General features: G+C 45.9%; 2 protein-coding genes and 1 long non-coding RNA gene across 3 annotated transcripts; 2 read left to right on the top strand and 1 right to left on the bottom strand.

Annotated features, from left to right (window-relative positions):
• Window positions 1–5,315: 5,315 nt before the first annotated feature.
• Window positions 5,316–6,210, bottom strand: LOC127916993 (uncharacterized). Its single transcript, XR_008096902.1, has 3 exons — window positions 6,184–6,210; window positions 5,726–6,077; window positions 5,316–5,613 (listed from the first exon to the last, which is right to left on the bottom strand). It is a non-coding gene; the product is annotated as an uncharacterized LOC127916993 (long non-coding RNA).
• A 15,712-nt stretch (window positions 6,211–21,922) lies between these two features.
• Window positions 21,923–32,041, top strand: LOC127916998 (CD5 antigen-like). The gene is made up of 8 exons (XM_052500456.1): window positions 21,923–22,045; window positions 28,301–28,330; window positions 28,562–28,873; window positions 29,295–29,600; window positions 29,726–29,995; window positions 30,814–31,134; window positions 31,238–31,326; window positions 31,440–32,041. Exons 1-8 carry the CDS (start codon window positions 22,003–22,005, stop codon window positions 31,578–31,580), a joined length of 1,512 nt encoding a protein of 503 aa, XP_052356416.1. The 5' UTR covers window positions 21,923–22,002; the 3' UTR covers window positions 31,581–32,041.
• Window positions 32,042–37,789: 5,748 nt separating this feature from the next.
• Window positions 37,790–68,333, top strand: LOC127916997 (CD5 antigen-like). The gene is made up of 9 exons (XM_052500455.1): window positions 37,790–37,916; window positions 39,021–39,050; window positions 63,094–63,123; window positions 63,477–63,782; window positions 64,210–64,515; window positions 64,641–64,910; window positions 67,263–67,583; window positions 67,687–67,775; window positions 67,894–68,333. The coding sequence occupies exons 1-9, from the start codon at window positions 37,874–37,876 to the stop codon at window positions 68,026–68,028; spliced, it is 1,530 nt and encodes a 509-aa protein (XP_052356415.1). The 5' UTR covers window positions 37,790–37,873; the 3' UTR covers window positions 68,029–68,333.
• Window positions 68,334–71,823: the final 3,490 nt, after the last annotated feature.

Genomic DNA, 71,823 nt, shown 5'->3' with positions numbered 1-71,823 from the left:
AGTTCAGTTGTAAGACTCTATAGATAGTTCAGTTGAATACTCTATAGATAATTCAGATGAAGACTCTATAGATAGTTCAGTTGAAGACTCTATAGATAGTTCAGTTGAAGACTCTATAGATAATTCAGTTGAAGACTCTATAGATAGTTCAGTTGAAGACTCTATAGATAGTTCAGTTGTAAGACTCTATAGATAGTTCAGTTGAAGACTCTATAGATAGTTCAGTTGAAGACTCTATAGATAGTTCAGTTGAAGACTCTATAGATAGTTCAGTTGAAGACTCTATAGATAGTTCAGTTGAAGACTCTGTAGATAGTTCAGTTGTAAGACTCTATAGATAGTTCAGTTGAATACTCTATAGATAGTTCAGTTGAAGACTCTCTATAGATAGTTCAGTTGAAGACTCTATAGATAATTCAGTTGAAGACTCTATAGATAGTTCAGTTGAAGACTCTCTATAGATAGTTCAGTTGAAGACTCTATAGATAATTCAGTTGAAGACTCTATAGATAGTTCAGTTGAAGACTCTATAGATAGTTCAGTTGAAGACTCTATAGATAGTTCAGTTGAAGACTCTATAGATAGTTCAGTTGAAGACTCTATAGATAGTTCAGTTGAAGACTCTATAGATAGTTCAGTTGAAGACTCTATAGATAGTTCAGTTGAAGACTCTATAGATAGTTCAGTTGAAGACTCTATAGATAGTTCAGTTGAAGACTATAGATAGTTCAGTTGAAGACTCTATAGATAATTCAGATGAAGACTCTATAGATAGTTCAGTTGAAGACTCTATAGATAGTTCAGTTGAAGACTCTATAGATAATTCAGTTGAAGACTCTATAGATAGTTCAGTTGAAGACTCTATAGATAGTTCAGTTGAAGACTCTATAGATAGTTCAGTTGAAGACTCTGTAGATAGTTCAGTTGTAAGACTCTATAGATAGTTCAGTTGAAGACTCTATAGATAGTTCAGTTGAAGACTCTATAGATAGTTCAGTTGAAGACTCTATAGATAGTTCAGTTGAAGACTCTATAGATAGTTCAGTTGAAGACTCTGTAGATAGTTCAGTTGTAAGACTCTATAGATAGTTCAGTTGAATACTCTATAGATAGTTCAGTTGAAGACTCTATAGATAGTTCAGTTGAAGACTCTATAGATAGTTCAGTTGAAGACTCTGTAGATAGTTCAGTTGAATACTCTATAGATAGTTCAGTTGAAGACTCTATAGATAGTTCAGTTGAAGACTCTATAGATAGTTCAGATGAAGACTCTACAGATAATTCAGTTGAAGACTCTTATAGATAGTTCAGTTGAAGACTCTATAGATAATTCAGTTGAAGACTCTATAGATAGTTCAGTTGAAGACTCTATAGATAGTTCAGTTGAAGACTCTATAGATAGTTCAGTTGAAGACTCTATAGATAGTTCAGTTGAAGACTCTATAGATAGTTCAGTTGAAGACTCTATAGATAGTTCAGTTGAAGACTCTATAGATAGTTCAGTTGAAGACTCTATAGATAGTTCAGTTGAAGACTATAGATAGTTCAGTTGAAGACTCTATAGATAATTCAGATGAAGACTCTATAGATAGTTCAGTTGAAGACTCTATAGATAGTTCAGTTGAAGACTCTATAGATAATTCAGTTGAAGACTCTATAGATAGTTCAGTTGAAGACTCTATAGATAGTTCAGTTGAAGACTCTATAGATAATTCAGTTGAAGACTATAGATAGTTCAGTTGAAGACTGTATAGATAGTTCAGTTGAAGACTCTCTATAGATAGTTCAGTTGAAGACTCTCTATAGATAGTTCAGTTGAAGACTCTATAGATAGTTCAGTTGAAGACTATAGATAGTTCAGTTGAAGACTCTACAGATAATTCAGATGAATACTCTACAGATAATTCAGATGAAGACTCTACAGATAATTCAGTTGAAGAATCTAATAGATAGTTCAGTTGAAGACTCTCTATAGATAATTCAGTTGAAGACTCTATAGATAATTCAGTTGAAGGCTCTCTATAGATAGTTCAGTTGAAGACTCTCTATAAATAATTCAGTTGAAGACTCTCTATAGATAGTTCAGTTGAAGACTCTATAGATAATTCAGTTGAAGACTCTATAGATAGTTCAGTTGAAGACTCTATAGATAGTTCAGTTGAAGACTCTATAGATAGTTCAGTTGAAGACTCTATAGATAGTTCAGTTGAAGACTCTATAGATAGTTCAGTTGAAGACTCTGTAGATAGTTCAGTTGTAAGACTCTATAGATAGTTCAGTTGAAGACTCTATAGATAGTTCAGTTGAAGACTCTATAGATAGTTCAGTTGAAGACTCTATAGATAGTTCAGTTGAAGACTCTACAGATAATTCAGATGAATACTCTACAGATAATTCAGATGAAGACTCTACAGATAATTCAGTTGAAGAATCTAATAGATAGTTCAGTTGAAGACTCTCTATAGATAATTCAGTTGAAGACTCTATAGATAATTCAGTTGAAGGCTCTCTATAGATAGTTCAGTTGAAGACTCTCTATAGATAATTCAGTTGAAGACTCTCTATAGATAGTTCAGTTGAAGACTCTATAGATAATTCAGTTGAAGACTCTATAGATAATTCAGTTGAAGGCTCTCTATAGATAGTTCAGTTGAAGACTCTCTATAGATAATTCAGTTGAAGACTCTCTATAGATAGTTCAGTTGAAGACTCTATAGATAGTTTAGTTGAAGACTCTACAGATAATTCAGATGAAGACTACAGATAATTCAGATGAAGACTCTACAGATAATTCAGATGAAGACTCTACAGATAATTCAGATGAAGACTCTACAGATAATTTAGTTGAAGACTACAGATAATTCAGTTGAAGACTCTATAGATAATTCAGTTGAAGACTCTATAGATAATTCAGTTGAAGACTCTATAGATAATTCAGTTGAAGACTCACCATTAGTTGGGTTGTAGTGATTGCCGATGTTTGTCAGGATGTCCTTGTAGACCAGGGTAGTGGATGTGGGTCCATAGTAACCACCATAGTAACCCCCAACTCCCAAAGTAACAGAGAACGCTACCTTCCGTTCTGTTAGAGGAAACAAACAAAAACACACATTGGTCAGAAACCAACAAGACAATGGTTTAAATGGTCAGACAACAGTTTGTGGTTGTAATGCTTTAGTTACAATGGCAACTTAACCTCCAGTCCTCTACCTGTTCTCTGTCCTCCAGTCCTCTACCTGTTCTGTCCTCCAGTCCTCCTCTACCTGTTCTCTGTCCTTCAGTCCTCCAGCTGTTCTCTGTCCTCCAGTCCTCCTCTACCTGTTCTCTGTCCTCTACCTGTTCTCTGTCCTCCAGTCCTCTTCCTGTTCTCTGTCCTCCACTCCTCTACCTGTTCTCGGTCCTCTACCTGTTCTCTGTCCTCCAGTCCTCTACCTGTTCTCTGTCCTCCAGTCCTCTACCTGTTCTCTGTCCTCTACCTGTTCTCTGTCCTCTAGTCCTCTACCTGTTCTCTGTCCTCTACCTGGTCTCTGTCCTCCAGTCCTCTCTACCTGTTCTCTGTCCTCCAGTCCTCTACATGTTCTCTGTCGTCCAGTCCTCTACCTGTTCTCTGTCCTCCACTCCTCTACCTGTTCTCTGTCCTCTACCTGTTCTCTGTCCTCCAGTCCTCTACCTGTTCTCTGTCCTCCAGTCCTCTACCTGTTCTCTGTCCTCCAATCCTCTACCTGTTCTCTGTCCTCCAGTCCTCTACCTGTTCTCTGTCCTCCAGTCCTCTACCTGTTCTCTGTCCTCCAGTCCTCTACCTGTTCTCTGTCCTCCAGTCCTCTACCTGTTCTCTGTCCTCCAGTCCTCTACATGTTCTCTGTCGTCCAGTCCTCTACCTGTTCTCTGTCCTCCACTCCTCTACCTGTTCTCTGTCCTCTACCTGTTCTCTGTCCTCCAGTCCTCTACCTGTTCTCTGTCCTCCAACACAGAACATGGCCAAGATGTTCAAATGTTCATAAATTATCAGCATGGTCAAATAATAATAATCGCACAGAATAATAATCGCACAGATACCTGTTCTCTGTCCTCCACTCCTCTACCTGTTCTCTGTCCTCTACCTGTTCTCTGTCCTCCAATCCTCTACCTGTTCTCTGTCCTCCAGTCCTCTACCTGTTCTCTGTCCTCCAGTCCTCTACCTGTTCTCTGTCCTCCAGTCCTCTACCTGTTCTCTGTCCTCCAGTCCTCTACCTGTTCTCTGTCCTCCAGTCCTCTACCTGTTCTCTGTCCTCCAATCCTCTACCTGTTCTCTGTCCTCCAGTCCTCTACCTGTTCTGTCCTCCAGTCCTCCTCTACCTGTTCTCTGTCCTCCAGTCCTCTACCTGTTCTCTGTCCTCTACCTGTTCTCTGTCCTCCAGTCCTCTACCTGTTCTCTGTCCTCCAGTCCTCTAACTGTTCTCTGTCCTCCAGTCCTCCTCTACCTGTTCTCTGTCCTCCACTCCTCTACCTGTTCTCCGTCCTCCAGTCCTCTACCTGTTCTCTGTCCTCCAGTCCTCTACCTGTTCTCTGTCCTCTACCTGTTCTCTGTCCTCCAGTCCTCTACCTGTTCTCTGTCCTCCACTCCTCTACCTGTTCTCTGTCCTCCACTCCTCTACCTGTTATCTGTCCTCCAGTCCTCTACCTGTTCTCTGTCCTCCAGTCCTCGACCTGTTCTCTGTCCTCCAGTCCTCTAACTGTTCTCTGTCCTCCAGTCCTCCTCTACCTGTTCTCTGTCCTCCAGTCCTCTACCTGTTCTCTGTCCTCCAGTTCTCTACCTGTTCTCTGTCCTCCAATCCTCTACCTGTTCTCTGTCCTCCAGTCCTCTACCTGTTCTGTCCTCCAGTCCTCCTCTACCTGTTCTCTGTCCTCCAGTCCTCTACCTGTTCTCTGTCCTCTACCTGTTCTCTGTCCTCTACCTGTTCTCTGTCCTCCAGTCCTCTACCTGTTCTGTCCTCCAGTCCTCCTCTACCTGTTCTCTGTCCTCCACTCCTCTACCTGTTCTCTGTCCTCTAGTCCTCTACCTGTTCTCTGTCCTCTACCTGTTCTCTGTCCTCCAGTCCTCTACCTGTTCTCTGTCCTCGAGTCCTCTACCTGTTCTCTGTCCTCTAGTCCTCTACCTGTTCTCTGTCCTCCACCTGTTCTCTGTCCTCCAGTCCTCTACCTGTTCTCTGTCCTCCAGTCCTCTACCTGTTCTCTGTCCTCCAATCCTCTACCTGTTCTCTGTCCTCCAATCCTCTACCTGTTCTCTGTCCTCTAGTCCTCTACCTGTTCTCTGTCCTCCAGTCCTCTACCTGTTCTCTGTCCTCCAATCCTCTACCTGTTCTCTGTCCTCCAATCCTCTACCTGTTCTCTGTCCTCTAGTCCTCCTCTACCTGTTCTCTGTCCTCCAATCCTCTACCTGTTCTCTGTCCTCCAGTCCTCTACCTGTTCTCTGTCCTCCAGTCCTCTACCTGTTCTCTTTCTTCAGCTCATCCTCCATCTCTACCTGTGTTCTCTCTCTCTCTTCTCTACCTGTGTTCTCTCCTTTCTTCTCCTCTACCTGTGTTCTCTTTCTTCTTCTCCTCTACCTGTGTTCTCTCTCTTCTTCTCCTCTACCTGTGCTCTCTCTCTTCTTCTTCTCTACCTGTGTTCTATCTCTTCTTCTCCTCTACCTGTGTTCTCTCTCTTCTTCTCCTCTACCTGTGTTCTCTCTCTTCTTCTCCTCTACCTGTGTTCTCTCTCTTCTTCTCCTCTACCTGTGCTCTCTCTCTTCTTCTCCTCTACCTGTGTTCTTTCTCTCTCTTCTCTACCTGTGTTCTCTCTCTTCTTCTTCTCTACCTGTGTTCTCTTTCTTCTTCTCCTCTACCTGTGTTCTCTCTCTTCTTCTCCTCTACCTGTGCTCTCTCTCTTCTTCTCCTCTACCTGTGTTCTTTCTCTCTCTCCTCTACCTGTGTTCTCTCTCTTCTCTACCTGTGTTCTCTCTCTTCTCTACCTGTGTTCTCTCTCTTCTCTACCTGTGTTCTCTCTCTTCTCTACCTGTGTTCTCTCTCTTCTCTACCTGTGTTCTCTCTCTTCTCTACCTGTGTTCTGTCTCTTCTCTACCTGTGTTCTCTCTCTTCTCTACCTGTGTTCTGTCTCTCTCTCTCTTCTCTACCCGTGTTCTCTCTCTCTCTCTCTCTCCTCTACCTGTGTTCTCTCTCTTCTCTACCTGTGTTCTGTCTCTTCAGCTCCTCCAGCTCAGTCTTCTGTAGTTCCCCCTGGCTCTGAGAGTAGTTGGAGCTGACGTCAAGAGTCCTCATCTCCAGGGCTGGAACCAGAGAGCTCAATCCATCAATGAATACACTAATAGTTTATTAAAACACAATGTGTGGATAAATTAATACACTAATCGATTACTAAAACACAACGTGTGGATAAATGAATACACTAATCGATTACTAAAACACAACGTGTGGATAAATGAATACACTAATCGATTACTAAAACACAACGTGTGGATAAATGAATACAATAAACGATTACTAAAGACACCTGTCACCATCTGATACTGCTAAGACAGCATAGACACCTGTCTCCATCTGATCCTGCTAAGACAGCAAAGACACCTGTCTCCATCTGATCCTGCTAAGACAGCATAGACACCTGTCACCATCTGATCCTGCTAAGACAGCAAAGACACCTGTCTCCATCTGATCCTGCTAAGACAGCAAAGACACCTGTCTCCATCTGATCCTGCTAAGACAGCATAGACACCTGTCTCCATCTGATCCTGCTAAGACAGCATAGACACCTGTCTCCATCTGATCCTGCTAAGACAGCATAGACACCAGTCACCATCTGATCCTGCTAAGACAGCATAGACACCAGTCACCATCTGATCCTGCTAAGACAGCAAAGACACCTGTCTCCATCTGATCCTGCTAAGACAGCATAGACACCAGTCACCATCTGATCCTGCTAAGACAGCATAGACACCAGTCACCATCTGATACTGCTAAAACAGCATAGACACCAGTCACCATCTGATCCTGCTAAGACAGCATAGACACCAGTCACCATCTGATCCTGCTAAGACAGCATAGACACCAGTCACCATCTGATCCTGCTAAGACAGCATAGACACCAGTCACCATCTGATACTGCTAAAACAGCATAGACACCTGTCTCCATCTGATCCTGCTAAGACAGCATAGACACCTGTCACCATCTGATCCTGCTAAGACAGCAAAGACACCAGTCACCATCTGATACTGCTAAAACAGCATAGACACCTGTCTCCATCTGATCCTGCTAAGACAGCATAGACACCTGTCACCATCTGATCCTGCTAAGACAGCATAGACACCAGTCACCATCTGATACTGCTAAAACAGCATAGACACCAGTCACCATCTGATCCTGCTAAGACAGCATAGACACCAGTCACCATCTGATCCTGCTAAGACAGCATAGACACCAGTCACCATCTGATCCTGCTAAGACAGCATAGACACCAGTCACCATCTGATACTGCTAAAACAGCATAGACACCTGTCTCCATCTGATCCTGCTAAGACAGCATAGACACCAGTCACCATCTGATACTGCTAAGACAGCATAGACACCAGTCACCATCTGATACTGCTAAAACAGCATAGACACCAGTCACCATCTGATCCTGCTAAGACAGCATAGACACCAGTCACCATCTGATACTGCTAAAACAGCATAGACACCTGTCTCCATCTGATCCTGCTAAGACAGCATAGACACCAGTCACCATCTGATCCTGCTAAGACAGCATAGACACCAGTCACCATCTGATACTGCTAAAACAGCATAGACACCTGTCTCCATCTGATCCTGCTAAGACAGCATAGACACCTGTCACCATCTGATCCTGCTAAGACAGCAAAGACACCTGTCTCCATCTGATCCTGCTAAGACAGCATAGACACCTGTCACCATCTGATACTGCTAAGACAGCATAGACACCAGTCACCATCTGATCCTGCTAAGACAGCATAGACACCAGTCACCATCTGATCCTGCTAAAACAGCATAGACACCAGTCACCATCTGATCCTGCTAAGACAGCATAGACACCTGTCACCATCTGATACTGCTAAGACAGCATAGACACCAGTCACCATCTGATCCTGCTAAGACAGCATAGACACCAGTCACCATCTGATCCTGCTAAGACAGCATAGACACCTGTCACCATCTGATACTGCTAAGACAGCATAGACACCAGTCACCATCTGATCCTGCTAAGACAGCATAGACACCTGTCACCATCTGATACTGCTAAGACAGCATAGACACCAGTCACCATCTGATCCTGCTAAGACAGCATAGACACCAGTCACCATCTGATCCTGCTAAGACAGCATAGACACCTGTCTCCATCTGATCCTGCTAAGACAGCATAGACACCAGTCACCATCTGATCCTGCTAAGACAGCATAGACACCTGTCACCATCTGATACTGCTAAGACAGCATAGACACCAGTCACCATCTGATCCTGCTAAGACAGCATAGACACCAGTCACCATCTGATCCTGCTAAGACAGCATAGACACCTGTCTCCATCTGATCCTGCTAAGACAGCATAGACACCTGTCTCCATCTGATCCTGCTAAGACAGCAAAGACACCAGTCACCATCTGATACTGCTAAAACAGCACTGTGTTGTGTAGAGTGTGAGGGAGAGATTATATACATGATTTAATTATATACATGATTTGATAACAAAAGAGAGAAAGGTACACTTATGGGTTCATTCTTGTTCTGGTAAAATGCATTTTCTATTGTATAGGGCAGGAAGAAGTTAAAGGTCATAGGGGACACTAAAAATGCAGACACATAGACGCTTAGGCTAGCTTGACATACAAGGATCAAAGAGGTTGCCTAAGGACGGGGTCAGCCAAATGACTAACTGATGGATTGCAGGCATCAGTCACATCACAGGGGAAACACAAGTCTGTTTGATCTTAGATAACCATATGAAGTGAAGGCAACCAGGGCAGCTGAACACACTAAAAACTAGAGACACACACAAAAGGGACACAGAGTTAATTACAGGGTCTGAGCACAGGTCACAGGAAGGGGGGATGTAAATTATCTTTAGGTCAAAGGAAAGGTCTTGACATCATATAATCTGGCCAAAAGCAGATGTGGGGGTTACTGGTCTGAACAAGCAGGACGCACAGATTGGAATGTAACGTAATTTACATATGGGATGGGCTCATATGCAATATGTGGATAAATACTGGAGCCAGGGCTCTGGAAAAGATGTGAGTCCAGTGGGTCCTGCGGGGCTCTCCGGCTTATAATGCGGGTGTATTAAAAGTCTATCATTGAATTTAAAAAGTTATTGGTCGTGTCATGTTTGAATCTATTGGCCACTACAAGTGCAGCATGACAGTGTAGCCTGTGCAGTAGAGCTTTTTATTAATGTGAGATGTGGGTAGTGGAAATGGAATGTCTTACTGTGTCTCTGGGGTAGAGTCTGCTGCCCCCTAGAGGTGGGATGTGGGTAGTGGGAATGGAATGTCTTACTGTGGCTCCGAGGTGGAGTCTGCTGCCCCCTAGAGGTGGGATGTGGGTAGGGTAAATGGAATGTCTTACTGTGGCTCTGGGGTGGAGTCTGCTGCCCCCTAGAGGTGGGATGTGGGTAGGGTAATTGGGATGTCTTACTGTGGCTCCGGGGTGGAGTCTGCTGCCCCCTAGAGGTGAGATGTGGGTAGGGTAAATGTAATGTCTTACTGTGGCTCTGGGGTGGAGTCTGCTGCCCCCTAGAGGTGAGATGTGGGTAGGGTAGTTGGAATGTCTTACTGTGGCTCCGGGGTGGAGTCTGCTGCCCCCTCGGGATGGGATGTGGGTAGTGGAAATGGAATGTCTTACTGTGGCTCTGGGGTGGAGTCTGCTGCCCCCAAGATGTGAGATGTGGGTAGGGTAAATGTAATGTCTTACTGTGGCTCTGGGGTGGAGTCTGCTGCCCCCTAGAGGTGGGATGTGGGTAGGGTAAATGGAATGTCTTACTGTGGCTCTGGGGTGGAGTCTGATGCCCCCTAGAGGTGGGATGTGGGTAGGGTAATTGGGATGTCTTACTGTGGCTCCGAGGTGGAGTCTGCTGCCCCCTAGAGGTGGGATGTGGGTAGGGTAAATGGAATGTCTTACTGTGGCTCTGGGGTGGAGTCTGCTGCCCCCTAGGGGTGGTATGTGGGTAGGGTATTTGGAATGTCTTACTCTGGCTCCAGGGTGGAGTCTGCTGCCCCCAAGAGGTGAGATGTGGGTAGGGTAAATGTAATGTTTTACTGTGGCTCTGGGGTGGAGTCTGCTGTCCCCTAGCAGTGGGATGTGGCTAGTGGAAATGGAATGTCTTACTGTGGCTCTGGGGTGGAGTCTGGTGCCCCTAGAGGTGAGATGCGGGTAGGGCATTTGGAATGTCTTACTGTGGCTCCAGGGTGGAGTCTGCTGCCCCCTAGAGGTGGGATGTGGGTAGTGGAAATTGAATGTCTTACTGTGGCTCTGGGGTGGAGTCTGCTGCCCCTAGAGGTGAGATGTGGGTAGGGTAAATGTAATGTCTTACTGTGGCTCTGGGGTGGAGTCTGCTGCCCCCTAGAGGTGAGATGTGGGTAGGGTAAATGGAATGTCTTACTGTGGCTCTGGGGTGGAGTCTGCTGCCCCCTAGAGGTGGGATGTGGGTAGTGGAAATGGAATGTCTTACTGTGGCTCTGAGGTGGAGTCTGCTGCCCCTAGAGGTGGGATGTGGGTAGTTGAAATGTAATGTCTTAATGTGGCTCTGGGGTGGAGTCTGCTGCCCCTAGAGGTGGGATGTGGGTAGTGGAAATGGAATGTCTTACTGTGGCTCTGAGGTGGAGTCTGCTGCCCCCTAGAGGTGAGATGTGGGTAGTTGAAATATAATGTCTTAATGTGGCTCTGGGGTGGAGTCTGCTGCCCCCTAGAGGTGAGATGTGGGTAGTGGAAATGGAAGGTCTTACTGTGGCTCTGGGGCAGAGTCTGATAATCTGGTAATATAGTCTACACCTTCACAATAAATCCATGTAATATAGCCTACACCTTCACAATAAATCCATGTAATATAGCCTACACCATCACAATATATCCATGTAATATAGTCTACACCATCACAATAAATCCATGTAATATAGCCTACACCATCACAATAAATCCATGTAATATAGTCTACACCATCACAATAAATCCATGTAATATAGCCTACACCATCACAATGAATCCATGTAATATAATCTACCTACACCATCACAATAAATCCATGAAATATAGTCTACACCATCACAATAAATCCATGTAATATAGCCTACACCATCACAATGAATCCATGTAATATAATCTACCTACACCATCACACTAAATCCATGTAATATAGTCTACGCCATCCCAATAAATCCATGTTATATAGTCTACCTACACCATCACAATAAATCCATGTAATATAGCCTACCCCATCACAATAAATCCATGTAATATAGCCTACACCATGAAATATAGTCTACCTACACCTTCACAATAAATCCATGTAATATAGCCTACACCTTCACAATAAATCCATGTAATATAGTCTACCTACACCTTCACAATAAATCCATGTAATATAGCCTACACCATCACAATAAATCCATGTAATATAGTCTACACCATCCCACTAAATCCATGTTATATAGTCTACCTACACCATCACAATAAATCCAAGTAATATAGTCTACCTACACCATCACAATAAATCCATGTAACATAGCCTACACCATCACAATAAATCCATGTAATATAGTCTACACCATCACAATAAATCCATGTAATATAGCCTACACCATCACAATAAATCCATGTAATATAGCCTACACCATCACAATAAATCCATGTAATATAGCCTACACCATCACAATAAATCCATGTAATATAGCCTACACCATCACAATAAATCCATGTAATATAGCCTACACCATCACAATAAATCCATGTAATATAGCCTACACCATCACAATGAATCCATGTAATATAGCCTACACCATCACAATAAATCCATGTAATATAGCCTACACCCTCACAATAAATCCATGTAATATAGCCTACACCATCACAATATATCCATGTAATATAGCCTACACCATCACAATATATCCATGTAATATAGCCTACACCATCACAATAAATCCATGTAATATAGCCTACACCATCACAATATATCCATGTAATATAGCCTACACCATCACAATATATCCATGTAATATAGCAATAAATAAATCCATGTAATATAGCCTACACCATCACAATATATCCATGTAATATAGCCTACACCATCACAATATATCCATGTAATATAGCCTACACCATCACAATAAATCCATGTAATATAGCCTACACCATCACAATAAATCCATGTAATATAGCCTACACCATCACAATAAATCCATGTAATATAGTCTACCTACACCATCACAATTAATCCATGTAATATAGTCTACCTAACCACAATATAGCCTATACAGTCTGATCCTTACATAACATTCTAACCACTAGGCTACCCTGCTGCCCCAATAATACACTAAATACATGTAATATAGCCTATACAGTCTGATCCTTACATAACATTCTAACCACTACCCTGCTGCCCCAATAATACACTAAATACATGTAATATAGCCTATACAGTCTGATCCTTACATAACATTCTAACCACTAGGCTACCCTGCTGCCCCAATAATACACTAAATACATGTAATATAGCCTATACAGTCTGATCCTTACATAACATTCTAACCACTAGGCTACCCTGCTGCCCCAATAATACACTATATACATGTAATATAGCCTATACAGTCTGATCCTTACATAACATTCTAACCACTACCCTGCTGCCCCAATAATACACTAAATACATGTAATATAGCCTATACAGTCTGATCCTTACATAACATTCTAACCACTACCCTGCTGCCCCAATAATACACTATATACATGTAATATAGCCTATACAGTCTGATCCTTACATAACATTCTAACCACTACCCTGCTGCCCCAATAATACACTAAATACATGTAATATAGCCTATACAGTCTGATCCTTACATAACATTCTAACCACTACCCTGCTGCCCCAATAATACACTAAATACATGTAATATAGCCTATACAGTCTGATCCTTACATAACATTCTAACCACTACCCTGCTGCCCCAATAATACACTAAATACATGTAATATAGCCTATACAGTCTGATCCTTACATAACATTCTAACCACTAGGCTACCCTGCTGCCCCAATAATACACTAAATACATGTAATATAGCCTATACAGTCTGATCCTTACATAACATTGTAACCACTAGGCTAGCCTGCTGCCCCAATAATACACTATATACATGTAATATAGCCTATACAGTCTGATCCTTACATAACATTCTAACCACTACCCTGCTGCCCCAATAATACACTAAATACATGTAATATAGCCTATACAGTCTGATCCTTACATAACATTCTAACCACTACCCTGCTGCCCCAATAATACACTATATACATGTAATATAGCCTATACAGTCTGATCCTTACATAACATTCTAACCACTACCCTGCTGCCCCAATAATACACTAAATACATGTAATATAGCCTATACAGTCTGATCCTTACATAACATTCTAACCACTACCCTGCTGCCCCAATAATACACTAAATACATGTAATATAGCCTATACAGTCTGATCCTTACATAACATTCTAACCACTAGGCTACCCTGCTGCCCCAATAATACACTAAATACATGTAATATAGCCTATACAGTCTGATCCTTACATAACATTCTAACCACTAGGCTACCCTGCTGCCCCAATAATACACTAAATACATGTAATATAGCCTATACAGTCTGATCCTTACATAACATTCTAACCACTACCCTGCTGCCCCAATAATACACTAAATACATGTAATATAGCCTATACAGTCTGATCCTTACATAACATTCTAACCACTAGGCTACCCTGCTGCCCCAATAATACACTAAATACATGTAATATAGCCTATACAGTCTGATCCTTACATAACATTGTAACCACTAGGCTAGCCTGCTGCCCCAATAATACACTATATACATGTAATATAGCCTATACAGTCTGATCCTTACATAACATTCTAACCACTACCCTGCTGCCCCAATAATACACTAAATACATGTAATATAGCCTATACAGTCTGATCCTTACATAACATTCTAACCACTAGGCTACCCTGCTGCCCCAATAATACACTAAATACATGTAATATAGCCTATACAGTCTGATCCTTACATAACATTCTAACCACTACCCTGCTGCCCCAATAATACACTAAATACATGTAATATAGCCTATACAGTCTGATCCTTACATAACATTCTAACCACTACCCTGCTGCCCCAATAATACACTAAATACATGTAATATAGCCTATACAGTCTGATCCTTACATAACATTCTAACCACTACCCTGCTGCCCCAATAATACACTAAATACATGTAATATAGCCTATACAGTCTGATCCTTACATAACATTCTAACCACTAGGCTACCCTGCTGCCCCAATAATACACTAAATACATGTAATATAGCCTATACAGTCTGATCCTTACATAACATTCTAACCACTAGGCTACCCTGCTGCCCCAATAATACACTAAATACATGTAATATAGCCTATACAGTCTGATCCTTACATAACATTCTAACCACTAGGTTCCCCTGCTGCCCCAATAATACACTAAATACATGTAATATAGCCTTTACAGTCTGATCCTTACATAACATTCTAACCACTAGGCTGCTGCCCCAATAATACACTAAATACATGTAATATAGCCTATACAGTCTGATCCTTACATAACATTATAACCACTAGGTTCCCCTGCTGCCCCAATAATACACTAAATACATGTAATATAGCCTATACAGTCTGATCCTTACATAACATTATAACCACTAGGTTCCCCTGCTGCCCCAATAATACACTAAATACATGTAATATAGCCTTACAGTCTGGAAATAACATCCTGTTTATGAATACAGTCTGATCCTTACATAACATTCTAACCACTAGGCTGCTGCCCCAATAATACACTAAATACATGTAATATAGCCTATACAGTCTGATCCTTACATAACATTATAACCACTAGGTTCCCCTGCTGCCCCAATAATACACTAAATACATGTAATATAGCCTTTACAGTCTGATCCTTACATAACATTCTAACCACTAGGCTGCTGCCCCAATAATACACTAAATACATGTAATATAGCCTATACAGTCTGATCCTTACATAACATTATAACCACTAGGTTCCCCTGCTGCCCCAATAATACACTAAATACATGTAATATAGCCTATACAGTCTGATCCTTATATAACATCATCACTCCACTTTATGAATCTAGTTGTCTTGCTTAGTTTCCATGCTCTTCTTCTCCCCTGTAACTATTCCCCTCCTCTTCTCCCCTGTAACTATTCCCCTCCTCCTCTCCCCTGTAACTATTCCCCTCCTCTTCTCCCCTGTAACTATTCCCCTCCTCTTCTCCCCTGTAACTATTCCCCTCCTCTTCTCCCCTGTAACTATTCCCCTCCTCTTCTCCCCTGTAACTATTCCCTCCTCCTCTCCCCTGTAACTATTCCCCTCCTCTTCTCCCTGTAACTGAGACCCCTCCTCTTCTCCCCTGTAACTATTCCCCCCTCTTCTCCCCTGTAACTATTCCCCTCCTCTTCTCCCCTGTAACTATTCCCCTCCTCTTCTCCCCTGTAACTATTCCCTCCTCTTCTCCCCTGTAACTATTCCCTCCTCTTCTCCCCTGTAACTATTCCCCTCCTCCTCTCCCCTGTAACTATTCCCCTCCTCTTCTCCCCTGTAACTATTCCCCTCCTCCTCTCCCCTGTAACTATTCCCCTCCTCTTCTCCCCTGTAACTATTCCCCTCCTCTTCTCCCCTGTAACTATTCCCCTCCTCTTCTCCCCTGTAACTATTCCCCTCCTCTTCTCCCCTGTAACTATTCCCCAGGTCGTTGCTGCACCATGTTGTTCTCAGTCAACTTACCTGGTAGAATAACAGATAAATAAAATAAAAATGTGTTGAATACAACAGGTGTAGACTTTACTATGAAATGAGACCCAACGATGAAGAGTTAAAACATTATACCTTTTATGAGGTACAACAGGTGTAGACTTTACTGTGATCTGAGACCCAACGATGAAGAGTTAAAACATTATACCTTTTATGAGGTACAACAGGTGTAGACTTTACTGTGATCTGAGACCCAACGATGAAGAGTTAAAACATTATACCTTTTAAGAGGTACAACAGGTGTAGACTTTACTATGAAATGAGACCCAACGATGAAGAGTTAAAACATTATACCTTTTATGAGGTACAACAGGTGTAGACTTTACTGTGAAATGAGACCCAACGATGAAGAGTTAAAACATTATACCTTTTATGAGGTACAACAGGTGTAGACTTTACTGTGAAATGAGACCCAACGATGAAGAGTTAAAACATTATACCTTTTAAGAGGTACAACAGGTGTAGACTTTACTATGAAATGAGACCCAACGATGAAGAGTTAAAACATTATACCTTTTATGAGGTACAACAGGTGTAGACTTTACTGTGAAATGAGACCCAACGATGAAGAGTTAAAACATTATACCTTTTATGAGGTACAACAGGTGTAGACTTTACTATGAAATGAGACCCAACGATGAAGAGTTAAAACATTATACCTTTTATGAGGTACAACAGGTGTAGACTTTACTGTGAAATGAGACCCAACGATGAAGAGTTAAAACATTATACCTTTTATGAGGTACAACAGGTGTAGACTTTACTATGAAATGAGACCCAACGATGAAGAGTTAAAACATTATACCTTTTATGAGGTACAACAGGTGTAGACTTTACTGTGGAATGAGACCCAACGATGAAGAGTTAAAACATTATACCTTTTATGAGGTACAACAGGTGTAGACTTTACTGTGAAATGAAACCCAACGATGAAGAGTTAAAACATTATACCTTTTATGAGGTACATTTTCACATCTCATAGTACAGATCTCCTAACTGGTCACCTTATAACACACACAGTCTTTCATTCAAAACCTGTCATTCATTCATTTGGATTGTAAACATCTCACCACACAACCATTGATTCAAAATATACGTTTATTGATAAATGTAAAGAGAACGTTGGTTTAATCACCAAAACACAACATATTGATATATTTTTTCAATGTAGTCGTTTTAACGACCAGTTGATCCAATAGAAAACAATGCAAGATACGTGTTTCAAATGTCCCTTAGAAGTGCTGACAGTAATATACTACAGTACTGTACATTACAGTAGATTACACAGTTCACATTAGACAATACACTTAGTGAAATTACAAGATGATGTCATAATACTGCATCAACTGGTTGTTTAATGCAGCAGAATGAGGTTCTTAGAGTTCTACTGTGTCTGAACTGAGAGGAGCTTCTGAGATGGAACTCCAGCTACTGATTGATGATGGTCAGTAGATCTTCTGAGATGGAACTCCAGCTACTGATTGATGATGGTCAGTAGATCTTCTGAGATGGAACTCCAGCTACTGATTGATGATGGTCAGTAGATCTTCTGAGATGGAACTCCAGCTACTGATTGATGATGGTCAGTAGATCTTCTGAGATGGAACTCCAGCTACTGATTGATGATGGTCAGTAGATCTTCTGAGATGGAACTCCAGCTACTGATTGATGATGGTCAGTAGATCTTCTGAGATGGAACTCCAGCTACTGATTGATGATGGTCAGTAGATCTTCTGAGATGGAACTCCAGCTACTGATTGATGATGGTCAGTAGATCTTCTGAGATGGAACTCCAGCTACTGATTGATGATGGTCAGTAGATCTTCTGAGATGGAACTCCAGCTACTGATTGATGATGGTCAGTAGATCTACTGAGATGGAACTCCAGCTACTGATTGATGATGGTCAGTAGATCTACTGAGATGGAACTCCAGCTACTGATTGATGATGGTCAGTAGATCTTCTGAGATGGAACTCCAGCTACTGATTGATGATGGTCAGTAGATCTACTGAGATGGAACTCCAGCTACTGATTGATGATGGTCAGTAGATCTTCTGAGATGGAACTCCCAGCTACTGATTGATGATGGTCAGTAGATCTACTGAGATGGAACTCCAGCTACTGATTGATGATGGTCAGTAGATCTTCTGAGATGGAACTCCAGCTACTGATTGATGATGGTCAGTAGATCTTCTGAGATGGAACTCCAGCTACTGATTGATGATGGTCAGTAGATCTTCTGAGATGGAACTCCAGCTACTGATTGATGATGGTCAGTAGAGCTTCTGAGATGGACCTGAATCAAATCAAATGTATTTATATAGCCCTTCGTACATCAGCTGATATCTCAAAGTGCTGTACAGAAACCCGGCCTAAAACCCCAAACAGCAAGCAATGCAGGTGTAGAAGCACGGTGGCTAGGAAAAACTCCCTAGAAAGGCCAAAACCTAGGAAGAAACCTAGAGAGGAACCAGGCTATGAGGGGTGGCCAGTCCTCTTCTGGCTGTGCCAGGTGGAGATTATAACAGAACATGGCCAAGATGTTCAAATGTTCATAAATTACCAGCATGGTCAAATAATAGGTCTGGGACAGGTAGCACGTCTGCTGAACAGGTCAAGATTCCATAGCCGCAGGCAGAACAGTTGAAACTGGAGCAGCAGCACGGCCAGGTGGACTGGGGACAGCAAGGAGTCATCATGCCAGGTAGTCCTGAGGCATGGTCCTAGGGCTCAGGTCCTCCGAGAGAGAGAAAGAGAGAGAAAGAAAGAGAGAAAGAGAGAGAGAATTAGAGAGAGCTTACTTAAATTCACACAGGACACCGAATAAGACAGGAGAAGTACTCCAGATATAACAAACTGACCCTAGCCCCCAACTACTGGAGGATGAGACAGGAGGGGTCAGGAGACACTGTGGCCCCATCCGATGATACCCCCAGACAGACAGACAGACAGACAGACAGACAGACAGACAGACAGACAGACAGACAGACAGACAGACAGACAGACAGACAGACAGACAGACAGACAGACAGAACTACTAGTCACCCCTCCACTCTCTCCCTGAGTCCAGGCCCCAGACAGACAGAACAGCAACACCATCAGAACTATAGCAGTCTTCATTCTGAAATGACTCTGGTCTTCTTCAGAAGTAGTGCTGTAGTCTACAGGGTTCAGAACTCACCTTTTTAAACACTTCTTATCACTCATATCATGAGGTTTCACATGTGTTTAGTTACATAGTGCCCCATGTTCTTCTGAGTGATAAAACAGCAAACATTAAGAGTGTTTACTTATCAGACCCACATATATAATAAATATACTATAATATACTATATTCATATGCTTTTAGTACTCACACATGAATCATATCCTGTTTGCAGGTCATGTGTTGTTTTGAGCCAGCAGTAAAAACACACTGACAGGACAGTTCCTCTTATGGCCACTAGCATTGCTTGTTGTTTGGGGTTGTAGGCTGGGTTTCTGTGCAGCACTTTGAGACATCAGCTGATGTAAGAAGGGCTTTATGAATAAAATTGATTTGATGATTGATTTGAGTGGAACGGTGGGAGACAAACAGGACCCCCCCATCTCCCATACTCTTCTTCTCTCCCCTCTCCACTTCTCTCTCTCCCCTTTTCTCCCCCTCTCATCTTCCCCCGCTAATCTCCCCTCTCCTCTTCTCCCCTCTCCTCTTCTCCCCTCTCCTCTTCTCCCCTCTCCCCTCTCCACTTCTCCCCCTTTGATCTTCACCCGCTAATCTCCCCTCTCCTCTTCTCCCCCTCTGATCTTCACCCGCTAATCTCCCCTCTCCACTTCTCACCCCTCTGATCTTCACCCGCTAATCTCCCCTCTCCTCTTCTCCCCTCTCCTCTTCTCCCCTCTCCTCTTCTCCCCTCTCCCCTCTCCACTTCTCCCCCCTTGATCTTCACCCGCTAATCTCCCCTCTCCTCTTCTCCCCTCTGATCTTCACCCGCTAATCTCCCCTCTCCTCTTCTCCCCTCTCATCTCCCCCTCTCATCTTCCCCCGCTAATCTCCCCTCTCCTCTTCCCCCTCCTCTCCTCTCCTCTCCTCTCCTCTCCTCTCCTCTTCATATTTTATCACCAGTGATGTCATCATAACCAGTAACCCTTCAGCGATGGTCAACGGTCCAGAGCCTTCAGCGATGGTCAACGGTCCAGAGCCTTCAGCGATGGTCAACGGTCCAGAGCCTTCAGCGATGGTCAACGGTCCAGAGCCTTCAGCGATGGTCAACGGTCCAGAGCCTTCAGCGATGGTCAACGGTCCAAAGCCTTCAGCGATGGTCAACGGTCCAGAGCCTCCAGCGATGTTCCACGGCTCGGAGCTTCCTGCGCTGGTGCCAAGGCTGGAGTCTTCCTCTGCGCCGGTGCCCAGTCCAGGCACGGCTTTCAGCCCAGCTTCATGGCCGGATCTGCGGTCTGAGCGGGTGCTTCGTCCCTCAACAGGGCCGCCACCGAAGCTAGTTGCCAACCCAAACACTCCCCATCCAGGTTCAGGTTTTGCTGTCGGAGTTTGTAACTTTGGCGGAGGGGGGGATGTCACGCCCTGACCATAGGGTTCTGACATCAGCTGACCATCAGCTGCCCCCAGGGTTCTGACCATCAGCTGACCATCAGCTGCCCCCGGGGTTCTCTATGGTGCAAAAGGTCAGAGCTTGACTTGGGGGATGTTCTAGTCTTGAATTTCTATGTTGGTGTGAGTATGGTTCCCAATTGGAGGCAGCTGATGATCGTTGCCTCTAATTGGGGATGGTCCTTAGTGGGGTCCTTTTCCCACCTGTGTTTGTGGGATATTGTTCCGTTTTGGTTTAGTGCTCTGTGCGCTACGAACTTCACATTAATTTATTCTTTGTTGTTTTTTGAAGGTTCACTTCAATAAATATGTGGAACTCTACTCACGCTGCACCTTGGTCCGCTCATTATGTATACAACAAACGTGATACTCACTCACTGACAGACTGGGTTGGTAGAAGGAGACAGGGGAGGAGGGAGAGATGAGAGGGAGAGAGATAGGATGTATTGACAGACTGGGTTGGTAGAAGGAGACAGGGGAGGAGGGAGAGAGAGATGAGAGAGATAGGATGTATTGACAGACTGGGTTGGTAGAAGGAGACAGGGGAGGAGGGAGAAAGATGAGAGAGAGAGAGAGAGAGAGAGAGAGAGAGAGAGAGAGAGGAGAGAGAGAGAGAGAGAGAGAGAGAGAGAGAGAGAGAGAGAGAGAGATAGGACTTATTGACAGACTGGGTTGGTAGAAGGAGACAGGGGAGGAGAGAGAGAGAGAGATGAGAGAGATAGGACTTATTGACAGACTGGGTTGGTAGAAGGAGACAGGGAGAGGAGGATAGAGACTGGGTTGGTAGAAGGAGACAGGGGAGAGGGAGAGAGAGGGGAGAGAGAGAGAGAGATGAGAGAGATAGGACTTATTGACAGACTGGGTTGGTAGAAGAAGACAGGGGAGGAGAGAGAGAGACAAACATTTAAACCAACTGAATATATTTGTATCACTGACTTCTCACCAGTGATGTCATCATAACCAGTAACCTGTTCCTCTCTTGGGTCTTAGTGGAACATTAAGCCAATATTCTATAAGAGGTGAACTCAAGCAGTAGAAAGTTAGAGGTGATATTATAGGACACTATGTGTAACTTTGCTGCTCTGCCAGCAGTTTCCTGTGTAGTTTTTCTAATGCCAGTGTTTCCTGTAGGTTGGTGGGTTTAACTGATCTTATCTGCTTAGTTTGTCACGTCATAGAAGTAAGGAAGTAATGAGATAGAAGTCATATAGTCTAGCAGTATTTCTCACTCTTCAGTCCTCTCTTTATGACAGTAGACTTGTTTCGTCAGTGGAGCTCAAGTTAGAGGCAGATATGATACCTGCAGTGGTACTGATGACCCTGTTGTGGAGCACAGGTAAGATGCTGTTATACTGATATACACGTGTGACAGTAATTGCAGGGTTAGTAAAATAACATACAACTGGAAGAACATACAACTGGAAGCAGACAGTAAAAATGTGTCTCAAAGCAGGACAATGATGTGATCACCTGTAAATGTACTTTACTGTAGTCTAACTGTCCATCTGGGGACAGGCACTAATGTCAGTTAAGTTGTGATGGTGTCATGCATCTGACTGTTGTATATTCAGTGTGTCAATGATTGATTGTATCTGTCTCTATGTAAATGAATGAGGGTATGTATGATGTATTATATATTATATTGGTGTTATGTTAGAGTAGGAGAAGGGAGGGGTGTATATGATAGAGGTCTATGAGCTGAGTCAAGATCAACAGGTTCAACACTACATGTCAAGAAGAGAGAGGGAACATGCGTGAGAGAGAGAGAGAGAGAGAGAGAGAGAGAGAGAGAGAGAGAGAGATGAGCAGCGTGAGAGGGAGGGGAGAGTAGTGGAGGGGAGGGGACAGAGGAGGGGAGGGGAGAGAGAAGGGAGGGTGGAGAAGTAGAGGGAGAGAGATTTTTGGAGGAGAGAGAATGATAGAGAAGGGAGGGGATATTTGTGGAGGAGAGAGAAATTGTCAAGGTAGGGCTCCACTAGGGCCCTCTCAGTCAGCCGGCTCCACGAGGGCCCTATCAGCCAACCTGCTCCACTAGGGCCCTCTCAGTCAGCTGGCTCCACTAGGGCCCTCTCAGTCAGCTGGCTCCACTCGGGCCCTCTCAGCCAACCTGCTCCACTAGGGCCCTCTCAGTCAGCTGGCTCCACTAGGGCCCTCTCAGTCAGCTGGCTCCACTAGGGCACTCTCAGCCAGCTTGCTCCACTAGGGCCCTCTCAGTCAGCCGGCTCCACTAAGGCCCTCTCAGCCAGCTGGCTCCACTAGGGCCCTCTCAGCCAGCTTGCTCCACTAGGGCCCTCTCAGTCAGCCGGCTCCACTAAGGCCCTCTCAGCCAGCTGGCTCCACTAGGGCCCTCTCAGCCAGCTGGCTCCACTAGGGCCCTCTCAGCCAGTCGGCTCCACTATGGCCCTCTCAGCCAGCTGGCTCCACTAGGGCCCTCTCAGTCACCTGGCTCCACTAGGGCCCTCTCATCCAACCTGCTCCACTAGGGCCCTCTCAGTCAGCTGGCTCCACTAGGGCCCTCTCAGTCAGCTGGCTCCACTAGGGCCCTCTCAGCCAGCTGGCTCCACTAGGGCCCTCTCAGTCAGCTGGCTCCACTAGGGCCCTACCAGCCAGCTGGCTCCACGAGGGCCCTCTCAGTCACCTGGCTCCACTAGGGCCCTCTCAACCAGCTTGCTCCACTAGGGCCCTCTCAGTCAGCCGGCTCCACTAAGGCCCTCTCAGTCAGCTGTCTCCACTAGGGCCCTCTCAGTCAGCTGGCTCCACTCGGGCCCTCTCAGCCAGCTTGCTCCACTAGGGCCCTCTCAGCCAGCTTCCTCCACTAGGGCCCTCTCAGTCAGCTGGCTCCACTCGGGCCCTCTCAACCAGCTGGCTCCACTAAGGCCCTCTCAGTCAGCCGGCTCCACTAGGGCCCTCTCAGTCAGCCGGCTCCACTAAGGCCTTCTCAACCAGCTTGCTCCACTAGGGCCCTCTCAGTCAGCTGGCTCCACTAGGGCCCTCTCAGCCAGCTGGCTCCACTAAGGCCCTCTCAGTCAGCTGGCTCCACTAAGGCCCTCTCAGCCAGCTGGCTCCACTAGGGCCCTCTCAGCCAGCTTGCTCCACTAGGGCCCTCTCAGCCAGCTTCCTCCACTAGGGCCCTCTCAGTCAGCTGGCTCCACTCGGGCCCTCTCAGCCAGCTTGCTCCACTAGGGCCCTCTCAGCCAGCTTCCTCCACTAGGGCCCTCTCAGTCAGCTGGCTCCACTCGGGCCCTCTCAACCAGCTGGCTCCACTAAGGCCCTCTCAGTCAGCTGGCTCCACTCGGGCCCTCTCAGCCAGCTTGCTCCACTAGGGCCCTCTCAGCCAGCTTCCTCCACTAGGGCCCTCTCAGTCAGCTGGCTCCACTAGGGCCCTCTCAGCCAGCTTCCTCCACTAGGGCCCTCTCAGTCAGCTGGCTCCACTCGGGCCCTCTCAGTCAGCTGGCTCCACTCGGGCCCTCTCAGTCAGCTGGCTCCACTCGGGCCCTCTCAGTCAGCTGGCTCCACTAGGGCCCTCTCAGTCAGCTGGCTCCACTAAGGCCCTCTCAGCCAGCTGGCTCCACTAGGGCCCTCTCAGCCAGCTGGCTCCACTAAGGCCCTCTCAGCCAGCTGGCTCCACTAGGGCCCTCTCAGCCAGCCGGCTCCACTAGGGCCCTCTCAGCCAGCTGGCTCCACTAAGGCCCTCTCAGCCACCTGGCTCCACTAGGGCCCTCTCAGCCAGCTTGCTCCACTAGGGCCCTCTCAGTCAGCTGGCTCCACTAAGGCCCTCTCAGTCAGCTGGCTCCACTAGGGCCCTCTCAGCCAGCTTGCTCCACTAGGGCCCTCTCAGCCAGCTTCCTCCACTAGGGCCCTCTCAGTCAGCTGGCTCCACTCGGGCCCTCTCAGCCAGCTTTCTCCACTAGGGCCCTCTCAGCCAGCTTCCTCCACTAGGGCCCTCTCAGTCAGCTGGCTCCACTCGGGCCCTCTCAACCAGCTGGCTCCACTAAGGCCCTCTCAGTCAGCTGGCTCCACTCGGGCCCTCTCAGCCAGCTTGCTCCACTAGGGCCCTCTCAGCCAGCTTCCTCCACTAGGGCCCTCTCAGTCAGCTGGCTCCACTAGGGCCCTCTCAGCCAGCTTCCTCCACTAGGGCCCTCTCAGTCAGCTGGCTCCACTCGGGCCCTCTCAGTCAGCTGGCTCCACTCGGGCCCTCTCAGTCAGCTGGCTCCACTCGGGCCCTCTCAGTCAGCTGGCTCCACTAGGGCCCTCTCAGTCAGCTGGCTCCACTAAGGCCCTCTCAGCCAGCTGGCTCCACTAGGGCCCTCTCAGCCAGCTGGCTCCACTAAGGCCCTCTCAGCCAGCTGGCTCCACTAGGGCCCTCTCAGCCAGCCGGCTCCACTAGGGCCCTCTCAGCCAGCTGGCTCCACTAAGGCCCTCTCAGCCAGCTGGCTCCACTAAGCCCTCTCAGCCAGCTGGCTCCACTAAGGCCCTCTCAGTCAGCTGGCTCCACTAAGGCCCTCTCAACCAGCTTGCTCCACTAGGGCCCTCTCAGCCAGCTGGCTCCACTAAGGCCCTCTCAGCCAGCCGGCTCCACTAGGACCCTCTCAGCCAGCTTCCTCCACTAGGGCCCTCTCAGTCAGCTGGCTCCACTCGGGCCCTCTCAGCCAGCTGGCTCCACTAGGGCCCTCTCAGCCAGCTGGCTCCACTAAGGCCCTCTCAGTCAGCTGGCTCCACTAGGGCCCTCTCAGTCAGCTGGCTCCACTCGGGCCCTCTCAGCCAGCTGGTGTGTGTAGGAGAGTGTGAGATGTGTGAACAAAACGTAGAAGTACAAATGACATGATTGAACACTGTGGTATTTTACCTAACAGATACGGGAGCTTGTCAATATTATATTTGTTTTCAAATGATTCATAGTATTAGTACATAGTATTCATCCCCAAGACAATAATGAAATTGACAAAATCATAAATGTTATGAAATAAAACAAAACTTGTTGAACAAGTGGAGCAATTTGAATTGAAATGACAGTAAAACAACATTGTAGATGATAAAAGATTTGAATTAAAGTTGAACATTTACTGGTTGTGATAAAGTGCATTCAGAAAGTATTCAGACCTCTTGACTTTTAACACATTTTGGTATGTTACAGCCTTATTCCAAAATTCATTATATTGTTTATTTCCCCCCTTAGTCTACACACTATACCCCATAATGACATCACAATACCCCATAATGATATCACTATACCCCATAATGACATCACTATACCCCATAATGACATCACTATACCCCATAATGACATCACAATACCCCATAATGACATCACTAAACCCCATAATGACATCACAATACCCCATAATGACATCACTATACCCCATAATGACATCACAATACCCCATAATGACATCACAATACCCCATAATGACATCACTATACCCCATAATGACATCACTATATCCCATACTAACATCACTATACCTAATAATGACATCACAATACCCAATAATGACATCACAATACCCCATAATGACATCACAATACCTCATAATGACATCACTATACCCCATAATGACATCACTATACCCCATAATAACATCACAATACCCCATAATGACATTATACCCCATAATGACATCACTAAACCCCATAATGACATCACAACACCCCATAATGACATCACTATACCCCATAATGACATCACTAAACCCCATAATGGCATCACAATACCCCATAATGACATCACTATACCCCATAATGACATCACAATACCCCATAATGACATCACTATACCCCATAATGACATCACAATACCCCATAATGACATCACTATACCCCATACTAACATCACTATACCTCATAATGACATCACTACACCCCATAATGACATCACAATACCCCATAATGACATCACTATACCCCATAATGACAGCACAATACCCCATAATGACATCACTATACCCCATACTAACATCACTATACCCCATAATGACATCACTAAACCCCATAATGACATCACAATACCCCATAATGACATCACTATACCCCATAAGAAGATTAGAGAAAAAGGAGAGGGGGAGAAGATGAGATGGGAAGGGGGAGAAGAGGGGAGGAGAAGAGGGGAGGAGAGGAGAGGGGGGGCTTAAAACAACACATGACCTGCAAACATGATATGATCCATGTGTGAGTACTAAAAGCACGTGAATATAGTATATTTATTATATATGTGGGTTAACACTCTTAATGTTAATAGATGTTCCGGCCACTCTTAATTAACACTCTTAATGTTTGCTGTTTTATCACTCAGAAGAACATTGTTCACGATGTAACCAAACACATGTGAAACCTCATGATAAACCTGTCTTCACATCACATCATGAAAGGTCATGTTGATGTTCATTTAACCTCTGTCTCTCTCTTCCTCTGACTCCTCCCTTTCTCCTCTGACTCCTCCCTTTCTCCTCTGTCTCTCTCTTCCTCTGACTCCTCCCTTTCTCCACTGTCTCTCTCTTCCTCTGACTCCTCCCTTTCTCCTCTGACTCCTCCCTTTCTCCTCTGTCTCTCTCTTCCTCTGACTCCTCCCTTTCTCCTCTGTCTCTCTCTTCCTCTGACTCCTCCCTTTCTCCTCTGACTCCTCCCTTTCTCCTCTGTCTCTCTCTTCCTCTGACTCCTCCCTTTCTCCTCTGTCTCTCTCTTCCTCTGACTCCTCCCTTTCTCCTCTGACTCCTCCCTTTCTCCTCTGTCTCTCTCTTCCTCTGACTCCTCCCTTTCTCCTCTGTCTCTCTCTTCCTCTGACTCCTCCCTTTCTCCTCTGACTCCTCCCTTTCTCCTCTGTCTCTCTCTTCCTCTGACTCCTCCCTTTCTCCTCTGTCTCTCTCTTCCTCTGACTCCTCCCTTTCTCCTCTGACTCCTCCCTTTCTCCTCTGTCTCTCTCTTCCTCTGACTCCTCCCTTTCTCCTCTGTCTCTCTCTTCCTCTGACTCCTCCCTTTCTCCTCTGACTCCTCCCTTTCTCCTCTGTCTCTCTCTTCCTCTGACTCCTCCCTTTCTCCTCTGTCTCTCTCTTCCTCTGACTCCTCCCTTTCTCCTCTGACTCCTCCCTTTCTCCTCTGTCTCTCTCTTCCTCTGACTCCTCCCTTTCTCCTCTGACTCCTCCCTTTCTCCACTGTCTCTCTCTTCCTCTGACTCCTCCCTTTCTCCTCTGACTCCTCCCTTTCTCCTCTGTCTCTCTCTTCCTCTGACTCCTCCCTTTCTCCTCTGACTCCTCCCTTTCTCCACTGTCTCTCTCTTCCTCTGACTCCTCCCTTTCTCCTCTGACTCCTCCCTTTCTCCTCTGTCTCTCTCTTCCTCTGACTCCTCCCTTTCTCCTCTGTCTCTCTCTTCCTCTGACTCCTCCCTTTCTCCTCTGACTCCTCCCTTTCTCCTCTGTCTCTCTCTTCCTCTGACTCCTCCCTTTCTCCTCTGACTCCTCCCTTTCTCCACTGTCTCTCTCTTCCTCTGACTCCTCCCTTTCTCCTCTGACTCCTCCCTTTCTCCTCTGTCTCTCTCTTCCTCTGACTCCTCCCTTTCTCCACTGTCTCTCTCTTCCTCTGTCTCTCTCTTTCTCCTCAGATCTCCAGGCTCAAAGCGTCAGTCCACCAGGTAGGTAGAGTATAAATCTCCAGTGATTATAGCAGTTCAATATTAGTCAACTTTATTATCCCACATGGAGAAATTCATGTGTCCATACAAACCATTCTAAACCCCAATAACAAGTAGTGTTTTATGGAACTACTAATACTTGTCAACCACAAAACATCACTGCTGTTAGAATAACAGAATCACTGTCATCATCTGTCCTCACCACTGTGTTTTCCTCTCTGCTGTTTACAGCTGAAGACTCAGTCAGACTGGTGAATGGGACCACTTCCTGTTCTGGGACAGTGGAAGTCTTCTACAGAGGAGAGTGGTCAGGTCTATGTACTGGGTGGTGGGACATGATGCTAGAGGTTAAGGTTGTGTGTAGAGAGCTGAACTGTGGGAATCCTGTAGCTGAATCTAGAGGAGGTCTGATTGAAGATGGAAGAATAGGAGTCAGACTATTGAGATGTAGTGGAGATGAGTCTTCTATTAGACAGTGTGAATACATAGGAGGAAAACCTGGTGTCTGTTATGGTGAATATTATCATCATGTGACCTGTTCAGGTAAGAGGCTGGTCATATTGAGAGATTTATTTATACATTATTACCATGTATCATGTTTTATGTGTTTTTATTTAATTTAAATAGAGGGAGAGATGTCAGATGTATTTAAACATTATATTTGTGTTTGTCATATTGGTTTATGGGAGATGTTCATGGGCAGATCATTGTAGTTCAGATGGTACTGAAGTGAAGCTGCCTGATGGATGTCCAGCTGTTTATTTTCTATAAAGTGAAGTGAACTTATTCCTGTCTCCTGCCTGCATTATTCCCAACCCGATCCTGAGTGACTAAGAACCCATTTCTACCTCTTACAGTATCAAACATAGCAAACTGCTATCTTTTATCCAACATATTTGTGTTTAGTCCTTGACAGTGTCATCAACAAATCTGATTGAATGTTCAACCAACTCTTTTTCTCCAGAGTCTGTGCGGCTTGTGGATGGAGCTGGTCTCTGCTCTGGGAGAGTGGAGGTGAAGTCCAATCAGTCCTGGGCCTCAGTGTGTGAAGCTGACTTTGACCGGCAGGATGCAGAGGTAGTCTGTAGGGATGTTGGCTGTGGGGCTCCTGCAGCTCTACAGGGGGGGCTCTATGGAGAAGGTGAGGGTCAGACCTGGGATAAAGAGTTCCAGTGTAAAGGTAATGAGTCCCTTCTCCTGGACTGTGACACCTCAGACAGAGAGAACAACACCTGCCTACCTGGTAATGCTGTTGGACTCACCTGCTCAGGTAAGAAACAGTTTGTCACTCAATCAACATTGTTTCTCACCTGGAGTGAAGAATATGAGAGACAATATAGGTGTGTTTTAGTGAGAAAATAGTAAGATTACTGTCTCTCTCTTTGCATTTCTCAGAGCCTGATGATGTGAGGCTGGTGGGAGGAGGCAGTCGCTGTGCTGGTGGAGTGGAGTGGTACGACCAGGGAGAGTGGAGGACTGTGGGAGCTGAGGACTGGGATGTAGCTGCAGTAGTGTGTAGACAGCTGGGTTGTGGCTCCACTGTTTCAGTACCACCTGGAAACACCACTAGAGGGTTTAGAGTTTCCTGTTCTGGGCCCGAGTCTTCACTGAGGGAGTGTAGAAGAATGTATGATCTCCATCCTGGACTCACAGTGATCTGCTCAGGTAATAACAAGATACACTATATGGCCAAAAGTATGTGGACTTTAGTGGATTCGGCTATTTCAACACACCTGTTAATGACAGGTGTATAAAATCGAGCACACAGCCATGCAATCTCCATAGACAAACATTAGCAGTAAAATGTCCTTACTGAATATCTCAGTGACTTTCAATGTGGCAAGTCTGGGAGCAACAACGGCTCAGCTGTGAAGTGGTAGACAACACAAGCTCACAGAACGGACCGTTGAGTGTTGAAATGTGTAGATCTTAAGAATAATCCTCTGATGAAAAACTCACTGCTGAGTTCCACACACTTTTGTCCATGTATTATATCTCCTTCCTGGACTCACAGTGATCTGCTCAGGAAATATCAACATATTATAATTATATTCAACTGATTTCCTTCATTCATACAACTTCCTCTGCACCTCTCATGATGACTGTTTAACTTGTCAGTCTGCTTTTCTAAATATATCACTCAGTCAAGTAGGAATCAAATACACCTTAAATATCCCAGAATGCTTTTGTATTTGAGTGTTACCTCAGTGAACGTCTCTACTCACTACCACTGTCACATGTCATGTTATTATCACATCTAAATGAGGAAAGTAGTTGAGGAGCTACGTTTTCTTTTTCTCTCCTCTTGTTCCAGATGTCCTGCTTCAGCCTGATATCAACATATGTTGTCTCAGTGACTGTAGGCCCACTACTCATGTTGCCCTGTGAGGGAGGGTGGCTGGCACTGTTACATGCTGATGTTATTGTCATATCTATAGGAAACTAGTTGAAGAGGTTTTTCTTGTTCTCTTTCATTGTTACAGATCTCCTGGTCCAGCCTGATATCTTCCTGACTGACCCAATGGGAGGGGTCTTCAGGGGCCACCAGGGGCCCGAGATGTTCAAGGGCTACAACTTCACCATCACCTGCTCCACTCAGCCACAGTACCCAGGAGGCTCCTTCCTCCTCACGTTCACCGGCTCCAACAGAACCCAGACCCAGCCAGCTGTCAATCACTCTGCTGCCTTCCTCTTCCCTGCTGCAGATGACTCCCACCAAGGGAACTACATCTGTGTTTATGAGAATTATGTTTTCTCTCATAACTTCTCCTCTGAGAGTGAGCTCCTCTCCCTCACCATCACAGGTAACTGAACATGAACCAGACTTATAACTTTGTCATTGACAGATTTCCCACAGATCTATGTGATGATGATCAGTCCCCTCATCAAAGGTGTTTCTGTTTGCAGCCTCTCCTCTGCCAGCCTTCATCATCAGACACGTTGTAGTGCTGCTGATCCTACTGACAACCATCACCACCTCCTACCTGTACTACAAGGTAAAGACATTTACTCAGACGTTACAAGTCATTTAAACTAGAGGGAGAGGGAGGGAGAGAGAATGGAGATACTAGAGAGTAAATGTCTGACTGTTGGTGCTGTGTCTCTCTAGCCCACCAGGAGGCAGAAGAGAGTGAACAGGGTGAGCAGCATGGATCTTTATGTCAATGCCATGGAGATGGTCTCTCTGAGCTCCAGAGCTGAAGCTGGACCGGGAGAGGAGAGAGCAGCCCAGGGGACGGAGGAGGAGTAGAATGAATCTGACCCTACATGCTGATCTTAGGTCAGTTGTGTGTTTTAAATCGATGGTCAGCAGTGGACTGGTGTTTAAAATGTGGTGACAAACCTGAAGTGGTTCTAATTTTAATAACAAGTTCAGAATTAGTTTATCTTTCTAGAACCTTGGAAGAAATCTAAAAGGAGTGACTGCAACCACCATTATTCATTTAGTTTGGTTTTTACCACCAGGGTAGCATGTGGTTCTGGGTAACAAGGGGTTTTGGTAACATGGGGTTTTGTGTAACATGGTGTTTTGGGTGACATGGGGTTTTGGTAACATGGTGTTTTGGGTATCATGGGGGTTTGGGTAACATGGGGTTTTGGTAACATGGGGTTTTGGGTAACATGGGGTTTTGGTAACATGGGGTTTTGGGTAAGATGGTGTTTTGGGTAACATGGGGTTCTGGGTAACATGGGGGTTTGGGTATCATGGGGTTCTGGTAACATGGTGTTTTGGGTATCATGGGGTTCTGGTAACATGGGGTTTTGGGTAACATGAGGTTTTGGGGTAACATGGGGTTTTTGGTATCATGGGGTTTTGGGTAACATGAGGTTTTGGGGTAACATGGGGTTTTTGGTAAATGGGGTTTTGGGTAACATGATGTTTTGGGTAACATGGGGTTTTGGTAACATGGGGTTTGGGGTAACACAGGGTTTTGGGTAACATGGGGTTTGGATAACATGGGGTTTGATTATTTTAAGAGAGTAGCTCAGTAATGGAATACCTAGGATAGGGTAAGTAATCCTTCAACACCCCCCTAAAAATATTTAGATGCACTATTGTAAGTGGCTGTTCCACTGGATGTCATAAGGTGTATGCACCAATTTGTAAGTCGCTCTGGATAAGAGCGTCTGCTAAATGACTTAAATGTAATGTAAATGTAAATGTAATGGCTATTTTGTGTTCCAGAATGCTTTCTGCTTTTGTCTTCATCTTATTTAGTGTCTCTTAGATTCTTTATCTTATTTAGTGTCTCTTAGATTCTTTATCTTATTTAGTGTCTCTTAGATTCTTTATCTTATTTAGTGTCTCTTAGATTCTTTATCTTATTTAGTGTCTCTTAGATTCTTTATCTTATTTAGTGTCTCTTAGATTCTTTATCTTGAAGTGTTTCCATTATTCATCATATTTTCCTCGTCGTTTTGGTTTGTTGTTGGTATATATATGGAGATAGTGATGCTATTGATTAAAAATGTTATGATATTGATTATTGATTATGAAGTAGATTGTTGTTATGATGTTGGTCTCTAAACTGCCATGTCATCAACTGAATGCGTTTAATAAAATTACAGGCTGTCAGTCTTGTGTGATTTAATTATTAGACAGACTACAACATACAGTATGAATTAACTGAGATCAGTCTGTGTGATTCCCCTCTTGGACAGACTACAACATACAGTATGAATTAACTGAGATCAGTCTGTGTGATTCCCCTCTTGGACAGACTACAACATACAGTATGAATTAACTGAGATCAGTCTGTGTGATTTAATTATTAGACAGACTACAACATACAGTATGAATTAACTGAGATCAGTCTGTGTGATTCCCCTCTTGGACAGACTACAACATACAGTATGAATTAACTGAGATCAGTCTGTGTGATTCCCCTCTTGGACAGACTACAACATACAGTATGAATTAACTGAGATCAGTCTGTGTGATTCCCTTCTTGGACAGACTACAACATACAGTATGAATTAACTGAGATCAATCTGTGTGATTTAATTATTAGACAGACTACAACATACAGTATGAATTAACTGAGATCAGTCTGTGTGATTCCCCTCTTGGACAGACTACAACATACAGTATGAATTAACTGAGATCAGTCTGTGTGATTCCCCTCTTGGACAGACTACAACATACAGTATGAATTAACTGAGATCAGTCTGTGTGATTCCCTTCTTGGACAGACTACAACATACAGTATGAATTAACTGATATCAGTCTGTGTGATTCCCCTCTTGGACAGACTACAACATACAGTATGAATTAACTGAGATCAGTCTGTGTGATTCCCTTCTTGGACAGACTACAACATACAGTATGAATTAACTGAGATCAGTCTGTGTGATTCCCCTCTTGGACAGACTACAACATACAGTATGAATTAACTGAGATCAGTCTGTGTGATTCCCCTCTTGGACAGACTACAACATACAGTATGAATTAACTGAGATCAGTCTGTGTGATTCCCCTCTTGGACAGACTACAACATACAGTATGAATTAACTGAGATCAGTCTGTGTGATTCCCCTCTTGGACAGACTACAACATACAGGATGAATTAACTGAGATCAGTCTGTGTGATTCCCCTCTTGGACAGACTACAACATACAGTATGAATTAACTGAGATCAGTCTGTGTGATTTAATTATTAGACAGACTACAACATACAGTATGAATTAACTGAGATCAGTCTGTGTGATTCCCCTCTTGGACAGACTACAACATACAGTATGAATTAACTGAGATCAGTCTGTGTGATTTAATTATTAGACAGACTACAACATACAGTATGAATTAACTGAGATCAGTCTGTGTGATTCCCCTCTTGGACAGACTACAACATACAGTATGAATTAACTGAGATCAGTCTGTGTGATTCCCCTCTTGGACAGACTACAACATACAGTATGAATTAACTGAGATCAGTCTGTGTGATTCCCTTCTTGGACAGACTACAACATACAGTATGAATTAACTGATATCAGTCTGTGTGATTCCCCTCTTGGACAGACTACAACATACAGTATGAATTAACTGAGATCAGTCTGTGTGATTCCCTTCTTGGACAGACTACAACATACAGTATGAATTAACTGAGATCAGTCTGTGTGATTCCCCTCTTGGACAGACTACACCATACAGTATGAATTAACTGAGATCAGTCTGTGTGATTCCCCTCTTGGACAGACTACAACATACAGTATGAATTAACTGAGATCAGTCTGTGTGATTCCCCTCTTGGACAGACTACAACATACAGTATGAATTAACTGAGATCAGTCTGTGTGATTCCCCTCTTGGACAGACTACAACATACAGGATGAATTAACTGAGATCAGTCTGTGTGATTCCCCTCTTGGACAGACTACAACATACAGTATGAATTAACTGAGATCAGTCTGTGTGATTCCCCTCTTGGACAGACTACAACATACAGTATGAATTAACTGAGATCAGTCTGTGTGATTCCCCTCTTGGACAGACTACAACATACAGTATGAATTAACTGAGATCAGTCTGTGTGATTCCCCTCTTGGACAGACTACAACATACAGTATGAATTAACTGAGATCAGTCTGTGTGATTCCCCTCTTGGACAGACTACAACATACAGTATGAATTAACTGAGATCAGTCTGTGTGATTCCCCTCTTGGACAGACTACAACATACAGTATGAATTAACTGAGATCAGTCTGTGTGATTCCCCTCTTGGACAGACTACAACATACAGTATGAATTAACTGAGATCAGTCTGTGTGATTCCCCTCTTGGACAGACTACAACATACAGTATGAATTAACTGAGATCAGTCTGTGTGATTCCCCTCTTGGACAGACTACAACATACAGTATGAATTAACTGAGATCAGTCTGTGTGATTCCCCTCTTGGACAGACTAAAACATACAGTATGAATTAACTGAGATCAGTCTGTGTGATTCCCCTCTTGGACAGACTACAACATACAGTATGAATTAACTGAGGTCAGTCTGTGTGATTCCCCTCTTGGACAGACTACAACATACAGTATGAATTAACTGAGATCAGTCTGTGTGATTCCCCTCTTGGACAGACTAAAACATACAGTATGAATTAACTGAGATCAGTCTGTGTGATTCTCCTCTTGGACAGACTACAACATACAGTATGAATTAACTGAGATCAGTCTGTGTGATTCCCCTCTTGGACAGACTAAAACATACAGTATGAATTAACTGAGATCAGTCTGTGTGATTCCCCTCTTGGACAGACTACAACATACAGTATGAATTAACTGAGATCAGTCTGTGTGATTCCCCTCTTGGACAGACTACAACATACAGTATGAATTAACTGAGAACAGTCTGTGTGATTCCCCTCTTGGACAGACTAAAACATACAGTATGAATTAACTGAGATCAGTCTGTGTGATTCCCCTCTTGGACAGACTACAACATACAGTATGAATTAACTGAGATCAGTCTGTGTGATTCCCCTCTTGGACAGACTACAACATACAGTATGAATTAACTGGTCATACATTTGGCAGGAGGATAGGAAGTGCATCTCAGTTTCCACCTCATTTTGTGGGTTGTGTGCACATAGCCTGTCTTCTCTAGAGAGACAGAGAACACCTGGTTAGCAACAGTAACGTTAGTGATACATGGTTAGGTAGGACACCAGATATCTGTTAGATGTTTATGTAGTGTTTATGTACAGAGGAAGAGGACTCGAACCTGCTCTCAGAATATCTGTCAGACTGAGGAGCGGGCAGACCAACTTCCCAAATAGGGGAGAAGCACTCAAAACACACTCGTTGTTCTTTCAAAGAAAATTATACAAAAATGGTAGGTCCGACTCTCCCGGAACTGAGGCTTTGACGTCAACAGTTTCACTTTGTTACACCTTTGGTGAGCAAAACAGCTAATAACGTAGCTAAATACTGACATTATCCTCAATCGAGATATCTGTTCATATCTAAATACATGGCTCTGCTTCGGTCTATTCCATTGATATTGTCAAACTGAACATTACATTGTGTAGCTTCAGTAACCGTTCCTTGATTTTAATTGGCGGCTTTATTCTGTAGTTTTAGTCAGAACCTTCCGTGAGAACTATAAAGTAAATGAAAAATACAGTTAAGCACACTCTTACAACCTTATCTTACGAGTGACTTATTAGCTTGGTATAACTCTGAAGTGCTTACATACATAACAGTTTAACCGGCGTTATAACGGGTTCAGATTAAACACATGAATAAAGGAAAAAAATACCCCTTGAAAAAATACTTATTACAGAAGGGAGGAAATCAAACTTCACACTTATTATTCCTGGCATGAATTCACACTTCATCCTAACATACAATCTTCAACCTTTATGAACTACACCCGACGACATGAAAACTTAGCTAACGCAGCGCAGCCTTCCCTCCGAAAGTGTGTTGCTACAATAAGGATCCCCGTTACAACAGTATTAGCTACGTAGTTCCGCTTGTATATACATTTCGCACAGCGGACACATAAACAATTCAAACAAAAGACAACGACATAACCTGTAAGTCTAACTGTCAGTTACAATAATATACTATATTCATATGCTTTTAGTACTCACACATGAATCATATCCTGTTTCATGTGTTGTTTTGAGCCAGCAGTAAAAACACACTGACAGGACAGTTCCTCTTACGGCCACTAGGTGGTAATCTGGTGTCACAGACGCAGGACTGTGGACTAGAAAGAAAAATTGTCCCAATTATCACTCCTTTCTCCTGAAGTGTGCACTTGTTCACTTCACTGAAATGCCCACTTGATAACAGTAGAGTCCTCTGAGTGGAACGGTGTGACAAACAGTACCTCCTCTCCCCTTCTCCCCTCTCCCTCTCCTCCCCCTCTCCTATTCTCCCCCTCTCCCTCTCCTCTTCTCCTCTTCTCCCCCTCCTCTCCTCTCCTCTCCTCTCCTCTCCTCTCCTCTCCTCTCCTCTCCTCTCCTCTCCCTCCTCTCCTCTCCTCTCCTCTCCTCTTCTCCCTCCTCTCCTCTCCTCTTCATCTTTTTACCACTGTCTTCTCACCAGTGATGTCATCATAACCAGTAACCTGTTCCTCTCTTGGCCCCCTGACATATAGCATCAGGCCTGTTGAGTTGACTTGGGTAACAGATCTCTAGCTTCTACACCACATCCCCCCTTCTCCTGCTCTAACATGAGACCTCATCAGTACTCATTTTGGGTGCTGGTACTGTTTATATTTAGGTGCTGGAACATTAAGCCAATATTCTATAAGAGGTGAAATCAAGCAGTAGAAAGTTAGAGGTGATATTATAGGACACACTATGTGTAACGTTGCTGCTCTGTCAGCAGTTTCCTGTGGAGTTTTTTTTTACATGATAGTTTGCTGTAGCGTGTTCAACCACTGATCCAAGATAAGTTGCGAAGAAGTTAATCTCACATCATTGAAGTTAGGACATAATGAGAGAGAAGTCATAAAGCCAAGCAGTATTTTCCACTCTTCAGTCCATTCTTTTTGACCTCAGACTGTGGAGCCCCAGTTAGAGACAGATATGATACCTGCAGTGGTACTGATGACCCTGTTGTGGAGCACAGGTAGGATTTTGCTACACTGATATACACTTGTGACAGTTACTGAGATATGTTTTGATATTGTGAGATATATTATAATTTGCAGGGTTAGTAAAATAACATGCAACTGGAAGCAGACAGTAAAAATGTGTCTCAAAGCAGGACAATGATGTGATCACCTGTAAATGTACTTTACTGTAGTCTAACTGTCCATCTGGGGACAGGCACTAATGTCAGTTAAGTTGTGATGGTGTCATGCATCTGACTGTTGTATATTCAGTGTGTCAATGATTGATTGTATCTGTCTCTATGTAAATGAATGAGAGTATATATATTATGTATTATATATTATATTGGTGTTATGTTCGAGTAGGAGAAGGGAGGGGTGTAGATGCTAGAGGTCTATGAGCTGAGTCTAGATCAACAGGTCCAACACTGTACGTCACGAAGAGAGAGCGAATGAGAGAGAGAGAGATGAGAAGAGAGAGGAGGGTTGGGGAGAGAGATTTGAGGAGGAGGAGAGAGAGAGAGGGTAGGGAGAGAGGAGGGTTGGGGAGAGAGAAAGGGAGGGAAGAGAGAAAGGGAGGGGCGATGGGAAAGGAGGGCATAGAGCAAGATAGGTGAGAGAGGAGGGTAGGGGATAGAGGGTAGGGTAGAGAGAAGGGGAGGGGAGAAAGGAGGGAAGGGGAGAGTGGAGGATAGGAGAGAGATTTGAGAAGGAGAAAAGAGGGGTGGGGAGAGGAGGATAGGAGGATAGGAGAGAGGGAAGGGTAGAGGAGAGAGGAGGGTAGATACGAGAGAAGGGTAGAGGAGAGAGGGGGTAGGGGATAGAAGGTAGGGTAGAGAGAAGGGGAGGGGAGAAAGGAGGGAAGGGGAGAGTGGAGGATAGGAGAGAGAAGGATAGAGTAGAGACGATGGGAGGGGAGGGGATAGAGAGATTTGTGGAGGAGAGAAGAGGGTAGGGGAGAGAGGAGGATGGAGGAGAGAGGAGGGTGGAGGAGAGATGGGGAATGTGTTTACACATGGGTGTTGTTGCACCATACCACTGTCTTCCCCATCATATCATGAAAGGTCTTCCTCTGACTCCTCCCTTTCTATCTCTCTGTCTCTCTCTCTCTTTCTCCTCAGATCTCCAGGCTCAAAGTGTCAGTCCACCAGGTAGGTAGAGTATAAATCTACAGTGATTATAGCAGTTCAATATTAGTCAACTTTATTATCCCACATGAAGAAAGTCATGTGTCCATACAAACCATTCTAAAACCCAATAACAAGTAGTGTTTTATGGAACTACTTATACTTGACATATTATATATTATATTGGTCTGATGTTAGAGGAGGAGAAGGGGGTGTTGATAATAGAGGTCTGTTACCAAGGCAACAGGTCTGATGCTATCTGTCAGGAAGAGAGAGAGAGGAACAGAGAGAGAGAGAAGGCGTGGAGAGAAAGTGGGATGTCAACAGAGATAGGGCTGACAGACTAAATTGCAGTCAACTGAATATCTTGTCTTTACTGACTTCTCACCAGTGATGTCATCATAGCCAGCAACCTTTTCCACTCTTGGTCCGGCTCATCTTGACCCCTGACCTCTGAAATTAATGATTTAAAAAATTATATGTTTTTTAAATTAGATTTAATCTAATCTGCAAAGAGTTACACATTTGCATGGAAGGGGAATGTACACTACATGACCAAAAGTATGTGGACACCTGCTAATCTAACATCTCATTCCAAAATCATGGGCATTAATATGGAGTTGGTCCCCCCCTTTGCTGCTATAACAGCCTCCAGTCTTCTGGGAAGGCTTTCCACTAGAAGATGGAACATTGCTGCAGGGACTTGCTTCCATTCAGCCACAACAGCATTGGTGAGGTTGGGCGATTAGGCCTGGCTCAGTCAACGTTTCAATTCATCCCTAAACGTATTCAATGGGGTTTAGGTCAGGGCTCTGTGAAGGCCAGTAAAGTTCTTCCACATCGATCTCAACAAACTATTTCTGTATGGACCTCGCTTTGTGTACAGGGGCATTGTCATGCTGAAACAGGAAAGGGCCTTCCCCAAACTGTTGCCACAAAGTTGGAAGCACAGAATAGTCTAGAATGTCATTGTATGCTGTATCGATTACATTTCCCTTCAATGAAACTAAGGGGAATAACACGATCCATTAAAAACAACCCCAGACCATTATTCTTCCTCCACCAAACTTTACAGTTGGCACTATGCTTTGGGGCAGGTAGCGTTCTCCTGGCATCTGCCAAACCCAGGTTTGTGGTACGGACTGCCAGATGGTGAAACCTGATTCAACACTCCAGAGAAAGTGTTTCCACTCCAGCAGACGCTTGGCATTGCACATGGTGATCTTAGGCTTGTGTGCTGCTGCTCTGCTGTAGAAACTAATTTCATGAAGCTCCAGACGAACAGTTCTTGTGCTGAAGTTTCTTCCAGAGGAAGTTTGGAATTCGGAAGTGAGTGTTGCAACGGAGGACAGATGATTTTTACACACGACGAACTTCAGCACTCGCGGTCCCGTTCTGTGAGCTTGTGTGAACTACCACTTCGAGGCTAAGCCACTGCTGCTCCTAGACGTTTCCACGTCACAATAACAGCACTTACAGTTGACTGGGGCAGCTAAAGCAGGGTGGAAATTAGACCAACAGACTTGTTGGAAAGGTAGCTTACTATGATGGTGACGTGTTGATTGTCACTGAGTTCTTCAGTAAGGCCTTTGTACTGACAATGTTTGTCTATGGAGATTGCATGGCGGTGTGCTCGATTTTATTCACCGGTCAGGAAGGGGTGTGCCTGAAATAGCCAAATCCACTAATTTGAAGGGGCGTCCACATACTTTTGTACATACTGTAAGGTGTATCTGGGTCGGCCCGTCCTCCACCACCCCAACCCAACTTTAGGATCTTAGTGAAACATTCATTATTGGTTTCAGGTGTGTTAGGTCAAGGCCAGAGTGACAACACACAGGACAGCAGACCCCCAGGGCTGAACAACCCAACAGCTGTTGAAAACAGGAAGTGGTCATCTTTTCAATACAGACTCCTTTTGTCCTACAGTTTTCCATATAAGGCATCCTGACCTCATTAACGTTGACCAGTAAATCAAATCTAGTGATACATAACGAGACATTTCTGCCGTCCATTGTGACATTGTTGGAGGATAACCAACCCTCCAATTCATTATAATGCATTTCTCAGCCTCTATAAATGCTTGGTTACACAGTTTCTTCTGATAACTGTCTCAGGTATCAACATTTCCAAGCCAACAAATACAGGGAGAAAAGAGAATCTGTAGACATGCTGAGATAAAAGAGCCTCTTTACCAGAATTCAGACAGAATTCACAAGACCACACCATATGCAGATATGTCCCCTTTTGTGGATGGGGGGGTCTTTAATCAACCACAAGGCTGGGAGAGAGATAGTTCTTATTCACTGAGGAGGAGACAGGGGAGAAGGAGAGAAGAGAGAGAGAGAGAGAGAGAGAGATAGTAATCACTCACTGACAAACTGAGGAGGGAGAGAGAGAGAGGAGAGAGAGATAGTAATTACTCACTGACAGACTGAGGAGGAGACAGGGGAAGAGGGAGAGAGAGATCTTACTCACTGACAGCCTGTGTCAGGACCCGGTTACGAACCCGGGTCTCCGGAGTGAGAAACAGTCACTTAACCAACTGAGCCAGGAATAGTCGGCAGAACCCAGAAGATGAGGCAGACACAGCAGTACTTGAGACGGTGTATTTAATGAAGTAAAAAGTGAAGTTCTTCAGGAAAACATGTAACTCCACAACCTCAAAAGGAATTCCACAAGAACAAAGGTAATCCTCCAAGACAAAAAGGTAAATCCACAAGGTGGAAGGCAAAGCACAAAAAGCCTCAAAAGATACTCAAAAAACAAACAAACAAGAACAAAAAAACAGAATTCCACAAGAGAGTCCACCGGGATCAACAAGAGTTCACAGAGTACTAGGGCTGGGTGCTAACATACAAACACAGAGCAAAGGACAGAGGAAAACAAAGGGTTTAAATACAATCAGGGGAAACGAGGCACAGGTGCAAATAATAATGGGGATCAAGGGAAAACAAAAGGTCAAAAGGCACAATGGGGGCATCTAGTGACCAAAAACCGGAACAACCCTGGCCAAATCCTGACAGCCTGAGGAGGAGACAGGGGAGGAGGGAGAGAGAGATCTTACTCACTGACAGACTGAGGAGGAGACAGGGGAGGAGGGAGAGAGAGAGAGATAGGAGAGAGAGATCTTACTCACTGACAGACTGAGGAGGAGACAGGGGAGGAGGGAGAGAGAGAGAGATAGGAGAGACAGATAGTTCTTACTCACTGACAGACTGAGGAGGAGACAGGGGAGGAGGGAGAGAGAGAGAGATAGGAGAGAGAGATCTTACTCACTGACAGACTGAGGAGGAGACAGGGAAGGAGGGAGAGAGAGAGAGATAGGAGAGAGAGATAGTTCTTACTCACTGAAAGACTGAGGAGGAGACAGGGGAGGAGGAAGAGAGAGATAGGAGAGAGATAGTTCTTACTCACTGACAGACTGAGGAGGAGACAGGGGAGGAGGGAGAGAGAGAGAGAGATAGGAGAGACAGATAGTTCTTACTCACTGACAGACTGAGGAGGAGACAGGGAAGGAGGGAGAGAGAGAGATAGGAGAGAGAGATAGTTCTTACTCACTGACAGACTGAGGAGGAGACAGGGGAGAAGGGAGAGAGAGATAATTCTTACTAACAGACTGGGTTGGTAGAAGGAGACAGGGGAGGAGAGAGAGAGACAAACATTTAAATCAAATTAATATATTTTCATTAGTGACTTCTCACCAGTGATGTCATCATAACCAGTAACCTGTTCCTCTCTTGGCCCAGCCTGACCCTGACATATAGCATCAGGCCTGTTGAGTTGACTTGGGTAACAGACCTCTAGCTTCTACACCACATCCCCCCTTCTCCTACTCTAACATGAGACCTCATCAGTACTCATTTTGGGTGCTGGTACTGTTTATATTTAGGTGCTGGAACATTAAGCCAATATTCTATAAGAGGTGAACTCAAGCAGTAGAAAGTTAGAGGTGATATTATAGGACACTATGTGTAACTTTGCTGCTCTGCCTGCAGTTTCCTGTGGAGTTTTTTAAACTTATCAGTTTGCTGTAGTGTTCAACCACTGATCCAAGATAAGTTGCTAAGAAGTTAATCTCACATCATTGAAGTTAGGACGTAATGAGAGAGAAGTCATATAGCCTAGCAGTATTTTCCACTCATCAGTCCACTCTATATGACAGTAACCCCAGTTAGAGGCAGATATGATACCTGCAGTGGTACTGATGACCCTGTTATGGAGCACAGGTAGGATGCTCTTATACTGATATACACTTGTGACAGTTATTGAGATGTGATTTAATATTGTAAGATATATTATAATTTGCAGGGTTAGTAAAATAACATACAACTGGAAGCAGACAGTAAAAATGTGTCTCAAAGCAGGACAATGATGTGATCACCTGTAAATGTACTTTACTGTAGTCTAACTGTCCATCTGGGGACAGGCACTAATGTCAGTTAAGTTGTGATGGTGTCCTGCATCTGACTGTTGTATATTCAGTGCGTCAATGATTGATTGTATCTGTCTATGTAAATGAATGAGAGTATATATTATGTATTATATATTATATTGGTGTTATGTTAGAGTAGGAGAAGGGAGGGGTGTAGATGATAGAGGTCTATGAGCTGAGTCAAGATCAACAGGTTCAACACTATATGTCAAGAAAGAGAGAGAGAGAGAGAGAGAGAGAGAGAGAGATGAGCAGAACGAGAGGAGGAGAGAGAAATTGTCGAGGAGATAGAAAGAGAGAGAAGGGGAGCGAAGAGAGAGGGGAGGGAAGAGAGGGGAGGGAAGAGAGGGGGGAGAGATTTGTAGAGAAGAGAGAAAGAGTAAGGGAAGGGCTCCACGAGGGCCCTCTCAGCCAGCCTGTTCCACTAGGGCCCTCTCAGCCTGCCTGCTCCACTAGGGCCCTCTCAGCCAGCCGGCTCCACTAGGGCCCTCTCAGCCAGCCGGCTCCACTAGGGCCCTCTCAGCCACCTGGCTCCACTAGGGCCCTCTCAGTCAGCAGCCTACACTAGGGCCCTCTCAGGCAGCCGGCTCCACAAGGGCCCTCTCAGTCAGCCGGCTCCACTAGGACCCTCTCAGCCACCTGGCTCCACTAAGCTCCTCTCAGCCAGCTGGTGTGTGTCGGAGAGTGTGAGCTGTGTGTACAAAAAGTAGAAGTACAAATGTCAAGGGTTATTAACTAAAGTGATAAATCTAGTCCTAGGTTTTATTTACTGTGGTGTTTGTTCTCCACTGGTTACCCTGTTCTCATCACAACAGGTCACACATTCTGCTGACATGATTTAACACTGTATGTCTCTTATATCAACGTACATTTGTCAGGAGGTTAGGAAGTGCAGCTCAGTTTCCACCTCATTTTGTGAGTAGTGGGCACATAGCCTGTCTTCTCTCTGCCTATGATGACCTCTCTCAATAGCAAGGCCATGCTCACATTGTCTCTACATTGTCCATTTGTTTCTCTGTTTTCTATCAGTCACAGTGGTCAGATCGTCTGCCACCGTGTCCTGTCTGTTTTGGGCCAAACAGCATTTAAGTTCACTTTGACATTTTATAGTTGTGTAGTTGTCACGGCTGATTTCCTCCTCTTCGTCTGAAGAGGAGGAAGGATCGACCAAGATGCAGCGTGGTACCGTGTTCATGATGATTTTAATAAGACAAACACTGAACACTAATGAAATACAAAACAATAAACGTACAAATACCAAACCGAAACAGTACCGTGTGGTGAAACAGACACGGAAACAATCACCCAACAAAGTACCCACAGAACATGGCCGCCTAAATATGGTTCCCAATCAGAGACAACGATAGACCTAGACCTACATAAACACCTAGATGGTAAACAACCCCATAAACCTACAAAATCCCCTAGACAGTACAAACACACATTCATCACCCATGTCACAGGCAACTACACATAGACAATAACTCACCAAATAACCAAGGAATATGGCTGCCTAAATATGGTTCCCAATCAGAGACAACGATAGACAGCTGCCTCTAATTGAGAACCAATCTAGGCAACCATAGACATACAATATACCTAGAAAGGAAACAGCCCCATAAACATACAAAACCCCTAGACGAGACCAAAAACACATACATCACCCATGTCACACCCTGACCTAACGAAAATAACAAGGAAAACAAAGAATACTATGGTCAGGTTGTGACAGTAGTTCTAGATACTGTGTAGGTTTATTATATTTCTAGTCAGTAAATATTTAATAATTGTGTAGTTCTAGATACTGTGTAGGTTTATTATATTTCTAGTCAGTAAATATTTAATAATTGTGTAGTTCTAGATACTGGGTGGTTTATTATATTTCTAGTCAGTAAATATTTAATAATTGTGTAGTTCTAGATACTGGGTGGTTTATTATATTTCTAGTCAGTAAATATGTAATAATTGTGTAGTTCTAGATACTGTGTGGTTTATTATATTTCTAGTCAGTAAATAATTAATAATTGTGTAGTTCTAGATACTGGGTGGTTTATTATATTTCTAGTCAGTAAATATTTAATAATTGTGTAATTCTAGATACTGTGTAGGTTTATTATATTTCTAGTCAGTAAATAATTCATAATTGTGTAGTTCTAGATACTGTGTGGTTTATTATATTTCTAGTCAGTAAATAATTAATAATTGTGTAGTTCTAGATACTGTGTGGTTTATTATATTGTCACCCATAGCATTGGTGTCCTGTATGACAGAGTCATAGACATGTAAGATGCATGAAAGAGGAGGATGGCGTTGATGTTTCTCTACAGGGGGAGTCAACATGTGTTTTCTACCTGTCTACCTGTCTAGTACAGAACTCAACTCTCTACCCGACCCCCACCAGTCTAGTACATAACTCAACTCTCTCCCTGAAACAAACCTGTCTAGTACATCACTGAATTATCCTCCCGACCCCAACAAGTCTAGTGCACTACTCCTCTCTCTCCTTGACCCCCAGCTCTCTAGAACACAACTCAACCCTCGCTCCGACAACCACTAGTCTGGTACATAACTCAACACTCTCCCTGACCCCCACCAGTCTAATACATAACTCTACTCTCTCCCTGACCCCCACCAGTCTAATACATAACTCAACTCTCTCCCTGACCCCCACCAGTCCAGTATATAACTCAACTCTCTCCCTGACCCCCACCAGTCCAGTATATAACTCAACTCTCTCCCTGACCCCCACCAGTCTAGTACATAACTCAACTCTCTGCCTGACCCCCACCAGTCTAGTGCATAACTCAACTCTCTCCCTGACCCCCACCAGTCTAGTATATAACTCAACTCTCTCCCTGACCCCCACCAGTCCAGTATATAACTCAACTCTCTCCCTGACCCCCACCAGTCTAGTACATAACTCAACTCTCTCTCTGACCCCCACCAGTCTAGTACATAACTCAACTCTCTCCCTGACCCCCACCAGTCTAGTACATAACTCAACTCTCTCCCTGACCCCCACCAGTCTAGTATATAACTCAACTCTCTCCCTGACCCCCACCAGTCTAGTATATAACTCAACTCTCTCCCTGACCCCCACCAGTCTATTACATAACTCAACTCTCTCCCTGACCCCCACCAGTCTAGTACATAACTCAACTCTCTCCCTGACCCCCACCAGTCTAGTATATAACTCAACTCTCTCCCTGACCCCCACCAGTCTATTACATAACTCAACTCTCTCCCTGACCCCCACCAGTCTAGTACATAACTCAACTCTCTCCCTGACCCCCACCAGTCAGTACATAACTCAACTCTCTCTCTGACCCCCACCAGTCTAGTACATAACTCAACTCTCTCCCTGACCCCCACCAGTCTAGTATATAACTCAACTCTCTCCCTGACCCCCACCAGTCTAGTACATAACTCAACTCTCTCCCTGACCCCCACCAGTCTAGTACATAATTCAACTCTCTCCCTGACCCCCACCAGTCTAGTACATAACTCAACACTCTCCCTGACCCCCACCAGTCTCGTGCATAACTCAAAACTCTCCCTGACCCCCACCAGTCTAGTACATAACTCAACACTCTCCCTGACCCCCACCAGTCTAGTACATAACTCAACTCTCTCCCTGACCCCCACCAGTCTAGTACATAACTCAACTCTCTCCCTGACCCCCACCAGTCTAGTATATAACTCAACTCTCTCCCTGACCCCCACCAGTCTAGTACATAACTCAACTCTCTCCCAGACCCCCACCAGTCTAGTATATAACTCAACTCTCTCCCTGACCCCCACCAGTCTATTACATAACTCAACTCTCTCCCTGACCCCCACCAGTCTAGTATATAACTCAACTCTCTCCCTGACCCCCACCAGTCTAGTATATAACTCAACTCTCTCCCTGACCCCCACCAGTCTATTACATAACTCAACTCTCTCCCTGACCCCCACCAGTCTAGTACATAACTCAAATCTCTCCCTGACCCCCACCAGTCAGTACATAACTCAACTCTCTCTCTGACCCCCACCAGTCTAGTACATAACTCAACTCTCTCCCTGACCCCCACCAGTCTAGTATATAACTCAACTCTCTCCCTGACCCCCACCAGTCTAGTACATAACTCAACTCTCTCCCTGACCCCCACCAGTCTAGTACATAATTCAACTCTCTCCCTGACCCCCACCAGTCTAGTACATAACTCAACACTCTCCCTGACCCCCACCAGTCTCGTGCATAACTCAAAACTCTCCCTGACCCCCACCAGTCTAGTACATAACTCAACACTCTCCCTGACCCCCACCAGTCTAGTACATAACTCAACTCTCTCCCTGACCCCCACCAGTCTAGTACATAACTCAACTCTCTCCCTGACCCCCACCAGTCTAGTATATAACTCAACTCTCTCCCTGACCCCCACCAGTCTAGTACATAACTCAACTCTCTCCCAGACCCCCACCAGTCTAGTATATAACTCAACTCTCTCCCTGACCCCCACCAGTCTATTACATAACTCAACTCTCTCCCTGACCCCCACCAGTCTAGTATATAACTCAACTCTCTCCCTGACCCCCACCAGTCTAGTACATAACTCAACTCTCTCCCTGACCCCCACCAGTCTAGTATATAACTCAACTCTCTTCCTGACCCCCACCAGTCTATTACATAACTCAACTCTCTCCCTGACCCCCACCAGTCTAGTACATAACTCAACTCTCTCCCTGACCCCCACCAGTCAGTACATAACTCAACTCTCTCTCTGACCCCCACCAGTCTAGTACATAACTCAACTCTCTCCCTGACCCCCACCAGTCTAGTATATAACTCAACTCTCTCCCTGACCCCCACCAGTCTAGTACATAACTCAACTCTCTCCCTGACCCCCACCAGTCTAGTATATAACTCAACTCTCTTCCTGACCCCCACCAGTCTAGTACATAACTCAACTCTCTCCCTGACCCCCACCAGTCTAGTATATAACTCAACTCTCTTCCTGACCCCCACCAGTCTATTACATAACTCAACTCTCTCCCTGACCCCCACCAGTCTAGTACATAACTCAACTCTCTCCCTGACCCCCACCAGTCAGTACATAACTCAACTCTCTCTCTGACCCCCACCAGTCTAGTACATAACTCAACTCTCTCCCTGACCCCCACCAGTCTAGTATATAACTCAACTCTCTCCCTGACCCCCACCAGTCTAGTACATAACTCAACTCTCTCCCTGACCCCCACCAGTCTAGTACATAATTCAACTCTCTCCCTGACCCCCACCAGTCTAGTACATAACTCAACACTCTCCCTGACCCCCACCAGTCTAGTACATAACTCAACTCTCTCCCTGACCCCCACCAGTCTAGTTCATAACTCTACTCTCTCCCCGACCCCCACCAGTCTAGTATACCGATACCCCTGTATATAGCCTCCACATTGACTCTGTACCAGTACCCCCTGTATATAGCCTCCACATTGACTCTGTACCGGTAACCCCTGTATATAGCCTCCACATTGACTCTGTACCAGTACCCCTGTATATAGCCTCCACATTGACTCTGTACCAGTACCCATGTATATAGCCTCCACATTGACTCTGTACCAGTACCCCCTGTATATAGCCTCCACATTGACTCTGTACTGGTACCCCCTGTATATAGCCTCCACATTGACTCTGTACCAGTACCCCCTGTATATAGCCTCCACATTGACTCTGTACCAGTACCCCCTGTATATAGCCTCCACATTGACTCTGTACTGGTACCCCCTGTATATAGCCTCCACATTGACTCTGTACTGGTACCCCCTGTATATAGCCTCCACATTGACTCTGTACCAGTACCCCTGTATATAGCATCCACATTGACTCTGTACCGGTACCCCCTGTATATAGCCTCCACATTGACTCTGTACCAGTACCCCTGTATATAGCCTCCACATTGACTCTGTACTGGTACCCCCTATATATAGCCTCCACAATGACTCTGTACCAGTACCCCCTGTATATAGCCTCCACATTGACTCTGTACCAGTACCCCCTGTATATAACCTCCACACTGACTCTGTACCAGTACCTCTGTATAAAGCCTCCAGAGGACAGGGAGAGATCTGCAGTGCAGAGGACAGGGAGAGATCTGCATTGCAGAGGACAGGGAGAGATCTGCAGTGCAGAGGACAGGGAGAGATCTGCAGTGCAGAGGACAGGGAGAGATCTGCAGTGCAGAGGACAGGGAGAGATCTGCAGTGCAGAGGACAGGGAGAGATCTGCAGTGCAGAGGACAGGGAGAGATCTGCAGTGCAGAGGACAGGGAGAGATCTGCAGTGCAGAGGACAGGGAGAGATCTGCAGTGCAGAGGACAGGGAGAGATCTGCAGTGCAGAGGACAGGGAGAGATCTGCATTGAAGAGGACAGGGAGAGATCTGCAGTGCAGAGGACAGGGAGAGATCTGCAGTGCAGAGGACAGGGAGAGATCTGCAGTGCAGAGGACAGGGAGAGATCTGCATTGAAGAGGACAGGGAGAGATCTGCAGTGCAGAGGACAGGGAGAGATCTGCAGTGCAGAGGACAGGGAGAGATCTGCAGTGCAGAGGACAGGGAGAGATCTGCAGTGCAGAGGACAGGGAGAGATCTGCAGTGCAGAGGACAGGGAGAGATCTGCAGTGCAGAGGACAGGGAGAGATCTGCAGTGCAGAGGACAGGGAGAGATCTGCAGTGCAGAGGACAGGGAGAGATCTGCAGTGCTGAGGACAGGGAGAGATCTGCAGTGCAGAGGACAGGGAGAGATCTGCATTGCAGAGGACAGGGAGAGATCTGCAGTGCAGAGGACAGGGAGAGATCTGCAGTGCTGAGGACAGGGAGAGATCTGCAGTGCTGAGGACAGGGAGAGATCTGCATTGCAGAGGACAGGGAGAGATCTGCAGTGCTGAGGACAGGGAGAGATCTGCAGTGCAGAGGACAGGGAGAGATCTGCAGTGCAGAGGACAGGGAGAGATCTGCAGTGCTGAGGACAGGGAGAGATCTGCATTGCAGAGGACAGGGAGAGATCTGCAGTGCAGAGGACAGGGAGAGATCTGCAGTGCAGAGGACAGGGAGAGATCTGCAGTGCAGAGGACAGGGAGAGATCTGCAGTGCAGAGGACAGGGAGAGATCTGCATTGCAGAGGACAGGGAGAGATCTGCAGTGCAGAGGACAGGGAGAGATCTGCAGTGCAGAGGACAGGGAGAGATCTGCAGTGCTGAGGACAGGGAGAGATCTGCAGTGCAGAGGACAGGGAGAGATCTGCAGTGCAGAGGACAGGGAGAGATCTGCAGTGCAGAGGACAGGGAGAGATCTGCAGTGCAGAGGACAGGGAGAGATCTGCAGTGCTGAGGACAGGGAGAGATCTGCATTGCAGAGGACAGGGAGAGATCTGCAGTGCTGAGGACAGGGAGAGATCTGCAGTGCAGAGGACAGGGAGAGATCTGCAGTGCAGAGGACAGGGAGAGATCTGCAGTGCAGAGGACAGGGAGAGATCTGCAGTGCAGAGGACAGGGAGAGATCTGCAGTGCAGAGGACAGGGAGAGATCTGCAGTGCAGAGGACAGGGAGAGATCTGCAGTGCAGAGGACAGGGAGAGATCTGCATTGCAGAGGACAGGGAGAGATCTGCATTGCAGAGGACAGGGAGAGATCTGCAGTGCAGAGGACAGGGAGAGATCTGCAGTGCAGAGGACAGGGAGAGATCTGCAGTGCAGAGGACAGGGAGAGATCTGCATTGCAGAGGACAGGGAGAGATCTGCAGTGCTGAGGACAGGGAGAGATCTGCATTGCAGAGGACAGGGAGAGATCTGCAGTGCAGAGGACAGGGAGAGATCTGCAGTGCAGAGGACAGGGAGAGATCTGCAGTGCTGAGGACAGGGAGAGATCTGCATTGCAGAGGACAGGGAGAGATCTGCAGTGCAGAGGACAGGGAGGATCAGGACAGGGAGAGATCTGCAGTGCAGAGGACAGGGAGAGATCTGCAGTGCAGAGGACAGGGAGAGATCTGCAGTGCAGAGGACAGGGAGAGATCTGCAGTGCAGAGGACAGGGAGAGATCTGCAGTGCAGAGGACAGGGAGAGATCTGCAGTGCAGAGGACAGGGAGAGATCTGCAGTGCAGAGGACAGGGAGAGATCTGCAGTGCAGAGGACAGGGAGAGATCTGCAGTGCAGAGGACAGGGAGAGATCTGCAGTGCAGAGGACAGGGAGAGATCTGCAGTGCAGAGGACAGGGAGAGATCTGCAGTGCAGAGGACAGGGAGAGATCTGCAGTGCAGAGGACAGGGAGAGATCTGCATTGCAGAGGACAGGGAGAGATCTGCAGTGCAGAGGACAGGGAGAGATCTGCAGTGCAGAGGACAGGGAGAGATCTGCAGTGCAGAGGACAGGGAGAGATCTGCAGTGCAGAGGACAGGGAGAGATCTGCAGTGCAGAGGACAGGGAGAGATCTGCAGTGCAGAGGACAGGGAGAGATCTGCAGTGCAGAGGACAGGGAGAGATCTGCAGTGCAGAGGACAGGGAGAGATCTGCAGTGCAGAGGACAGGGAGAGATCTGCAGTGCAGAGGACAGGGAGAGATCTGCAGTGCAGAGGACAGGGAGAGATCTGCAGTGCAGAGATCTGCAGTGCAGAGGACAGAGATCTGCAGTGCAGAGGACAGGGAGAGATCTGCAGTGCAGAGGACAGGGAGAGATCTGCAGTGCAGAGGACAGGGAGAGATCTGCATTGCAGAGGACAGGGAGAGATCTGCAGTGCAGAGGACAGGGAGAGATCTGCAGTGCAGAGGACAGGGAGAGATCTGCAGTGCAGAGGACAGGGAGAGATCTGCAGTGCAGAGGACAGGGAGAGATCTGCAGTGCAGAGGACAGGGAGAGATCTGCAGTGCAGAGGACAGGGAGAGATCTGCATTGCAGAGGACAGGGAGAGATCTGCAGTGCAGAGGACAGGGAGAGATCTGCAGTGCAGAGGACAGGGAGAGATCTGCAGTGCAGAGGACAGGGAGAGATCTGCAGTGCAGAGGACAGGGAGAGATCTGCAGTGCAGAGGACAGGGAGAGATCTGCAGTGCAGAGGACAGGGAGAGATCTGCATTGCAGAGGACAGGGAGAGATCTGCAGTGCAGAGGACAGGGAGAGATCTGCAGTGCAGAGGACAGGGAGAGATCTGCAGTGCAGAGGACAGGGAGAGATCTGCAGTGCAGAGGACAGGAGAGATCTGCAGTGCAGAGGACAGGGAGAGATCTGCAGTGCAGAGGGGACAGGGAGAGATCTGCAGTGCAGAGGACAGGGAGAGATCTGCAGTGCAGAGGACAGGGAGAGATCTGCAGTGCAGAGGACAGGGAGAGATCTGCAGTGCAGAGGACAGGGAGAGATCTGCAGTGCAGAGGACAGGGAGAGATCTGCAGTTGCAGAGGACAGGGAGAGATCTGCAGTGCAGAGGACAGGGAGAGATCTGCAGTGCAGAGGACAGGGAGAGATCTGCAGTGCAGAGGACAGGGAGAGATCTGCATTGCAGAGGACAGGGAGAGATCTGCAGTGCAGAGGACAGGGAGAGATCTGCAGTGCAGAGGACAGGGAGAGATCTGCAGTGCAGAGGACAGGGAGAGATCTGCAGTGCAGAGGACAGGGAGAGATCTGCAGTGCAGAGGACAGGGAGAGATCTGCAGTGCAGAGGACAGGGAGAGATCAGAGGGACAGGGAGAGATCTGCAGTGCAGAGGACAGGGAGAGATCTGCAGTGCAGAGGAGGGAGAGATCTGCACAGAGGACAGGGAGAGATCTGCAGTGCAGAGGACAGGGAGAGATCTGCATTGCAGAGGACAGGGAGAGATCTGCAGTGCAGAGGACAGGGAGAGATCTGCAGTGCAGAGGACAGGGAGAGATCTGCAGTGCAGAGGACAGGGAGAGATCTGCAGTGCAGAGGACAGGGAGAGATCTGCATTGCAGAGGACAGGGAGAGATCTGCAGTGCAGAGGGGAGAGATCTGCAGTGCAGAGGAGAGATCTGCAGTGCAGAGGACAGGGAGAGATCTGCATTGCAGAGGACAGGGAGAGATCTGCAGTGCAGAGGACAGGGAGAGATCTGCAGTGCAGAGGACAGGGAGAGATCTGCAGTGCAGAGGACAGGGAGAGATCTGCAGTGCAGAGGACAGGGAGAGATCTGCAGTGCAGAGGACAGGGAGAGATCTGCAGTGCAGAGGACAGGGAGAGATCTGCAGTGCAGAGGACAGGGAGAGATCTGCAGTGCAGAGGACAGGGAGAGATCTGCATTGCAGAGGACAGGGAGAGATCTGCAGTGCAGAGGACAGGGAGAGATCTGCAGAGTGCTTGCAGAGGACAGAGATCTGCAGTGCAGAGGGGGTGATCAGTGCAGAGGACAGGGAGAGATCTGCAGTGCAGAGGACAGGGAGAGATCTGCAGTGCAGAGGACAGGGAGAGATCTGCATTGCAGAGGACAGGGAGAGATCTGCAGTGCAGAGGACAGGGAGAGATCTGCAGTGCTGATTTCTGACATCTGAATGTCCATCAGATGGCAACAAGATCCTCTTGTACAGCGATTTCCTCAGGTAACATGAATACAAAGCCAGCGAGAGGTGGTGGGAAAAGGATGGGAGGCCAAAAGTCCATGTAACCAATAGAGAGTCAGAGTCCCAAGTGTGGGAACAAACATAGTTTGTAAAGAAAGTTTGTAGTCAACAAAGTCTGCAGGAGTCATGAGGCAAATAGCAAAATAGCAAAATGCGCAATAAAAAAATGCAGTCTATAACGATGTAAGTTCAGAGTCAAATCAAATGTTAATGGTCACATGCGCCGAATACAACAGTTTCCTTACAGTGAAATGTTTACTGACGAGCCCCTAACCGAGAGGGCAGTTAACAAATACAGAGAAGAAGAGATAAAAGTAATTAAAGAGCAGCAGTGAAAAATAACAGTATTTACAGGGGTGTCGGTACAGAGTCAGTGTGAGGGGGTGTCGGTACAGAGTCAGTGTGAGGGGGTGTCGGTACAGAGTCAGTGTGAGGGGGTGTCGGTACAGAGTCAGTGTGAGGGGGTGTCGGTACAGAGTCAGTGTGAGGGTGAGGGGGTGTCGGTACAGAGTCAGTGTGAGGGGTGTCGGTACAGAGTCAGTGAGTCAGTGTGAGGGGGTGTCGGTACAGAGTCAGTGTGAGGGGGTGTCGGTACAGAGTCAGTGTGAGGGGGTGTCAGAGTCAGTGTGAGGGGTGTCGGTACAGAGTCAGTGTGAGGGGGTCGGTACAGAGTCAGTGTGAGGGGGTGTCGGTACAGAGTCAGTGTGAGGGGTGTCGGTACAGAGTCAGTGTGAGGGGTCACAGAGTCAGTGTGAGGGGGCACCGGTTAGAGTTAGTGTGAGGGGGTGTCGGTACAGAGTCAGTGTGAGGGGGTGTCGGTACAGAGTCAGTGTGAGGGGTGTCGGTACAGAGTCAGTGTGAGGGGGTCCGGTTAGAGTCAGTGTGAGGGGGTGTCGGTACAGAGTCAGTGTGAGGGGTGTCGGTACAGAGTCAGTGTGAGGGGGTGTCGGTACAGAGTCAGTGTGAGGGGGTGTCGGTACAGAGTCAGTGTGAGGGGGTGTCGGTACAGAGTCAGTGTGAGGGGGTGTCGGTACAGAGTCAGTGTGAGGGGGTACAGAGTCAGTGTAGAGTTAGTCAGTGTGAGGGGGTGTCGGTACAGAGTCAGTGTGAGGGGGTGTCGGTACAGAGTCAGTGTGAGGGGTGTCGGTACAGAGTCAGTGTGAGGGGTCGGTTAGAGAGTCAGTGTGAGGGGGTGTCGGTACAGAGTCAGTGTGAGGGGGTGTCGGTACAGAGTCAGTGTGAGGGGGTGTCGGTACAGAGTCAGTGTGAGGGTGTCGGTACAGAGTCAGTGTGAGGGTGTCGGTACAGAGTCAGTGTGAGGGGGTGTCGGTACAGAGTCAGTGTGAGGGGGTGTCACCCGTACAGAGTCAGTGTGAGGGGGTGTCGGTACAGAGTCAGTGTGAGGGGTGTGAGGGTCGGTACAGAGTCAGTGTGAGGGGTGTCGGTACAGAGTCAGTGTGAGGGGGTGTCGGTACAGAGTCAGTGTGAGGGGGTGTCGGTACAGAGTCAGTGTGAGGGGTGTCGGTGAGTCAGTGTGAGGGTGTCGGTACAGAGTCAGTGTGAGGGGTGTGTGAGAGTCAGTGTGAGGGGGTGTCGGTACAGAGTCAGTGTGAGGGGGTGTCGGTACAGAGTCAGTGTGAGGGGGTGTCGGTACAGAGTCAGTGTGAGGGGGTGTCGGTACAGAGTCAGTGTGAGGGGGTGTCGGTACAGAGTCAGTGTGAGGGGGTGTCGGTACAGAGTCAGTGTGAGGGGGTGTCGGTACAGAGTCAGTGTGAGGGGGTGTCGGTACAGAGTCAGTGTGAGGGGGTGTCGGTACAGAGTCAGTGTGAGGGGGTGTCGGTACAGAGTCAGTGTGAGGGGGTGTCGGTACAGAGTCAGTGTGAGGGGGTGTCGGTACAGAGTCAGTGTGAGGGGCAGTTAGAGTCAGTGTGAGGGGTGTCGGTACAGAGTCAGTGTGTCGGGGAGTCAGTGTGACAGAGTCAGTGTGAGGGGGTGTCGGTACAGAGTCAGTGTGAGGGGGTGTCGGTACAGAGTCAGTGTGAGGGGGTGTCGGTACAGAGTCAGTGTGAGGGGGTGTCGGTACAGAGTCAGTGTGAGGGGGTGTCGGTACAGAGTCAGTGTGAGGGGGTGTCGGTACAGAGTCAGTGTGAGGGGGTGTCGGTACAGAGTCAGTGTGAGGGGGTGTCGGTACAGAGTCAGTGTGAGGGGGCACCGGTTAGAGTCAGTGTGAGGGGGTGTCGGTACAGAGTCAGTGTGAGGGGGTGTCGGTACAGAGTCAGTGTGAGGGGGTGTCGGTACAGAGTCAGTGTGAGGGGTGTCGGTACAGAGTCAGTGTGAGGGGGTGTCGGTACAGAGTCAGTGTGAGGGGGTGTCGGTACAGAGTCAGTGTGAGGGGGTGTCGGTACAGAGTCAGTGTGGGGGTGTCGGTACAGAGTCAGTGTGGGGGGTGTCGGTACAGAGTCAGTGTGAGGGGGTGTCGGTACAGAGTCAGTGTGAGGGGGTGTCGGTACAGAGTCAGTGTGTCGGTACAGAGTCAGTGTGAGGGTGTCGGTACAGAGTCAGTGTGAGGGGGTGTCAGTACAGAGTCAGTGTGAGGGGGTGTCGGTACAGAGTCAGTGTGAGGGGGTGTCGGTACAGAGTCAGTGTGAGGGTGTCGGTACAGAGGGGAGGGTGTCGGTACAAAGTCAGTGTGAGGGGGTGTCGGTACAGAGTCAGTGTGAGGGGGTGTCGGTACAGAGTCAGTGTGAGGGGGTGTCGGTACAGAGTCAGTGTGAGGGGTCACAGAGTCAGAGTTAGTGTGAGGGGGTGTCGGTACAGAGTCAGTGTGAGGGGGTGTCGGTACAGAGTCAGTGTGAGGGGGTGGGTTAGAGTCAGTGTGAGGGGGCACCGGTACAGAGTCAGTGTGAGGGGGTGTCGGTACAGAGTCAGTGTGAGGGGTCACAGAGGTTAGAGTTAGTGTGAGGGGGGGTGTGTCGATACAGAGTCAGTGTGAGGGTCGGTACAGAGTCAGTGTGAGGGGGGGCACCGGTAGAGTCAGTGTGAGGGGGTGAGTCAGTGTGAGGGGGGTCGGTTACAGTCAGTGAGGGGGTGTCGGTACAGAGTCAGTGTGAGGGGGTGTCAGTGTGAGGGGTGTCGGTAGAGTCAGTGTGAGGGGGTGTCGGTACAGAGTCAGTGTGAGGGGCACCTGTTAGAGTTAGTGTGAGGGGGTGTCGGTACAGAGTCAGTGTGAGGGGTGTCGGTACAGAGTCAGTGTGAGGGGGTGTCGGTACAGAGTCAGTGTGAGGGGTGTCGGTACAGAGTCAGTGTGAGGGGTGTCGGTACAGAGTCAGTGTGAGGGGTGTCAGGTACAGAGTCAGTGTGAGGGGGTGTCGGTACAGAGTCAGTGTGAGGGGGGGGTGTCGGTACAGAGTCAGTGTGAGGGGGTCGGTACAGAGTCAGTGTGAGGGGGTGTCGGTACAGAGTCAGTGTGAGGGTGTCGGTACAGAGTCAGTGTGAGGGGGTCGGTACAGAGTGAGTGTGAGGTGTGAGGGTGTCGGTACAGAGTCAGTGTGAGGGGGTGTCGGTACAGAGTCAGTGTGAGGGGGTGTCGGTACAGAGTCAGTGTGAGGGGGTGTCGGTACAGAGTCAGTGTGAGGGGGTGTCAGTACAGAGTCAGTGTGAGGGGGTGTCGGTACAGAGTCGGTGTGAGGGGGTGTCAGTACAAAGTCAGTGTGAGGGGGTGTCGGTACAGAGTCAGTGTGAGGGGGTGTCGGTACAGAGTCAGTATGAGGGGGTGTCGGTACAGAGTCAGTGTGAGGGGGCACCGGTTAGAGTTAGTGTGAGGGGGTGTCGGTACAGAGTCAGTGTGAGGGGGTGTCGGTACAGAGTCAGTGTGAGGGGGCACCGGTTAGAGTTAGTGTGAGGGGTGTGGTACAGAGTCAGTGTGAGGGGGTGTCGGTACAGAGTCAGTGTGAGGGGGCACCGGTTAGAGTTAGTGTGAGGGGGTGTCGGTACAGAGTCAGTGTGAGGGGGTGTCGGTTAGAGTTAGTGTGAGGGGGTGTCGGTACAGAGTCAGTGTGAGGGGGTGCCGGTACAGAGTCAGTGTGAGGGGGTGTCGGTACAGAGTCAGTGTGAGGGGGTGTCGGTACAGAGTCAGTGTGAGGGGGCACCGGTTAGAGTTAGTGTGAGGGGGTGTCGGTACAGAGTCAGTGTGAGGGGGCATCGGTTAGAGTTAGTGTGAGGGGTCAGTGTCAGTCAGTGTGAGAGTCAGTGTGAGGGGGTGCAGAGGTGTGAGAGTCAGTGTGAGGGGGTGAGGGGGTGTCGGTACAGAGTCAGTGTGAGGGGTCAGTGTGAGGGGTGTCGGTACAGAGTCAGTGTGAGGGGGTGTCGGTACAGAGTCAGTGTGTGAGGGGGTGTCGGTACAGAGTCAGTGTGAGGGGGTGTCGGTACAGAGTCAGTGTGAGGGGTGTTGGTACAGAGTCAGTGTGAGGGGGTGTCGGTACAGAGTCAGTGTGAGGGGTGTCGGTACAGAGTCAGTGTGAGGGGGTGTCGGTACAGAGTCAGTGTGAGGGGTGTCGGTACAGAGTCAGTGTGTGAGGGTGTCGGTTACAGAGTCAGTGTGAGGGGTCGGTACAGAGTCAGTGTGAGGGGCACCGTTAGTGTGAGGGGGTGTCGGTACAGAGTCATGTGAGGGGGTGTCGGTACAGAGTCAGTGTGAGGGGGTGTCGGTACAGAGTCAGTATGAGGGGGTGTCGGTACAGAGTCAGTGTGAGGGGGCACCGGTTAGAGTTCATGTGTGGGGGCACCGGTTAGAGTCAGTGTGTGGGGGCACCGGTTAAAGTTAGTGTGTGGGGGGCACCGGTACAGAATCAGTGTGAGGGGGTGTCGGTACAGAGTCAGTGTGAGGGGGTGTCGGTACAGAGTCAGTGTGAGGGGTGTCGGTACAGAGTCAGTGTGAGGGGGTGTCGGTACAGAGTCAGTGTGAGGGGGGGTCGGTACAGAGTTAGTGCGTAGGGGGCACCGGTTAGAGTCAGTGTGAGGGGGTGTCGGTAAAGAGTCAGTGTGAGGGGGCACCGGTTAGAGTCAGTGTGAGGGGGCACCGGTTAGAGTCAGTGTGGGGGGCACCGGTTAGAGTCAGTGTGTGGGGGCACCGGTTAGAGTCAGTGTGGCGGCACCGGTTAGAGTCAGTGTGAGGGGGTGTCGGTACAGAGTCAGGGTGGGGGCACCGGTTAGAGTCAGTGTGTGGGGGCACTGGTTACAGTCAGTGTGGGCGGGCACCGGTTAGAGTCAGTGTGTGGGGGCACCGGTTAGAGTCAGTGTGGGGGCACCGGTTAGAGTCAGTGTGGGGGGCACCGGTTAGAGTCAGTGTGTGGGGGCACCGGTTAGAGTCAGTGTGGGGGGGCACCGGTTAGAGTCAGTGTGGGGGGCACCGGTTAGAGTCAGTGTGTGGGGGCACCGGTTAGAGTCAGTGTGTGGGGGCACCGGTTAGAGTCAGTGTGTGGGGGCACCGGTTAGAGTCAGTGTGTGGGGGCACCGGTTAGAGTCAGTGTGTGGGGGCACCGGTACAGAGTCAGTGTGTGGGGGCCCCGGTTAGAGTCAGTGTGTGGGGGTGTCGGTACAGAGTCAGTGTGGGGGGGCACCGGTTAGAGTCAGTGTGTGGGGGCACCGGTTAGAGTCAGTGTGTGGGGGCACCGGTCAGAGTCAGTGTGTGGGGGCACCGGTTAGAGTCAGTGTGTGGGCACCGGTTAGAGTCAGTGTGTGGGGGCACCGGTTAGAGTCAGTGTGTGGGCACCGGTTAGAGTCAGTGTGTGGGCACCAGTTAGAGTCAGTGTGTGGGGGCACCGGTTTGAGTCAGTGTGAGGGGGCACCGGTTAGAGTCAGAGTGTGGGGCACCGGTTAGAGTCAGTGTGTGGGGCACCGGTGAGTTGAGGTAGTATGAACATCGAGGTAAAGTTAAGTGACTATCTAGAAGAAAAAGAAACGCAGACCTATTTAGGCGAGGTGCTGGCTAGAGGTGCTGGCTAGAGGTGCTGGCTAGAGGTGCTGGCTAGCGGAGTAGGAAACCCTGATGAAGACAGCTTGGCTGTCGAAACATTGGTAATTAAATATTTGCATCTGAGCTCCTAGAGTGTGCGGCTCGCTTTTATTTTCAAGTTAAGTGACTATGCATAGATGACAAAAGAGAGTGGCAGTGGTTTTGAGAGGGGAGGGGGGGGGCAATGTGAATAGTCTGGGTAACCATTTGACTAGATGTTCAGGAGTCTTATGGCTTGGGGATAGAAGTTGTTTAGAAGCCTCTTGGACCTGGACTTGGCGCTCCGGTACCGCTTGCCTTGTGGTAGAAGAGAGAACACTATGACTTGGGTGACTGGTGTCTTTCACAATTTTCAGGGCCTTGCTCTGACACCGCCTGTTATAGAGGTCCTGGATGGCAGCAAGCTTGACCTCAGTGATGTACTGGGCCATTCACACTACCCTCTGTAGTGCCTTGTGGTCGGAGGCTGAGCAGTTGCCGTACCAGGCAGTGATGCTACCAGTCAGGATGCTCTCGATGGTGGAGCTGTAGAACCTTTTGAGGATCTGAGGACCCATGCCAAATCTTTTCAGTCTCCTGAGGGGGAGTAGGTTTTGTCGTGCCCGCTTCACGACTGACATGGTGTGCTTGGAGCTCGTTGTCGGTGATTAGGCCTACCACTGTGTTGTCATCAAATTTAACCTCCTATGGAAGAGATGGGCTAAGATCCCGTTAACGGGATCGATTTGACAACAGTCAAACAACAGAAATCTCATAATTAAAATTGCTCAAACATACATAAACTTGTTATTAATCCCGCAACATTGTCGGATTTCAAAAAGACTTCACGACGAAAGCATCAGATTATGTAGCGGTCCTTCTGTAGCTCAGTTGGTAGAGCATGGCGCTTGTAACGCCAGGGTAGTGGGTTCGATCCCCGGGACCACCCATACGTAGAATGTATGCACACATGACTGTAAGTCGCTTTGGATAAAAGCGTCTGCTAAATGGCATATATTATTATATTATATTATATATTATGTTCGGTCAGCACCTCGTCACAGAAAAACAGCCATTTTTTCCAGCCAAAGAGAGGAGTCACAAAAAGCAGAAATACAGATTAAATGTATCACTAATCTTTGATGATCTTCATCAGATGACACTCATAGGACATCATGTTACACAATACAAGTATGTTTTGTTTGAGGAAGTTCATATTTATATCCAAAAATCGCATTATGTTCAGTAATGTTTTGCTTCCAAAACATCTGGTGATTTTGCAGAGATCCACATCAATTTACAGAAATACTCATAATAAACATTGATAAAATATACAAGTGTTATGCGTGGAATTATAGATCCACTTCTCCTTAATGCAACCGCTGTGTCAGATTTCAAAAACACTTTATGGAAAAGCACACCATGCAATAATCTGAGTATGGCGCACAGACACAAAAACAAGCCATACAGATACCCGCCATGTTGTGGAGTCAACAGAAGTCAGAAATAGCATTATAAATATTCACTTACCTTTGATGATCTTCATCAGAATGCACTCCCAGGAATCCCAGTTCCACAATAAATGTTTGTTGTGTTCGATGAAGTCCATAATTTATGTCCAAATACCTATTTTGGTAGCGTGTTTGGTAAACAAATCCAAACTCATAAGTCCAGGCGAAGGTTCAGACAAACAGTTATATTACAGTTCGTAGAAACATGTCAAACGATGTATAGAATCAATCTTTACGATGTTTTTAACATAAATCTTCAATAATGTTCCAACCGGAGAATTCCTTTGTCTTTAGAATTGCAATGGAACGCAGGTCGCTATCACGTGAGCGAGTGTGATCAGCTCATGCCACTCTGGCAGAGCCCTTACTCAAACAGCTCTCACCCCCCTCCTTCACAGTGGAAGCCTCAAACAAGGTTCTAAAGACTGTTGACATCTAGTGGAAGCCTTGGGAAGTGCAATTTGACCCCATAGACACTGTATATTCGATAGGCAATGATGTTGGAACATTGCTGCATGGACTTGCTACCATTCAGCCACAGGAGCATTAATGAGCTTAGGTACAGATGTTGGGCGATTTGGCCTGGATTGCAGTCTGCATTTCAAATCATCACAAAGGTATTCGATGGGGTTTAGGTTAGCCTCTGTGCAGGCCAGTCAAGTTCCTCCACACCGATCTCGACAAGCCATTTCTGTATGGACCTCGCTTTTTGCACAGGGGAATTGTCATGCTGAAACAGGAAAGGGACTTCCCAAACTGTTGCCACAAAGTTGGAAGCACAGAATTGTCTAGAATGCGATTAGATTTCCCTTCACTGGAACTAAGGGGCCTAATCCGAACAATGAAAACATCCCCAGACCATTATTCCTCCTCAACCAAACTTTACAGTTGGCACTACGCTTTAGGGCAGGTAGTGTTCTCATGTTATCTGAGTTTTACACCACTCCAGCCAACGCTTGGCATTGACCATGGTGATCTTAGGCCTGTGTGTGGCTGCTCCGTCATGGAATATTCATCCTGAAGCTCCCAACGAACAGTTATTCTGCTGACGTTGCTTCTAGAGGTAGTTTGGAACTCTGCAGTTAGTGTTGCAACCGAGGACAGACAGTTTGTACACTCTACCAATTCACAGTTGAGCAGCTGTTGCTCCTAGAAGTTTCCACTTCACAATAACAGCACTTACAGTTGACCGGGGCCAAACTGACTTGTTGGAAAAGTGGCATCCTATGATGGTGCCATGTTGAAAGTCACTGAGCTCTTCAGGAAGGCCATTCTACAGCCAATGTTTGCCTGTATTAGTGTGTGGAAGGGGTGGGGAAGGGGTGTGGCTGAAATAGAATCCACTAATTTGAAGGGGTGTCCACATACTTTTGCAGATAGGATGTATGTCCACATGGGTGTTGTTGCACCAGACCAACGATAAGCCTTTCTTCCCCATCACATCATGAAATGTCATGTTGATGTTCATTTAAACTCTGCCTCTCTCTTCCTCTGTCTCTCTCTTTCTCCTCTGTCTCTCTCTTTCTCCTCAGATCTCCAGGCTCAAAGCGTCAGTCCACCAGGTAGGTAGAGTATAAATCTACAGTGATTCTAGCAGTTTATATCAAATCAAATCAAATGTATTTATATAGCCCTTCGTACATGAGCTGATATCTCAAAGTGCTGTACAGAAACCCAGCCTAAAACCTCAAACAGCAAACATTGCAGGTGTAGAAGCAGTTCAATATTAGTCAACTTTATTATCCCACATGGAGAAATTCATGTGTCCATACAAACCATTCTAAACCCCAATAACAAGTAGTGTTTTATGGAACTACTAATACTTGTCAACCACAAAGCATCACTGCTGTTAGAATAACAGAATCACTGTCATCATCTGTCCTCACCACTGTGTTTTCCTCTCTGCTGTTTACAGCTGAACTCTCAGTCAGACTGGTGAATGGGACCACTTCCTGTTCTGGGACAGTGGAAGTCTTCAATGAAGGAGAGTGGTTAGGTCTTTGTACTAGTTGGTGGAGCATGATGAAAGAGGTCAGGTTTGTGTGTAGAGAGCTGAACTGTGGGAATCCTGTAGCTGAATCTGGAGGACCTCTGCTTGAAGATGGAAAACGAAGAGTCATACTAGGTGGTTGCTATGGAAATTCTATTAGACAGTGTAACATTGTAAGAGGAGGACCTGGTGTCTGTGATGGTGGATATTATCATCATGTGACCTGTTCAGGTAAGAGACTGGTCATATTGAGAGATTTATTTATACATTATACAATATTACCATGTATCATCTTTATGTGTTTTTATCTCATTAAAATAGAGGGAGAGATGTCAGATGTATTTAAACATTATATTTGTGTTTGTCATATTGGTTTATGGGAGATGTTCATGGGCAGATCATTGTAGTTCAGATGGTACTGAAGTGAAGCTGCCTGATGGATGTCCAGCTGTTTATTTTCTATAAAGTGAAGTGAACTTATTCCTGTCTCCTGCCTGCATTATTCCCAACCCGATCCTGAGTGACTAAGAACCCATTTCTACCTCTTACAGTATCAAACATAGCAAACTACAATCTTTTATCCAAAATATTTGTGTTTAGTCCTCAACAGTGTCATCAACAAATCTGATTGAATGTTCAACCAACTCTTTTTCTCCAGAGTCTGTGCGGCTTGTGGATGGAGCTGGTCTCTGCTCTGGGAGAGTGGAGGTGAAGTCCAATCAGTCCTGGGCCTCAGTGTGTGAAGCTGACTTTGACCGGCAGGATGCAGAGGTAGTCTGTAGGGAGTTTGGCTGTGGGGCACCTGCAGCTCTACAGGGGGGGCTCTATGGAGAAGGTGAGGGTCAGACCTGGGATAAAGAGTTCCAGTGTAAAGGTAATGAGTCCCTTCTCCTGGACTGTGACACCTCAGACAGAGAGAACAACACCTGCCTACCTGGTGATGCTGTTGGACTCACCTGCTCAGGTAAGAAACAGTTTGTCACTCAGTCAACATTGTTTCTCATCTGGAGTGAAGAATATGAGAGACAATATAGGTGTGTTTTTGTGAGAAAATAGTAAGATTACTGTCTCTCTCTTTTCTTTTCTCAGAGCCTGATGATGTGAGGCTGGTGGGAGGAGGCAGTCGCTGTGCTGGTGGAGTGGAGTGGTACGACCAGGGAGAGTGGAGGACTGTGGGAGCTGAAGACTGGGATGTAGCTGCAGTAGTGTGTAGACAGCTGGGCTGTGGCTCCACTGTTTCAGTACTACTTGGAGACACCACTAGAGGGTTTAGAGTTTCCTGTTATGGATCTGAGTCTTCACTGAGGGAGTGTTCCAGAAGTTATGATCTCTCTCCTGGACTCACAGTGATCTGCTCAGGTAATAATAACAAGTTACACTATATGGCCAAAAGTATGTGGACATTCGTGGATTCGGCTATTTCAGCCACACCTGTTCCTGACAGGTGTATAAAATTGAGCACATGGCCATGCAATCTCCATAGACAAACATCAGCAGTAAAATGTCCTTTCTGAAGGGTTCAGTGAATTTCAACGTTGCATATCTAGGAGCAACAACGGCTCAGCCGTGAAGTGGTAGACAACACAAGCTCACAGAACAGACAGTCGAGGGCTGAACCACGTAGAGCGTAAAAATAATCCTCTGTTGTAAAACTCACTGCTGAGTTCCACATACTTTAGTCCATGTATTATATCTCCTTCCTGGACTCACAGTGATCTGCTCAGGAAATATCAACATATTATAATTATATTCAACTGATTTCCTTCATTCATACACCTTCCTCTGCACCTCTCATGATGACTGTTTAACTTGTCAGTCTGCTTTACTAAATAGATCACTCAGTCAAGTAGAAATGAAATGCAACTTAAATATCCCAGAATGCATTTGCATTTGAGTGTTATCTCAGTGAATGTCTCTACTCACAACCACTCTCACAAAGAGAATGAGGGAGGAGGAGAGGAAGACAGAGAGATGAGAGAGAGAATATATTTTTATCACTGAGTTCTCACCAGGGATGTCATTATAACCAGTAACCTTTTCCACTATTGGCCCAGCCAATCCTGACCGTGACATAATGAATCAGACCTTGTAGTTAAGCTGTGTGTGAACAGTGAAGTGAACTTATTCCTGTCTCCTGCCTGCATTATTCCCAACCTGATCCCGAGTGACTGAGAACCCATTTCTACCTCTTACAGTATCAAACATAGCAAACTACAATCTTTTATCCAACATATTTGTGTTTAGTCCTTGACAGTGTCATCAACAAAACTGATTGAATGTTCAACCAACTCTTTTTCTCCAGAGTCTGTGCGGCTTGTGGATGGAGCTGGTCTCTGCTCTGGGAGAGTGGAGGTGAAGTCCAATCAGTCCTGGGCCTCAGTGTGTGAAGCTGACTTTGACCGGCAGGATGCAGAGGTAGTCTGTAGGGAGTTTGGCTGTGGGGCTCCTGCAGCTCTACAGGGGGGGCTCTATGGAGAAGGTGAGGGTCAGACCTGGGATAAAGAGTTCCAGTGTAAAGGTAATGAGTCCCTTCTCCTGGACTGTGACACCTCAGACAGAGAGAACAACACCTGCCTACCTGGTAATGCTGTTGGACTCACCTGCTCAGGTAAGAAACAGTTTGTCACTCAGTCAACATTTTTTTCTCACCTGGAGTGAAGAATATGAGAGACAATATAGGTGGGTTTTAATGAGAAAATAGTCAGATTACTGTCTCTCTCTTTCCTTTTCTCAGAGCCTGATTATGTGAGGCTGGTGGGAGGAGGCAGTCGCTGTGCTGGTGGAGTGGAGTGGTACGACCAGGGAGAGTGGAGGACTGTGGGAGCTGATGACAGGGCCCAGAGGGATGTAGCTGCAGGGTGTATGTACAGTTTCTGTAGTAGTGTTCTGGGCCTGAGTCTTCACTGGGTTGTGGCTCCAGTGATCTGCTCAGGTAATTAACAGTACACACCAAAAGTATGTGGACATTCATGGATTCCAGCCACACCTGTTCCTGACAGGTGTATAAAATTGAGCAAAAATCATGACAAACATCAGCAGTAAAATGTTTTCTGAAGGGTTCTGAATTTCAACGTGATATCTAGGAGCAAAACGGCTCAGCCGTGAAGTGGTAGACAACACAAGCTCACAGCAGACAGTCGAGGGCTGAACCACGTGAGCGTAAAAATAATCCTCTGTTGTAAAACTCATTGCTGAGTTCCATACTTTAGTCCATGTATTATATCTCCTTCCTGGACTCACAGTGATCTGCTCAGGAAATATCAACATATTATAATTATATTCAACTGATTTCCTTCATTCATACACCTTCCTCTGCACCTCTCATGATGACTGTTTAACTTGTCAGTCTGCTTTACTAAATAGATCACTCAGTCAAGTTGGAATCAAATACAACTTAAATATCCCAGAATGCTTTTGTATTTGAGTGTTACCTCAGTGAACGTCTCTACTCACTACCACTGTCACATGTCATGTTATTGTCACATCTAAATGAGGAAAGTAGTTGAGGAGCTACGTTTTCTTTTTCTCTCCTCTAGTTCCAGATGTCCTGCTTCAGCCTGATATCAACATATGTTGTCTCAGTGACTGTAGGCCCACTACTCATGTTGCCCTGTGAGGGAGGGTGGCTGGCACTGTTACATGCTGATGTTATTGTCATATCTATAGGAAACTAGTTGAAGAGGTATTTCTTGTTCTCTTTTATTGTTACAGATCTCCTGGTCCAGCCTGATATCTTCCTGACTGACCCAATGGGAGGGGTCTTCAGGGGCCACCAGGGGCCTGAGATGTTCAGGGGCTACAACTTCACCATCACCTGCTCCACTCAGCCACAGTACCCAGGAGGCTCCTTCCTCCTCACATTCACCGGCTCTAACAGAACCCAGACCCAGCCAGCTGTCAATCACTCTGCTGCCTTCCTCTTCCCTGCTGCAGATGACTCCCACCAAGGGAACTACAGCTGTGTTTATGACAATTATGTTTTCTCTCATAACTTCTCCTCTGAAAGTGAGCTCCTCTCCCTCACCATCACAGGTAACTGAACAGGAACCAGACTTATAACTTTGTCATTGACAGATTTCCCACAGATCTATGTGATGATGATCAGTCCCCTCATCAAAGGTGTTTCTGTTTGCAGCCTCTCCTCTGCCAGCCTTCATCATCAGACACGTTGTAGTGCTGCTGATCCTACTGACAACAATCACCACCTCCTACCTGTACTACAAGGTAAAGACATTTACTCAGATGTACCAAGTCATTTAAACTAGAGGGCGAGAGGGAGAGGGAGGGAGAGAATGGAGTACCAGAGAGTAAATGTCTGACTGTTGGTGCTGTGTCTCTCTAGCCCACCAGGAGGCAGAAGAGAGTGAACAGGGTGAGCAGCATGGATCTTTATGTCAATGCCATGGAGATGGTCTCTCTGAGCTCCAGAGCTGAAGCTGGACCGGGAGAGGAGAGAGCAGCCCAGGGGACGGAGTAGGAGTAGAATGAAGCTGACCCTACATGCTGATCTTAGGCCAGTTTTGTGTTTAAAATCAATGGTCAGCAGTGGACTGGTGTTTAAAATGTTGTGACAAACCTGAAGTGGTTCTAATTTTAATAACAAGTTCAGAATTAGTTTCTCTTTCTAGAACCTTGGAGGAAATCTAAAAGTAGTGACTGCAACCACCATTATTCATTTAGTTTGGTTTTTATCACCAGAGTAACATGGGGTTTGAGGTAACATGGAGTTTTGGTAACATGGGGTTTTGGGTAACATGGGGTTCTGGGTAACATGGGGTTTTGGGTAACATGGGGTTTGGGTAACATGGGTTTTTTGGATAACATGGGGTTTTGGGTAACATGGGGTTTTGGTAACATGGGGTTCTGGGTAACATGGGGTTTGGTAACATGGGGTTCTGGGTAACATGGGGTTTTGGATAACATGAGGTTTGGGTAACATGGGGTTTGGTAACATGGGGTTTGGGTAACATGGGTTTTTTGGGTAACATGGGGTTTGGTAACATGGGGTTTTGGGTAACATGTTTTTTGGGGGTAACATGGGGTTTGGGTAACATGGGGTTTTGTTAATATGGAGTTTGGGGTAACATGGGGTTTTGGGTAACATGGGGTTTGGGGGAACATGTTGTTTTGTTAACATGGGAATTCGGTAACAATCGGTTTTGAATTATTTTAAGAGAGCAGCTCAATTACGTCTGTTTCATGTTCCAGTATTGCTTATCTTTATTTTTTTGTCTTATTTAGTGTCTCTTAGATTCTTTATCTTATTTAGTGTCTCTTAGATTCTTTATCTTATTTAGTGTCTCTTAGATTCTTTATCTTATTTAGTGTCTCTTAGATTCTTTATCTTATTTAGTGTCTCTTAGATTCTTTATCTTATTTAGTGTCTCTTAGATTCTTTATCTTATTTAGTGTCTCTTAGATTCTTTATCTTATTTAGTGTCTCTTATATTCTTTATCTTATTTAGTGTCTCTTAGATTCTTTATCTTATTTAGTGTCTCTTAGATTCTTTATCTTATTTAGTGTCTCTTAGATTCTTTATCTTATTTAGTGTCTCTTAGATTCTTTATCTTATTTAGTGTCTCTTAGATTCTTTATCTTATTTAGTATCTTATTTATCTTATTTAGTGTCTCTTAGATTCTTTATCTTATTTAGTGTCTCTTATATTCTTTATCTTATTTAGTGTCTCTTAGATTCTTTCTTAGATTCTTTATCTTTATTTATTTAGTGTCTCTTAGATTCTTTATCTTATTTAGTGTCTCTTAGATTCTTTATCTTATTTAGTGTCTCTTAGATTCTTTATCTTATTTAGTGTCTCTTAGATTCTTTATCTTATTTAGTGTCTCTTAGATTCTTTATCTTATTTAGTGTCTCTTAGATTCTTTATCTTATTTAGTGTCTCTTAGATTCTTTATCTTATTTAGTGTCTCTTAGTTCTTTATCTTATTTAGTGTCTCTTAGATTCTTTATCTTATTTAGTGTCTCTTAGATTCTTTATCTTATTTAGTGTCTCTTAGATTCTTTATCTTATTTAGTGTCTCTTATTTCTTTATCTTATTTAGTGTCTCTTAGATTCTTTATCTTATTTAGTGTCTCTTAGATTCTTTATCTTATTTAGTGTCTCTTAGATTCTTTATCTTATTTAGTGTCTCTTAGATTCTTTATCTTATTTAGTGTCTCTTAGATTCTTTATCTTATTTAGTGTCTCTTAGATTCTTTATCTTATTTAGTGTCTCTTAGATTCTTTATCTTATTTAGTGTCTCTTAGATTCTTTATCTTATTTAGTGTCTCTTAGATTCTTTATCTTATTTAGTGTCTCTTAGATTCTTTATCTTATTTAGTGTCTCTTAGATTCTTTATCTTATTTAGTGTCTCTTAGATTCTTTATCTTATTTAGTGTCTCTTAGATTCTTTATCTTATTTAGTGTCTCTTAGATTCTTTATCTTATTTAGTGTCTCTTAGATTCTTTATCTTATTTAGTGTCTCTCTTTATCTTATTTAGTGTCTCTTAGATTCTTTATCTTATTTAGTGTCTCTTAGATTCTTTATCTTATTTAGTATCTCTTAGATTCTTTATCTTATTTAGTGTCTCTTAGATTCTTTATCTTATTTAGTGTCTCTTAGATTCTTTATCTTATTTAGTGTCTCTTAGATTCTTTATCTTATTTAGTGTCTCTTAGATTCTTTATCTTATTTAGTGTCTCTTAGATTCTTTATCTTATTTAGTGTCTCTTAGATTCTTTATCTTATTTAGTGTCTTATTTTTATCTTATTTCTTAGATTCTTTATCTTATTTAGTGTCTCTTAGATTCTTTATCTTATTTAGTGTCTCTTAGATTCTTTATCTTATTTAGTGTCTCTTAGATTCTTTATCTTATTTAGTGTCTCTTAGATTCTTTATCTTATTTAGTGTCTCTTAGATTCTTTATCTTATTTAGTATCTCTTAGATTCTTTATCTTATTTAGTGTCTCTTAGATTCTTTATCTTATTTAGTGTCTCTTAGATTCTTTATCTTATTTAGTATCTCTTAGATTCTTTATCTTATTTAGTGTCTCTTAGATTCTTTATCTTATTTAGTGTCTCTTAGATTCTTTATCTTATTTAGTGTCTCTTAGATTCTTTATCTTATTTAGTGTCTCTTAGATTATTTATCTTGAAGTGTTTCCATTATTAGTCCAGGTATTATTATAATCATCTGTTCATTCTTTGTATTTTGAAACATTTTTTAATAAAGGGGTTTGTTGTTGTTTACCTCTCATGATGTTATTGATTATAAATGTTATGATATTGATTATGATGTAGATTAGTGTTATGTGGTTAGTAGTATAGAGATAATGATGTTATTGATTATAAATGTTATGATATTGATTATGATGTAGATTAGTGTTATGTTGTTAGTAGTATAGAGATAATGATGTTATTGATTATAAATGTTAGGATATTGATTATTGATTATGAAGTAGATTAGTGTTGTGATGTTGCTCTCTAAACTGCCATGTAATCAACTGAATGCTTTTAATAAAGTTACAGGCTGTCAGTCTTGTGTGATTTAATTATTAGACAGACTACAACATACAGTATGAATTAACTGAGATCAGTCTGTGTGTGTGTGTGATTGACTCCGCTGTCCTGTGTGTGTTTGTGTGGGGGCCAGAGCAGTGTGTTTTGACTGGGCTGAGCGGGAACTGTGTGGTGTGGATGTGTGTGTGTGATCAGAACTCTGGTGGCAGTGCGTGTAGTGTAGGATGTGTGTCTGTGTAACTCCAGTGGACATGTGTAGTGTAGGATGTGTGTCTGTGGGGTTTAATGGCACCAGGACAGCCAACAGTGTAGTGTAGGATGTGTGACAAGTCTGTGTACTCCAGTTCATGTGTGAGTGTAGGATGTGTGTCCACCTCCAGTACATGTGTAGTGTAGGATGTGTGTCTGTCTACTCCAGTACATGTGTAGTGTAGGATGTGTGTCTGTGTACTCCAGTACATGTGCCTGGGAGATGTTGTTAGACCTGCGCCGTCTGTGTGAGTTCAGCTAGGATGTGTGTCTGTGTACTCTGCAGACATGCACATGTGGTCAGGGTAGGATGTGTGTTCACTGCCAGTACATGTGAGGTAGTGTAGGATGGTGTGTCCAGAACAGAGCCAGTACATGTGTAGTGTAGGATGTGTGTCCACGCCAGTACATGTGTAGTGTAGGATGTGTGTCTGTGTACTCCAGTACATGTCTAGTGTAGAGCATGTGTGTCTGTGTACTCCAGTACATGTGTAGTGTAG

Source organism: Oncorhynchus keta, unplaced genomic scaffold, assembly GCF_023373465.1.
Source record: "Oncorhynchus keta strain PuntledgeMale-10-30-2019 unplaced genomic scaffold, Oket_V2 Un_contig_1056_pilon_pilon, whole genome shotgun sequence".
NCBI classification, from domain to species: domain Eukaryota; kingdom Metazoa; phylum Chordata; class Actinopteri; order Salmoniformes; family Salmonidae; genus Oncorhynchus; species Oncorhynchus keta.
Note: the sequence above shows the minus strand (reverse complement) of the source record. Positions and strands in the feature narration are given on the sequence as shown.

Coding starts and splice junctions, on each gene's coding strand:
- LOC127916998 (XM_052500456.1), top strand. CDS start 22,003: ATGATACCTGCAGTGGTACTGATGACCCTGTTGTGGAGCACAG. Junction 28,331..28,561: donor TCAAAGCGTCAGTCCACCAG/GTAGGTAGAGTA, acceptor TGCTGTTTACAG/CTGAAGACTCAGTCAGACTG. Junction 29,601..29,725: donor TGTTGGACTCACCTGCTCAG/GTAAGAAACAGT, acceptor TGCATTTCTCAG/AGCCTGATGATGTGAGGCTG.
- LOC127916997 (XM_052500455.1), top strand. CDS start 37,874: ATGATACCTGCAGTGGTACTGATGACCCTGTTGTGGAGCACAG. Junction 64,516..64,640: donor TGTTGGACTCACCTGCTCAG/GTAAGAAACAGT, acceptor TTCTTTTCTCAG/AGCCTGATGATGTGAGGCTG. Junction 64,911..67,262: donor ACTCACAGTGATCTGCTCAG/GTAATAATAACA, acceptor TTATTGTTACAG/ATCTCCTGGTCCAGCCTGAT.